Source organism: Thalassophryne amazonica, chromosome 1, assembly GCF_902500255.1.
Source record: "Thalassophryne amazonica chromosome 1, fThaAma1.1, whole genome shotgun sequence".
Taxonomy (NCBI): Eukaryota; Metazoa; Chordata; class Actinopteri; order Batrachoidiformes; family Batrachoididae; genus Thalassophryne; species Thalassophryne amazonica.
Window position 1 is genome coordinate 2,947,994 of NC_047103.1, and position 72,089 is coordinate 3,020,082.

At 41.9% G+C, this 72,089-nt stretch overlaps 1 protein-coding gene across 1 annotated transcript; it reads left to right on the forward strand.

Annotated features, from left to right (window-relative positions):
• The first annotated feature begins 16,059 nt into the window (after positions 1 to 16,059).
• Positions 16,060 to 49,444, forward strand: inhbaa (inhibin subunit beta Aa). The gene is made up of 2 exons (XM_034184141.1): positions 16,060 to 16,567; positions 48,134 to 49,444. Exons 1-2 carry the CDS (start codon positions 16,060 to 16,062, stop codon positions 48,949 to 48,951), a joined length of 1,326 nt encoding a protein of 441 aa, XP_034040032.1. The 3' UTR covers positions 48,952 to 49,444.
• Positions 49,445 to 72,089: the final 22,645 nt, after the last annotated feature.

Genomic DNA, 72,089 nt, shown 5'->3' on the forward strand with positions numbered 1-72,089 from the left:
TGTCTTTGTTTTGTGTGTTTGCTGTCTATTAGTCTATAAATTTATTTCTTTTCTCTCTTTCTTTTTTACTGGGTTGTTGGTCATACTGTCAGAATGCTCGTAGCACGGGCCGGGGCGGAGGATTAGCAGCAATCTTCCACTCCAGCTTATTAATTAATCAAAAACCCAGACAGAGCTTTAATTCATTTGAAAGCTTGTCTCTTAGTCTTGTCCATCCAAATTGGAAGTCCCAAAAACCAGTTTTATTTGTTATTGTCTATCGTCCACCTGGTCGTTACTGTGAGTTTCTCTGTGAATTTTCAGACCTTCTCTCTGACTTAGTGCTTAGCTCAGATAAGATACTTATAGTGGGCGATTTTAACATCCACACAGATGCTGAGAATGACAGCCTCAACACTGCATTTAATCTATTATTAGACTCTATTGGCTTTGCTCAAAAAGTAAATGAGTCCACCCACCACTTTAATCATATCTTAGATCTTGTTCTGACTTATGGTATGGAAATAGAAGACTTAACAGTATTCCCTGAAAACTCCCTTCTGTCTGATCATTTCTTAATAACATTTACATTTACTCTGATGGACTACCCAGCAGTAGGGAATAAGTTTCATTACACTAGAAGTATTTCAGAAAGCGCTGTAACTAGGTTTAAGGATATGATTCCTTCTTTATGTTCTCTAATGCCATATACCAACACAGAGCAGAGTAGCTACCTAAACTCTGTAAGGGAGATAGAGTATCTCGTCAGTAGTTTTACATCCTCATTGAAGACAACTTTGGATGCTGTAGCTCCTCTGAAAAAGAGCACTGTAGCCAGGCTGACAAAGAGTCAGAGCTCTATTGAGCTGAGTATTCCATTAACTTTAACTAGTAATGACTTCATGACTTTCTTTGCTAACAAAATTTTAACTATTAGAGAAAAAATTACTCATAACCATCCCAAAGACGTATCGTTATCTTTGGCTGCTTTCAGTGATGCCGGTATTTGGTTAGACTCTTTCTCTCCGATTGTTCTGTCTGAGTTATTTTCATTAGTTACTTCATCCAAACCATCAACATGTTTATTAGACCCCATTCCTACCAGGCTGCTCAAGGAAGCCCTACCATTATTTAATGCTTCAATCTTAAATATGATCAATCTATCTTTGTTAGTTGGCTATGTACCACAGGCTTTTAAGGTGGCAGTAATTAAACCATTACTTAAAAAGCCATCACTTGACCCAGCTATCTTAGCTAATTATAGGCCAATCTCCAACCTTCCTTTTCTCTCAAAAATTCTTGAAAGGGTAGTTGTAAAACAGCTAACTGATCATCTGCAGAGGAATGGTCTATTTGAAGAGTTTCAGTCAGGTTTTAGAATTCATCATAGTACAGAAACAGCATTAGTGAAGGTTACAAATGATCTTCTTATGGCCTCAGACAGTGGACTCATCTCTGTGCTTGTTCTGTTAGACCTCAGTGCTGCTTTTGATACAGTTGACCATAAAATTTTATTACAGAGATTAGCGCATGCCATAGGTATTAAAGGCACTGCGCTGCGGTGGTTTGAATCATATTTGTCTAATAGATTACAATTTGTTCATGTAAATGGGGAATCTTCTTCACAGACTAAAGTTAATTATGGAGTTCCACAAGGTTGTTTGTTACGCAGATGATACCCAGCTTTATCTATCCATGAAGCCAGAGGACACACACCAATTAGCTAAACTGCAGGATTGTCTTACAGACATAAAGACATGGATGACCTCTAATTTCCTGCTTTTAAACTCAGATAAAACTGAAGTTATTGTACTTGGCCCCACAAATCTTAGAAACATGGTGTCTAACCAGATCCTTACTCTGGATGGCATTACCCTGACCTCTAGTAATACTGTGAGAAATCTTGGAGTCATTTTTGATCAGGATATGTCATTCAAAGCGCATATTAAACAAATATGTAGGACTGCTTTTTTGCATTTACGCAATATCTCTAAAATCAGAAAGGTCTTGTCTCAGAGTGATGCTGAAAAACTAATTCATGCATTTATTTCCTCTAGGCTGGACTATTGTAATTCATTATTATCAGGTTGTCCTAAAAGTTCCCTAAAAAGCCTTCAGTTAATTCAAAATGCTGCAGCTAGAGTACTAACGGGGACTAGCAGGAGAGAGCATATCTCACCCATATTGGCCTCTCTTCATTGGCTTCCTGTTAATTCTAGAATAGAATTTAAAATTCTTCTTCTTACTTATAAGGTTTTGAATAATCAGGTCCCATCTTATCTTAGGGACCTCATAGTACCATATCACCCCAATAGAGCGCTTCGCTCTCAGACTGCAGGCTTACTTGTAGTTCCTAGGGTTTGTAAGAGTAGAATGGGAGGCAGAGCCTTCAGCTTTCAGGCTCCTCTCCTCTGGAACCAGCTCCCAATTCAGATCAGGGAGACAGACACCCTCTCTACTTTTAAGATTAGGCTTAAAACTTTCCTTTTTGCTAAAGCTTATAGTTAGGGCTGTATCAGGTGACCCTGAACCATCCCTTAGTTATGCTGCTATAGACTTAGACTGCTGGGGGGTTCCCATGATGCACTGAGTGTTTCTTTCTCTTTTTGCTCTGTATGCACCACTCTGCATTTAATCATTAGTGATCGATCTCTGCTCCCCTCCACAGCATGTCTTTTTCCTGGTTCTCTCCCTCAGCCCCAACCAGTCCCAGCAGAAGACTGCCCCTCCCTGAGCCTGGTTCTGCTGGAGGTTTCTTCCTGTTAAAAGGGAGTTTTTCCTTCCCACTGTCGCCAAGTGCTTGCTCACAGGGGGTCGTTTTGACCGTTGGGGTTTTACATAATTATTGTATGGCCTTGCCTTACAATATAAAGCACCTTGGGGCAACTGTTTGTTGTGATTTGGCGCTATATAAATAAAATTGATTGATTGATTGATTGGTTCAGTTGTATAACTGCTCTTGGACCTGTTGCTCATGTCATAGAATAATAATAATAATAATTTTTATTTGTATAGCGCTTTTCTAGACACTCAAAGATGCTTTACAACCAAGAGTAAAAAGATAAAAACAGTAAGAGAAAACACATTAAAAATCAGGGCTATACATTAAAAGCTAGCTTAAACAGGTGGGTTTTGCGTTCTTTCTTGAAGGAGGGGAGGTCGGGGCAAGCACGGAGTGGTTGGGGCAGAGAGTTCCAGAGGGTAGGGGCCTGAAACTCCTTCAGGGTTGTCATTTTGGCTTCCCTCACCAGCGGCCATCACTCAGTTTTTGAGACCTGCCTCTTGCGGACAGGTTTACTGTACAGTACCACACTGTGTATTTATTAACAACTGATGGGAGTGTTCATGTGTTCATCTCATGACAGTCTAAAGGAAACTGGCTGCAAATTGATGATTTGAATGAATCATATTCATTAGTTTGTCCAAATACCTATAACCTCTGAAAACTGTGAAACATGGGTGTAATTCCTAAATAGTCTGTGTGATATTTTGTTCAGTTTCTTGAATTAAAGTAAAAAGTGACACATCGAGAATATCTTATTTCATTTTGACGGGGACAGCTGTTTCCCCAAATACTTGTACATGTATTTTTATGTGAAATATAATTGTTAAAAGGTTTAAAATTAAACATCTTAAATTTCCACACCAACCAGCTGCAGTGATCTCTGCTGTCAATCATCTGTTCCAGTTTTCCTGAAGAACGAAGAAGAAACAAGGAAGAAAAGGAAAATAAACAAAAGAAGGCAAGAAGGAACTCATAAAGAATGGAACAAAGGAAGGCTGTGACGTAGAGAAAGAGCTGAACATTACACTTGCTGTCCACTAGATGGCGCAGTGCGGCTCCATTCAGACATAGTTCATGTGGAACCCATAAACAACATGAAACAACATAGATAAAATCAATCTACATAAACAACATGAATCAACATGAACAAAATCAACAAACATAAACAACATGAATCAACATAAATGACCTTCTTTCATTAATTACGCTGAGATGCAACACGATTCAGAAGTGGGCATAGGCCTACTAATAAATCTTAGGTTAATTTAATGTTTCCTAAATAGGCTACCTTGACTGTATGATTGCTATTCCTAATCCTGTCAATATGTCAGATGTAATAGCAGCAGGTGAAGATGAAATATAAAAACATCCTTCAGAACGGTAGCTTTATATTCAGAGCTTGATAAGCCCCATGTCGCCTAATTAATGGACATGCATTAGACCTATTTTGATATTAGTAATTACCCGCGATTGCATAAAACCCTTCTTTGATTTGCATTGTGGATAAATGACCAGGGAAAACGACAAATGCATCCAACAGTTTAGACAGAGCAAGTGCTACCTTGCGAATCATACGACATACAGTATTCTTGCTCAGATGTTCAGCATCACTGATGGAATACATAAAGTGTCCATTGGCAAAATAGGCACAAGGCACATTATCTGCTCGATCGTCGGGGCATTGCTACACTGTAAAAAATGACATTACAGACATAATATGTATATGGATTTACAGTGAATGAACCACGGCTGACTCACATTAAAGGAACTGTTAAATCTACAAACAAGCACTCTCTTTTTTGTACATTTAACTGCTGTATTTTTTACAGGAATTCCCTGGTAACCACAGCTGCCAGTGTTTTCCTGTAAAAACAACAGTCTTTATTTACAGTGTATGATGGATGATGTTACAGACTTCTGGCCCGATCAGCTGACAAAGATAACGAATTCTCTCGGCTGAGAATCTATATCTTTCATAGAGAATATTGTCCGGGTATGTCAGCGGATTCTGGCGGTCTTTAAAAACCCTCGCCCTGTGAAGAGAGCCCCTCACAATTTGTGCCCCAATATCAAACGGATCATCCAGGTAGGCCGGCATTGTCTTCGGAGTGATTGAAGGTGGATGGACGGTACTTATAAAGGGAGTGGTTAAGCCAAAACCTCAAGCTAACCGAGAACATAACCTGCTCGGAGGTTTGGCACACAGTGTAAGTTGCTGTGGCAGCATACCTCGATCAAAACCTATCCACCTTTTGTAGTACGGGTTAACCGGGAAGTTACTCCACACGTCATCAACTTACTCCCGAAGTTACCCTGATAAGCCAGTAACCCTGCTTCGTAGTACAGGCCCCTGAACGGTTTGGCCCCACCATACTTAGCTGAGCTGCTGACACATCGGGACCAAGCCAGAGTTTTAAGATCTTCTAACCAGTGTGCACTAGAGGTTCTGAGGTCCAGATACCACCACTGGGGAGACTGAGCTTTCTCTCTGGGTACACCCAAACTGTGGAACAAGCTCCCCCTTGAGATCTGTACCATCACTGATCTGTGTCTTTTAAAATCTAAATTAAAAACCTTCCTTTTAAGAATTGCTTTGGCACAATCAGCAGTGCTCTGGCATTTTATTTGGTTCTTATCTGTAAATATTTTGGATGTAAATTTTTATTGATGTGCTTGTTTTAAATTTGCTTATTGTCTTAAATTATTCTTTATGTTTTTACTTGACTGTGGAGCACTTTGATCACCCTCTAGGCTGTGAAAAGGGCGTTATAAATAAACTTTGATTGAACATAATGTAAACAACATGACAACATAAAAAAATCAATCAACATAAACAACAGGAATCACCATATGTAAACATGAATCAACAAACAAAATCAATTAGCATTAACATCAGTCAACATAAACAAAATCAATCACCATAAACAACATGAATCAACATAAAAATCAATCAAATAATCAACATAATGTAAACAACATGAATCAACATTCAATTCAATTCAATTTATTCATGTTATATAGCACCAAATCACACAAGGCACCTCAAGGCACATCACACAAAACAATTCAAAAAGCAAAATAAATGAAAAGATAAAAAAAAAAAGCACAAATAAAAGAAAAAAATAAAAAGCACAATAAAACAATATCCATTATGGTAGCCATACGAAGGGAAACAAGTGCATCTTAAGTCTAGACTTGAAAGTCTCATAACATAATGTAAACATCAATCAACATCAATCAACATAAACATCAACAGAAAATCAATCAATATAGAAAACATGAATGAATATAAACAGCATTGACCAATCAACATGAACCTCAATCAACATAATCAAAGTCAATCACCATAAACAACATGAATCAACATAAAAATCAATCAAATAATCAACATAATGTAAACAACATGAATCAACATTCAATTCAATTTATTCATGTTATATAGCACCAAATCACACAAGGCACCTCAAGGCACATCACACAAAACAATTCAAAAAGCAAAATAAATGAAAAGATAAAAAAAAAAGCACAAATAAAAGAAAAAAATAAAAAGCACAATAAAACAATATCCATTATGGTAGCCATACGAAGGGAAACAAGTGCATCTTAAGTCTAGACTTGAAAGTCTCATAACATAATGTAAACATCAATCAACATCAATCAACATAAACATCAACAGAAAATCAATCAATATAGAAAACATGAATGAATATAAACAGCATTGACCAATCAACATGAACCTCAATCAACATAATCAAAGTCAATCAACATAATGTAAATAACATGAATCAACATAAACAAAATCAATCAACATAAAAAATCAATCAACATAAACAAAAATCAATAAACATAAAAGATCAATCAACATAATCAACATCATAAAGTAAACATGAATCAGCATATAAACATCATGAATCAACATAAACAACATCAATCAATCTACATAAACAAAATGAATCAGCATCAACAAAATCAACCAACATAAACTCAACATAAACATCAATCAATATAAACAACATGAATGAACATAAACACCGATATATCAACATGAACGTCAATCAATATAAACAAAATCAACCAAATGAGTCAACATCAACATAATGTAAACACGATGAATCAACATAAAAATGTGAATCAACAAACAAAATCAGTTAACATAACATCAATCAGTAAACATAAACAATGTGAATGAACAATGTGACGTAGACTGCTGGGGGGTTCCCATGATGCACTGAGTGTTTCTTTCTCTTTTTGCTCTGTATGCACCACTCTGCATTTAATCATTAGTGATTGATCTCTGCTCCCCTCCACAGCATGTCTCTTTCCTGGTTCTTTCCCTCAGCCCCAACCAGTCCCAGCAGAAGACTGCCCCTCCCTGAGCCTGGTTCTGCTGGAGGTTTCTTCCTGTTAAAAGGGAGTTTTTCCTTCCCACTGTTGCCAAGTGCTTGCTCACAGGGGGTCGTTTTGACCGTTGGGGTTTTACATAATTATTGTATGGCCTTGCCTTACAATATAAAGCGCCTTGGGGCAACTGTTTGTTGTGATTTGGCGCTATATAAAAAAATTGATTGATTGATAAATTGATTGATTGAATCAACATGAAAATCAATCAATGTAATGTAAAGAACATGAACAACACAAACAATGTAAACAACATTAATATGATCACAAATAATGGTAACAACGTAAATGAGGTAGAGATTGACATGAACTATGAAGGACATAGCTGACATGATCACATGACTGGCTGAACAATGAACATGTTGACTGATGATTGGTTCTTGGTTCGTGTTAGGTTTGGGGTTCTTGGAAATTTTAAACATCAGGTCAGGTGTTTGCTGATTTGATACTAGATTCTGACCATTCTCAGAATGCGTACCACATTCATTGTGCACTATTTCTGAACTTCTGGGATGCCTTTGGTCTGTTTGTTGGATCGCCACCTGAAGATGTTTCACGACGGTTCTTTCCTGTCGGGGTTCTGTTCCAGCGGTGTGATGACTCAGGAGGAGATCTTTAAAGAACCCGCTCGCGCAGACACTTGTTTTCAGAGGCCACATGGCGAGCAGTGACCTCACACAGGTGTGACGACTCACACGCATTCTCACCGTGCTGATGATGTCATCACCACTAAGAGGAGAATCCCAGACGTCTTCAGCGCTTCCTCTACACTCAGCAGTGACTCCAAGATCTCTACGGTGACGGACCACATGCTGGTGAGAGTGCAGCCAGCTGGACGAGAGGCGTGTGACACAACAGAGGAAAAAAAAATTTCTGCTGGAACAGGCCAGCATCCAGTCAGCCACAGAACCCCGCAAAGCCCCGTTTATCATCCTCACAACCAGAACCACGGAAACATTGAATATAAATTGATCACATTGATCCTGTTTTGGTTTGCTGATGGCTGATGTTGGGCTGCAGTCAGAATTAAGCATAAAGTTCAGTTCCTTCAGAGGACTTCACACAACCTCTGCGACCTGGGCTGAGGGGTATCATGTTCACTGAACAGTTATATTCCATTTTGACCAAATCTGTACCACTTAAGGGGAATAAACAAAACTTAGAATCCAGCCTCAGTGTATCATGGCCTACACAAAAATGTATGATAGCCATCCCAGGGTGGTAGCTGTAGCCAGGTAGGGGTCAATGAAGAATTACACAGAGGTCAAACTTTAAAAATGCTCCAATCATGCTAAAAACTATATCACATTACTTGTCTGATCATAACAATTCCAAAAAGGTATAGTTTGGATTATCTGTGATTGAATGTTCTGGAGTTATGGGGTAAAAACAGCAAAAATGGTGACAAAGGTCAATTTCAGTTTGTATAGGGGTGAAAAGTTAAAGTTGCTAAAATTCAGTAAAAAAAATGATGCAAATTATTGTTTGGGTTAATAGGGCTCTAATAAGGAATAGTTTGCACTATCTGTCAGGCAGGGCAATATATGTCACATGTCATAGAATCCAACAGATGTTGACCTTGTTTGACCTTTTACCTTGGAGACCAAACATTCAACACAGTCAAAACTATTCCATTTATTAATCCTTTTATTTCAACCAATAATTTGCATCATTTTGTACAGCTCAGCTCAGTACAGCTCAGTGCAGCTTTTGATACTGTTGACCATAAAATTTTATTACAGAGATTAGAGCATGCCATAGGTATTAAAGGCACTGCGCTGCGGTGGTTTGAATCATATTTGTCTAATAGATTACAGTTTGTTCATGTAAATGGGGAATCTTCTTCACAGACTAAGGTTAATTATGGAGTTCCACAAGGTTCTGTGCTAGGACCGATTTTATTCACTTTATACATGCTTCCCTTAGGCAGTATTATTGGAAAGCACTGCTTAAATTTTCATTGTTACGTAGATGATACCCAGCTTTATCTATCCATGAAGCCAGAGGACACACACCAATTAGTTAAACTGCAGAAATGTCTTACAGACATAAAGACATGGATGACCTCTAATTTCCTGCTTTTAAATTAAGATAAAACTGAAGTTATTGTACTTGGCCCCACAAATCTTAGAAACATGGTGTCTAACCAGATCCTTACTCTGGATGGCATTACCCTGACCTCTAGTAATACTGTGAGAAATCTTGGAGTCATTTTTGATCAGGATATGTCCTTCAATGCGCATCCCCCCTGACCAGCCAAGAGCAAGAATAAAAGATCTGGAAAAACATTTTTTTTTTGAAATTTTTGCAAATTGATTAAAAAAAAAAAAGAACTCACATATACATAAGTATTCACAGTCTTTGCTCAATACTTTGTTGATGCACCTTTGGCAGCAATTCCAGCCTCAAGTCTTCTTGAATATGATGCCACAAGCTTGGTGCACCTATCTTTGGGGAGTTTGGTCCATTCCTCTTTGCAGCACCTCTTAGTCTCCATCAGGTTGGATGAGGAGCATCGGTGCACAGACATTTTCAGATCTCTCCAGAGATGTTCAGTAGGCCACAGGTGGACTAATAGGGTGCCACTCAAAAATAAAGTTTCTAATTTTCATTGTCCCACCCCCCAAATTTGTTCATAATATGAAAAGAAAAAAGGTGACAAAATTTGGATGTATTCTAATAATATTTACTGGTAGCTCAACAGTTTCAAAGTTTTGTAATTTTTAGAATTTTTCGAAAAATTCGGATATGACAAATAATAATTGTTTTAACATAAAAAAGATCAGAATATTGCAGAAATCCTTAAAATGAAGACTAGCAGCTGCTAGCAGTTACTTCAGAACTTAAGTGATTTTTGAACAAAAACAGATTAGCACAAATAATGACTGAAATTGTCACAATATTAATTAGTTGTCCGCAGATGTTGATGTTGCTTCAACAGCAGCTGTGGTGAGTGTAGTAAAATTGGACTTGTTAGTGTTTGGAAAGTCACGGCAGTGTTTCTCCACCACTTGCAACAAGAATTGTTTCAGTTCCTCTTGATTGGTCAGAACTCCATTGAATGCCTGAATCAAGGCCACCCCTCGCTCAGCTGCATCATTGACGACTTTCAGACTTTCTGTTGACCAACAATGTAATCATTATCACTGCTCCATGTATCTGGACTCTTCATCAGGAAATGTTGTGGTATATTCAGTGCTGTGAAAAGCTGCTTGGTGTGTTGTGATACAAAGTCAGGCAACTGCTTCTGACAGTGGGACTGAAGGCAATGCGTTGAGGATGATCGGTGGTTTTCTTGTCAAGTGCTTTTACCATGGCTGACTTCACATCAGCTGACACTGCAGAGTCAAAGAATGCTAAGCCGACCAGGATTTCACTTAAGTACCATAAATGTCCAGAGAATGACTTTACTGCAGCTTTAGCAACAGCTTCATTTGTTCTCTTGTAGCTGTCTAGCTCACGCAGTAGCTGCAGATCATTTTGTGGAGCAGATGACGCACACATACATGTGAACCATGCTTTGAGGTAGACCTTTATCACAAATGTGTTGAAATGGCCAAGAGATGAGAGTTCACGTGTGTAGCACTTGTTGATTTGAAGGAAGTTTGCTTCCAGCGATTGTCGTCAGAGTTCCACCACCCAGCCCATACACCACGATCCTTCTTGGGCAAATCACAACTACTGCTTGCCATCATTTCTGTGAACCTGGAAAATGTTTAAAACAAATTTTTGGCCATTAAAGTTAGTGATTCAGCTGACGCCCAACTATACAATTTATACATAATTACTCGATATATGTGAAACATATCAGTCCATTGAGCTACCTGTAAATATCCATATATCTGAATTAAACTTGTAGCAGTTAATATGCTTCATAAAAGGAAAAAAATTAGGGGGTGGGACCTGGAAAAAGTTGAATTTTTTTTTTTGGCCATAATAGTGAGTGGCACCCTACTGTAGAAACATCTCAAGGATGATCAGTAGAAGCAGGAGGTACCTGAGCTAGACAAAGATGGCAAAGACTGTGAATACTTATGGACATGTGATTTCTTAGTTTTTTAAATTTTAATAAATTTGCAAAAATCTCCAAAACCTTTTTTCACATTGACATTATGGGTGTTGTGTGTAGAATTTTGAGAGAAAAAAAAATTTACTCCACTTTGAAATAAGGCTGTAACATAAAGTGTGGGGGAAAAAATGAAGTGCTGTGAATGATGCGTTTAACTAGTTTTATGTTGTTGCTGTTTTTAGTTTCTGCATTTTTTCAATTCAGTGTTTCTTAAATTGCTGTAAAGCATTTTGTGATTGTATCTTGAAAGGTGCTGTACAAATAAACTTTATGGATGCACCGTATAATGAGATATTGCAAGTTTCTGCAACTGTTAATGAGTTAAATCAACAGACAGTTCTGTTTCTGTGAAGACTCTCAGTTGTCCAGGTGGTTTCCATACTAGAGAAGCTTGAATCTTCGACTAGACTGGGTTGCTTGATGCGAGGACGTTTCACTTCAAATAGCAGAAGCTTCCTCAGCTAAAATTCTTGCTCTGGTAGTCTGACTTCTGTCTCAACTTGTAGAGAAGAACAAACAGAAGCCACAAAAGCTGGAGTTTTAAACCTAACCAGACCCCTCCTACTGAGAGCAGACTGCTATTGGCTAGTGACTAAACAACTGCTTTAATTAGCACCTATTGTGCTCTAGTTAGCACCCTCCTAATGACAGGTGTCATTGGGAGGGTGCCAATAGCACTAGCACAGCCAATAGTCACTAGCCAATAGCAGCTGGGGACCTTCAGCTGGAGGCAGATGAAACTATGGTGTCATTTGATGTGACTTCGTTGTTCACCTGCATCCCCACTGCTGAGGCCATCTCAGCTGTGAGGCAGAGACTGCTGGAGGATGTGTCTCTACTTGAAAGGACCAAACTCACACCAGACCACATCTGCCAACTCTTGGAGATCTGTCTTACCACGTATTTCCTGTTTAGGGGGAATTACTACAGGCAGATTCATGGTTGTGTGATGGGGTCCCCGGTATCCCCCATTGTGGCCAATCTGTACATGGAGCTAGTGGAGAAGACAGCCTTGACGTCTTTCATGGGCATCCCTCCCAGTCACTGGTTCAGATATGTCGATGACACATGGGTTGAAATCAAGCAACAGGAAGCTGAGGACTTTACAGAGCACATCAACTCGGTGGACTCCAATATCAAGTTCACACGTGAGGATGCCAGAAACAACCATTTAGCCTTCTTGGACTGTGATGTTAGGATTGGAGAGAACAGGCAGCTCCAGACAGGGGTTTACAGAAAACCCACTCACACTGACCAATATCTGCTTTTTGGCTCAAACCACCCCCTTGAACACAAGCTCGGGGTGATCAGGACTCTTCAACACAGAGCCCTACAGGTGCCCACAACTGCAGAGGGAAGGGCTAAAGAACAACAACTTGTCCAGAAAGCCCCCGCGGTATGTGGGTACCCACGATGGTCTCTGGACAAAGTGCAGAAGTCCCAAAGAACAAAGAGACCAGACAGACAGGAGACGGAGACAAGAAGAAGAGGAGTGTCTCTCCCTTATTTAGCTACAGAGGATCTTCAGACAGCACAAAATCCCAGTTTACTTTAAACCTGTTAACACCTTGAGACAGAAATTAGTTCACCCTAAGGACAGGATCCCTAGTTACAAACAGAGCAATGTAGTGTATTCTATCAGATGTCAGGAAAACTGTAATGAACACTACATAGGTGAGACTAAGCAGCCGTTATACAAAAGGCTATACCAGCACCACAGAGAGGGCGCCAGTGGACCTCAGCCTGCAGTACATCTCCACCTTAATGACACTAACCACACGTTTGAGGACAAGGAAGTTAAAATCTTAGCCAGAGAGAAGAAATGGTTTGAGAGAGGAGTGAAGGAGGCATTGTATGTGAAACAGTTGAAACCCAGCCATAACCAGGGAGGGGGTCTGAGACACGCTTTGTCCCCTGTTTACAATGGGGTACTCAGGTCAAAGCAGTTTCAGTCTTTTGTTCATGGTAATGAGTCATTCACGTCATCAGGAGAAGCGTCAGTCCCATCGTTAGGAGGGACAGCTACCCTGTCATTAGGAGGGTGCTAACTAGAGCACAATAGGTGCTAATTAAAGCAATTGTTTAGTCACTAGCCTATAGCAGTCGGCCTCTCTGTAGGAGGGGTCTGGTTAGGTTAAAAACTCCAGCTTTTGTTAGCTTCTGGTTTATTCTTCTCTACAAGAGCCAAGACTTTATTTTTGAGTGGCACCCTATTAGTCCACCTGTGGCCTACTGAACATCTCTGGAGAGATCTGAAAATGTCTGTGCACCGATGCTCCTCATCCAACCTGATGGAGACGAAGAGGTGCTGCAAAGAGGAATGGACCAAACTCCCCAAAGATAGGTGCACCAAGCTTGTGGCATCATATTCAAGAAGACCTGAGGCTGGAATTGCTGCCAAAGGTGCATCAACAAAGTATTGAGCAAAGACTGTGAATACTTATGTATATGTGAGTTCTTTTTTTTAATCAATTTGCAAAAATTTCAAAAAAAAATTTTTTTATATTGTTATTATGGGGTGTTGTTAGTAGGATTTTGAAGAATTTCATCCATTGGAAAAAGCTCAATACTTCTGAATGCTTACTACCAGTATATATATATTTTTAAATATCAGTGACAACATTACACTGTCATTCCATGAATAAGCAGATTGCCCAGTGGTGATGAATCAGACCCCCGCCCCCCCCAATCCCACCAAAGATTTCTGGCTCCACCCCTGTGTGTGTCGACAGAAAATCTCAAGAGAAATGTACAAATAAATATCTATATATATGTGTGTATCAAAACACAGTGTTGCTGGAGGATTTGTGTTGCTGGAGCAACTCTGTTGCTGGAGGATTTGTGAGGCGTTCTTTGTGTCAGGAAACAGGGGCTGATGAGAAATGAGACAAACCTGGTTTGCGTAAGCGTCCAGTTATTAGACAGCTATAAAAACTGACATCAACTCAGACAAACTGCAGCTTTTCCAGAAGAAAACAAAAAACTTCCAAATGATCAAAGTGATGTGGAAAGAGAGACATCAGCAGGTCCTTTATAGACAGAACAATATTTATCCGGTCAGTGTCTGTATTATGACTGACGAGCTGCCTGAACAAAAGAATAGTCACAAAAAACACAAAAATTAACTTAGCAAAAAATGGGAGAAAAAGTGCTGAACGTAACATCTGATTGTGCAACGTTTAAAATATCACTGTTTGTGTTGCGCCACATTTTCACCAAATTTAGGAAGAAAAAAGCCTGCTGGTTATTCAGTAAGACCTTAGTCAGAGCAGGAAGTTGTAACACGGGAAGTTTTGGCGGCCTGCCGGAGGCGGCACAGCAGCTCGTGTGTCGTCAGTGTGGAATTTATCACCGTAAACAAACAGCAAACATCACAGCTGTAAATGTGAACGAGCCGGATGTCACCAAATCAACACGCAGACAACGTGCATTAATTAGGTATGTTTTAATAAGCTAGGTGTTAACTAGCCTAGCGAGGTGATTTGATGAGTCGCTGTTGGCCGCTTTAGCCCAGTCCCTCAATCCTTTCAGGTAGATCAGACTCTATGATTCCCCCTGGTGGGACGCCAGTCCATTGCGGACTACTCCTCCAGCTGAGGCCAATACGTGTTTACAGCTGGGTGGACTGGGGTGACCCAAGGACACAGACAGGGAGCCTGAGCCATCTGTAAATTGTCACTTTGTCTCCTCCCTGATCGATTGGTACCAGATTAACCGATGAATGGGACAGTTCTAACCCTAATCTGTTTTTGTACTTGGTTTAGTGTGAGAGAGGACATGTTAGCCACTTTTATTTGGACACTTTGTTTCCTTTACAGAAAGTGAAGCATGTTAACACATCTTACTATCAAGCCTTGACGTAAACATCCCACAGGTGATCACCTCTTTAAGTCATCCACAGATTGTGATAAATTCTTCTGAAATCAGCTCAGAACATTCGCCGCTAAACCGGCTAAATCCTGCAAACAGAAAACAGACCTCCTGGACTAAGTTGGATCTGCATGACTCGCCCAAAAGAATCCTCACTTGTACCAAAACCTGTGAGCCACTCAGCCCACCGGCGTGGCGCGTCATGGCGAACAGACCAAACAAACGCAGACAGTCAGGTACAGACGGACTGCGTCCAAGTCATCCCAGGATTTTCCCCTCAAAACTCACCAACGGCGGGAGGAGGAACGGGGGAGGGAGGAGTAAAGACCATGCTCCATGACAGAGAGAGAGAGAGAGAAAAGAGGTAAAAGTTAGTATGAGTCAGAGGAGGATGGGAGGAGACTGGAGGAGAGGGATGGAGGGAGGAGGGAGGGAGGTATAATTATGGTAGACGGCTGCCAGAGGGAACGAGAAAGAAGCAGAAGGAGGAAAAAGAAGGACGACAGTCCGACTATCAACTGGTGCGTGAAGAACGACAGTGAGAGACAGAGGACAGAGAAAGACAGACGGTTTCATCCCGGACAACTTAGCCGAAGTGTCTGAGTGAATTTAAGCACTCCTCATCGTCCATTCATCACATTTTTCTGTCTTTCTGGAGACGCCTCCACGTTTGCAGCCATCTGTCCTCGACAAAAAAGAGAAGGATTACTCATCTTCTCAGCAGTTTTTCTTCCCTCGCTTTTCGCAGGTGGACTGTGAGCTCAGTTGAACTTCTGCAGCGTCCAAAGTTCTGTGGAGGCAACGAGCAAGAGAGAGAGACAAGATAGACGGACAGGAAGGTGAATTCCTTCCATCGTCTCTCTCCAATTTCTGTCCCAACTTCTAAAAAGCAGATTTTCCCGCCACTCTTCTGCTCCGGCGTCTCTCAGCATCACTAAAACTCCTTCAGCAGCCAATCATGTCTGTTGTCCCTCTGCTCAGCTGGACTGTCCTGCTCCTCCTCCGCTGTGGTTCATCCTCAGACCTGTTGTCCAAACCGTCCACAGTCCACCAGCAGCCGCCGAGTATTGAATCCCGATCCCAGTGTCCCTCCTGCACCCTGGCTAGGATGCGGAGGAATGAAGGAGACTCAGCAGCAGCAGACCTGGCAGGAGGACACGGCCAGGACGAGGAGGTGGTGGCGGTCCCCCAACAGGATATGGTGGAAGCAGTGAAGAGACACATTCTCAACATGTTGCACCTCCAAGCCCGCCCCAACATTACACGACCAGTACCCCGCGCAGCGCTGCTCAACGCCCTGCGAAAGCTCCATGTGGGGCACGTGGCAGAGGACGGCAGCGTGCAAATCGACGGCAAGGAGGAGCCACGAGGGCGGGGAGGACGAGGAGGCGGAGTAACGACGATGTGGGGGGGTGGCATGGATGACCCACAGGAGACGACAGAGATCATCACATTCGCCGAAGCTGGTGAGTGACGCTGTCAGTGTGTGTGTGTTCAACATGCTGTGAAGACATCAGTCTGCTTGTGGGGACTCCAGTCCCACTGAGACACTAAAGCTGGTCTTCAGAAACCCAGTAATTAGTCTTTAAGGTGAGAGTTTGTTTATGCTGCTTATGAAGCAGGTTTCAGTGTTGATGGAGTCCTCTGAAGTGATGAAAACACACTGTGTGTGTGTGTCTGTGTGTGTCAACCTGCTTAATTCCACCTGCGTCCTCGTTCAGTCAAAAAACAACTGTCATCACCTCATGTGGCTTTCAAAAAACACATCATGATCTCAAACAACCACAGTGGCTGAGCGTGTCTGTCTGTGAATCTGTGTGTGTCTGTCCATTTGTGTGTGTCCATCTCTTTCTGACTGTGTCTGTCTGTGAATCTGTGTGTGTGTCTGTCCTTCTGATTGTGTCTGTCTGTGAATCTGTGTGTGTGCGTCCATTTGTGTCTGTCTCTTTCTGTCTTTCTGTGAATCTGTGTGTGTGCGTCCATTTGTGTGTATGTGTCTCTTTCTGTGTGACTGTCTGTGAATCTGTGTGGTGTTTGTAAGTTTGTTAGTCTGTGAGACTGTAAATCTGTGTCTGTGTCTGTCTGTGAATCTGTGTGTGTCTGTCTCTTTCTGACTGTGTGTCTGTCTGTGAATCCGTGTGCCTGTCTGTCCTTGTGTGTGTGTCCCTTTTTGACCGTTTGTTTGTCTGTGAATCTGTGTGTGTGTCTGTCCATTTGTGTGTGTCCATCTCTTTCTGACTGTGTCTGTGTGAATCTGTGTGTGTGTCCTTCTGTGTGTGTGTGTCCCTTTTTGACTGTGTGTCTGTCTGTGAATCTGTGTGCGTGTCTGTCCATTTGTGTGTGTCCATCTCTTTCTGACTGTCTGTCTGTGAATCTGTGTGTGTGTGTCTCTTTCTGACTGTGTCTGTCTGTGAATCTGTGTGTCTGTCCATTTGCGTGTGTGTCCCTTTTTGACTGTGTGTCTGTCTGTGAATCTGTGTGTGTGTGTGTCTCTTTCTGACTGTGTGTCTGTGAATCTGTGTGTGTGTGTGTGTCTCTTTCTGACTGTGTGTCTGTGAATCTGTGTGTGTCTGTCCATTTGTGTGTGTCCATCTCTTTCTGACTGTGTCTGTCTGTGAATCTGTGTGTATCTGTCCATTTGTGTGTGTCCATCTCTTTCTGACTGTCTGTCTGTGAATCTGTGTGTGTCTGTCCATTTGTGTGTGTCCATCTCTTTCTGACTGTGTGTCTGTGAATCTGTGTGTGTCTGTCCATTTGTGTGTGTCCATCTCTTTCTGACTGTGTCTGTCTGTGAATTTGTGTGTGTCTGTCCATTTGTGTGTGTGTCCATCTCTTTCTGACTGTGTGTCTGTCTGTGAATCTGTGTGTGTCTGTCCATTTGTGTGTGTCCATCTCTTTCTGACTGTGTGTCTGTCTGTGAATCTGTGTGTCCTTCTGTGTGTGTGTCCCTTTTTGACTGTGTGTCTGTCTGTGAATCTGTGTGCGTGTCTGTCCATTTGTGTGTGTCCATCTCTTTCTGACTGTCTGTCTGTGAATCTGTGTGTGTGTGTCTCTTTCTGACTGTGTGTCTGTGAATCTGTGTGCGTGTCTGTCCATTTGTGTGTGTCCATCTCTTTCTGTGTCTGTCTGTGAATCTGTGTGTGTGCGTCCATTTGTGTGTGTCTGTCTCTTTCTTTCTGTGAATCTGTGTGTGTGCGTCCATTTGTATCTGTCTCTTTCTGTCTTTCTGTGAATCTGTGTGGTGTTTTTAAGTTTGTTAGTCTGTGAGACTGTAAATTTGTGTCTGTGTCTGTCTGTGAATCTATGTGTGTCTGTCTCTTTGTGACTGTGTCTCTCTATGAATGTGTGTGTGTGTGTGTGTGTGTGTGTCTGTAAATTAATTTGTCTGTGAGCCCACTGAAACTGTGAGCCCACAAAGAAAACCACCCCACTGCTCCACTGGCAGACGAGTGAGACGAAGACAGAAATGATGAGAAGGAGAATCTCTTACATATAGGACATAAACTACAAAGCAGTGCTTTATGCTTTGTGCTTTATGCTTTGTGTGTCTGATTATTCACTTCATTCAAATGTAAAGTGTAAAAAAGTGTTTGTTTGTTTTGTGGTGCTGCGACAGTATCTTCCATTTGTGAACTTTGTCAGGAATGGCTGATGTATTCAGGGACGTGAGTAATTATTTTTTGGATGCAGAAACAGTGTTCAAACCCGCATCCACACACACACACACACACACACAACAATTAGGCTAATTCAACTTAATTGAACACATCATTAGTGACATTCCACATCTTTCTGTGCGCCAGAACCTTGTTTGACCTTTCCCTCTGAATAAGCTGCTCATCGCGGCATCATCAGACCGTCAGTGGCATCAAACTAGCAACCCTCAGATCTGCTTGGCTGACTGCAGTACGCTGGGAAATCTCTGAATGCTATCAACAAAGTACTTTATTGATCAGGTCAGGTCAGGTACAGGAGCATGCGTCACTATCACGTGTCACTGCATCCATTACACAACCACCCTGGGTCCTGGATGCCAACCATCCAGACAGAACACTGGGCAACTCCACCTCTCCAAAGTAACCATATATCTGCTGTAGCCAAGTGAAGCCGCTGGGATCATCAACACTGAGACACCTGCATGCAGCGTCATGTCCAGACAAATGGACCACATGGACAAAATGCTGTAGCAGGTGACGCTCAGGGTGATGCTCCTCATGTCTCTTCTTTTGAAACAGAAGGTCTTGTCCTGAGGGTCTATGACTCATTGTCTAAATCTCATGGCACAAGTCCTTTTGGAGTGCATGCGAGTGCAAGTTGCTATTTAAGCAGCAGAAAATATTCCGTGCTGAGTGTTAAGGTTGGGTCCTCTGCTGTATGACACTCATCGCCTGTTCACCTGTCTTTAAATGTGGTGCACTCTATATCTGTGCACTGTCACTCGAGGGGAGTGAGCTTTCTTTATCTAAGGTTGCATTGTGTCAAAGGAGTGTGTAATGTATTAATGTAGTTTCCTGTTGCTGTCCAACACCCAGTCCAACACCTAGTACTCCATGCAAGCACTGAACAGAGTAGGAGCCAGAACACATCCCTGAGGAACACCAGAATTCTGATGTCAATTTTCAATTTATTAAAATTTTCAATTTCAATTTATTTTCATTTATATAGCACCAAATCACAACAAAGCTGTATCAAGGTGCTTCACACAGTAAGGTCTAACCTTACTAACCCCCAGAGCAAGAACACAGGCAACAGTGGTAAGAAAAAACTCCCTCTGATGATATGAGGAAGAAATGTCAAGCAGACCAGACTCAAAGGGGTGACCCTCTGCTTGGGCCATTCTAACAGTTACATTTTTTTTTACAAAGTTTTACAAAACAGAAGAAACAGAAAACACAAAATCAAAACAACATAACAAAAGAAGATGCAATTGATGGGAAGTCCTTGCAGGCATTTATTCCACAAGCAGTCCTCATGCCATCATGTTCCCACAGCAGAGTCCATTCCAACACAGACTGCAGTGTGCTGAATCAGCTTCAGGCGTGGCATCTCGCAGTCAGGCCAGCACCCTGTGGTCTGTCACCGTCAATCCTGCAATCCTATGTGACACCATCGTCACCTCAGACAGAGAGAAATATTCCTGAAAGATATTCTGAATGCTACAGATCCTCAGGATGTCCCATAAATCTGATCTGATTCTCTCTCCATCATTCTTTCATCTTTTCTTCCCCATCAACACTATTTATGCTTCATCGTGATCCTTCCTTCTTCTCATGTTTTCAACTCTAGCTTTTCATTCTCTTTTCCTTGTTTTTGCTTCTCTTTTTAATTCATGTCTTTTCCTGATTTCTCTTTCTTACTCTTTATCTCATCTCCTTTGTTCCTTCTCCTCTCTTCTTTGCTCCATTTCTTCTTTGCTTCTTTCTTGACGTGTGCCTCTTCCCCTCCTCCCCTGTCCATCACGGCGGCCCGGCGTGTCGCGTGACGTGTCGTTGGCGTGTTTATGGCATGTTTATGGCGGTCGGAGCTGCTGTTTTGGATCGCTGGCGGCTGGCTTTGGTCGCCATTGCATCAAGTGGTCTGCTTTGATGTGTGAAGTGCTGCCAAAGATGCTTTGTGGCTGAGAGAGGATGAAGATGACTCACTTGCTCTTAAACAGCCACAGATTGTGTCCAGGTCCACCGTGCACGTGAAGACATGCACGCTGACTGCAATCTAAGCATTAAATCTAAAGTTAAACTTTTCTCTTGTTGAAAGACCAAAACATGTCCTCAAAGATCTGATGTCTTCATGAAGATAAGTGAGGCCATTTATTTCATATTAACACTGTTGGCTTCCTGAAGTCACTGTTTCTGTTAACGATCACTTTGGATATTTAAAGAAAAAGTAAATATCCTCAGATTTATTTGGCTTTAATGCCCCTTGTTTGTTACGACGTGTAATGAGCAAACTCTGAAACTGTGAATCACTTGTAAAATAACTAAGACTTATCATACATAATAAATTGAAGACTGTTGAGGACTGGATGTCTTTGGTCCCAGGTCTCTGTGGAGGATCTTCGTGTCCTGCTGGAATGACTTTGTGTCCAATGAACAGTTCCTTAGTGAGACTCAGATGAGGAAGCTCACTGACACTCTGAGGGAACATCAGACACCACATTTAGTCCATGTGGGGAGTTTTTCTCGACAGGATCCAAGACACAGGTGTCTCGGTGTTTGAGAAGGTCGAGGACACACCCATGTCTCACCTGGCTGCAGCAGATAGATGGTGATATTTGAGATGTGGTGATGGACTGGTTGTCTGAGTGGTTGTCATCCAGGACCCAAGACAGTTCTATGGTATTGTTTGTTGAAGTCTTGTTCAGTTTGTGTTTTGTTTGTTGACGTTTTGTTCAGTTTGTGTCTCATTTGTTGGAGATTCATTCAGTTTGTGTTTCATTTGTTGGAGTCTTGTGCAGTTTGTGTTTCGTTTGTTGAAGTCTTTTTCAGTTTGCATCTCTGTTGGAGAGTCATTCAGTTTGTGTCTCATTTGTTGACGTCTTGTTCAGTTTGTGTCTCGCTTGTTGACGTTTTGTTCAGTTTGTGTCTCGTTTGTTGGAGTCTTGTCCAGTTTGTGTCTCGTTTGTTGAAGTCTTGTCCAGTTTGTGTTTTGTTTGTTGAAGACTTGTCCAGTTTGTGTCTCGTTTGTTGGAGTCTTGTCCAGTTTGTGTCTCGTTTGTTGAAGTCTTGTCCAGTTTGTGTCTCGTTTGTTGGAGATTCATTCAGTTTGTGTCTCGTTTGTTGAAGTCTTGTTCAGTTTGTGTCTCGTTTGTTGACGTTTTGTTCAGTTTGTGTCTCGTTTGTTGGAGTCTTGTCCAGTTTGTGTCTCGTTTGTTGAAGTCTTGTCCAGTTTGTGTTTTGTTTGTTGAAGACTTGTCCAGTTTGTGTCTCATTTGTTGGAGTCTTGTCCAGTTTGTGTCTCGTTTGTTGAAGTCTTGTCCAGTTTGTGTCTCGTTTGTTGGAGTCTTGTCCAGTTTGTGTCTCGTTTGTTGAAGTCTTGTCCAGTTTGTGTCTCGTTTGTTGGAGTCTTGTCCAGTTTGTGTCTCGTTTGTTGAAGTCTTGTCCAGTTTGTGTTTTGTTTGTTGAAGACTTGTTCAGTTTGTGTATCGTTTGTTGGAGATTCATTCAGTTTGTGTCTCGTTTGTTGAAGTCTTGTTCAGTTTGTGTCTCGTTTGTTGAAGTCTTGTTCAGTTTGTGTTTCGTTTGTTGAAGTCTTGTTCAGTTTGTGTTTCGTTTGTTGAAGTCTTGTTCAGTTTGCATCTCTGTTGGAGAGTCATTCAGTTTGTGTCTCGTTTGTTGACGTCTTGTTCAGTTTGTGTCTCGTTTGTTGAAGTCTTGTTCAGTTTGTGTTTCGTTTGTTGAAGTCTTGTTCAGTTTGCATCTCTGTTGGAGAGTCATTCAGTTTGTGTCTCGTTTGTTGACGTCTTTTTCAGTTTGTTTCGTTTGTTGAAGTCTTGTTCAGTTTGTGTTTCGTTTGTTGAAGTCTTGTTCAGTTTGCATCTCTGTTGGAGAGTCATTCAGTTTGTGTCTCGTTTGTTGACGTCTTGTTCAGTTTGTGTCTCGTTTGTTGACGTTTTGTTCAGTTTGTGTCTCGTTTGTTGGAGTCTTGTCCAGTTTGTGTCTCGTTTGTTGGAGTCTTGTCCAGTTTGTGTCTCGTTTGTTGAAGTCTTGTCCAGTTTGTGTCTCGTTTGTTGGAGTCTTGTCCAGTTTGTGTTTTGTTTGTTGAAGACTTGTTCAGTTTGTGTCTCGTTTGTTGGAGATTCATTCAGTTTGTGTCTCGTTTGTTGAAGTCTTGTTCAGTTTGTGTCTCGTTTGTTGAAGTCTTGTTCAGTTTGTGTTTCGTTTGTTGAAGTCTTGTTCAGTTTGTGTTTCGTTTGTTGAAGTCTTGTTCAGTTTGTGTTTCGTTTGTTGGAGATTCATTCAGTTTGTGTTTCATTTGTTGAAGTCTTGTTCAGTTTGTGTCTCGTTTGTTGAAGTCTTGTTCAGTTTGTGTCTCGTTTGTTGGAGATTCATTCAGTTTGTGTTTCGTTTGTTGAAGTCTTGTTCAGTTTGTGTCTCGTTTGTTGAAGTCTTGTTCAGTTTGTGTTTCGTTTGTTGGAGATTCATTCAGTTTGTGTTTCGTTTGTTGAAGTCTTGTTCAGTTTGTGTCTCGTTTCTTGAAGTCTTGTTCAGTTTGTGTCTCGTTTGTTGGAGATTCCTTCAGTTTGTGTTTCGTTTGTTGAAGTCTTGTTCAGTTTGTGTCTCGTTTGTTGGAGATTCCTTCAGTTTGTGTCTCGTTTGTTGAAGTCTTGTCCAGTTTGTGTTTCATTTGTTGGAGTCTTGTTCAATTTGTGTTTCATATGTTGGAGTCTTGTTCAGTTTGTGTTTCGTTTGTTGAAGTCTTGTTCAGTTTGTGTCTCGTTTGTTGAAGTCTTGTTCAGTTTGTGTTTCGTTTGTTGAAGTCTTGTTCATTTTGTGTTTCGTTTGTTGAAGTCTTGTCCAGTTTGTGTCTCGTTTGTTGAAGTCTTGTCCAGTTTGTGTCTCGTTTGTTGAAGTCTTGTTCAGTTTGTGTTTCGTTTGTTGGAGTCTCGTGCAGTTTGTGTTTCGTTTGTTGAAGTCTTGTCCAGTTTGTGTCTCGTTTGTTGAAGTCTTGTCCAGTTTGTGTCTCGTTTGTTGGAGTCTTGTCCAGTTTGTGTCTCGTTTGTTGAAGTCTTGTCCAGTTTGTGTTTTGTTTGTTGAAGACTTATTCAGTTTGTGTCTCGTTTGTTGGAGATTCATTCAGTTTGTGTCTCGTTTGTTGAAGTCTTGTTCAGTTTGTGTTTCGTTTGTTGAAGTCTTGTTCAGTTTGTGTTTCGTTTGTTGAAGTCTTGTTCAGTTTGTGTTTCGTTTGTTGGAGATTCATTCAGTTTGTGTTTCGTTTGTTGAAGTCTTGTTCAGTTTGTGTCTCGTTTGTTGAAGTCTTGTTCAGTTTGTGTCTCGTTTGTTGGAGATTCATTCAGTTTGTGTTTCGTTTGTTGAAGTCTTGTTCAGTTTGTGTCTCGTTTGTTGAAGTCTTGTTCAGTTTGTGTTTCGTTTGTTGGAGATTCATTCAGTTTGTGTTTCGTTTGTTGAAGTCTTGTTCAGTTTGTGTCTCGTTTGTTGAAGTCTTGTTCAGTTTGTGTCTCGTTTGTTGGAGATTCCTTCAGTTTGTGTTTCGTTTGTTGAAGTCTTGTTCAGTTTGTGTCTCGTTTGTTGAAGTCTTGTTCAGTTTGTGTCTCGTTTGTTGAAGTCTTGTTCAGTTTGTGTTTCGTTTGTTGAAGTCTTGTTCAGTTTGTGTCTCGTTTGTTGAAGTCTTGTTCAGTTTGTGTCTCGTTTGTTGAAGTCTTGTTCAGTTTGTGTCTCATTTGTTGGAGATTCATTCAGTTTGTGTTTCGTTTGTTGGAGTCTCGTGCAGTTTGTGTCTCATTTGTTGGAGATTCATTCAGTTTGTGTTTCGTTTGTTGGAGTCTCGTGCAGTTTGTGTTTCGTTTGTTGAAGTCTTGTCCAGTTTGTGTCTCGTTTGTTGAAGTCTTGTTCAGTTTGTGTCTCATTTGTTGGAGATTCATTCAGTTTGTGTTTCATTTGTTGGAGTCTCGTGCAGTTTGTGTTTCGTTTGTTGAAGTCTTGTTCAGTTTGTGTCTCATTTGTTGGAGATTCATTCAGTTTGTGTTTTGTTTGTTGGAGTCTCGTGTAGTTTGTGTTTCGTTTGTTGAAGTCTTCTCCAGTTTATGTTTCGTTTGTTGAAGTCTTGTCCAGTTTGTGTCTCATTTGTTGAAGTCTTGTCCAGTTTGTGTCTCATTTGTTGAAGTCTTGTCCAGTTTGTGTTTCGTTTGTTGAAGTCTTGTCCAGTTTGTGTGTCGTTTGTTGGAGATTCATTCAGTTTGTGTTTTGTTTGTTGGAGTCTCGTGCAGTCTGTGTTTCGTTTGTTGAAGTCTTGTTCAGTTTGTGTGTCGTTTGTTGGAGATTCATTCAGTTTGTGTTTTGTTTGTTGGAGTCTCGTGCAGTCTGTGTTTCGTTTGTTGAAGTCTTGTCCAGTTTGTGTTTCGTTTGTTGAAGTCTTGTCCAGTTTGTGTTTCGTTTGTTGAAGTCTTGTCCAGTTTGTGTGTCGTTTGTTGGAGATTCATTCAGTTTGTGTTTTGTTTGTTGGAGTCTCGTCCAGTTTGTGTCTCGTTTGTTGAAGTCTTGTTCAGTTTGTGTCTCGTTTGTTGAAGTCTCGTCCAGTTTGTGTTTCGTTTGTTGAAGTCTCGTCCAGTTTGTGTTTCGTTTGTTGAAGTCTTGTCCAGTTTGTGTCTCGTTTGTTGAAGTCTTGTTCAGTTTGTGTCTTGTTTGTTAAATCTCGTCCAGTTTGTGTTTCGTTTGTTGAAGTCTTGTCCAGTTTGTGTTTTGTTTGTTGAAGTCTTGTCCAGTTTGTGTGTCGTTTGTTGGAGATTCATTCAGTTTGTGTTTTGTTTGTTGGAGTCTCGTCCAGTTTGTGTCTCGTTTGTTGAAGTCTCGTCCAGTTTGTGTTTCGTTTGTTGAAGTCTCGTTCAGTTTGTGTCTTGTTTGTTGAAGTCTCGCTCAGTTTGTGTTTCGTTTGTTGAAGTCTTGTCCAGTTTGTGTTTCGTTTGTTGAAGTCTTGTCCAGTTTGTGTCTCGTTTGTTGAAGTCTTGTTCAGTTTGTGTCTCGTTTGTTAAATCTCGTCCAGTTTGTGTTTCGTTTGTTGAAGTCTCGTCCAGTTTGTGTTTCGTTTGTTGAAGTCTTGTCCAGTTTGTGTTTCGTTTGTTGATGTCTTGTCCAGTTTGTGTTTCGTTTGTTGAAGTCTTGTTCAGTTTGTGTGTTGCTTGTTGGAGATTCATTCAGTTTGTGTTTTGTTTGTTGGCGTCTCGTGCAGTTTGTGTTTCGTTTGTTGAAGTCTTGCCCAGTTTGTGTCTCGTTTGTTGAAGTCTTGTTCAGTTTGTGTCTCGTTTGTTGAAGTCTTGTCCAGTTTGTGTCTCGTTTGTTGAAGTCTTGTCCAGTTTGTGTCTCGTTTGTTGAAGTCTTGTCCAGTTTGTGTCTCGTTTGTTGAAGTCTTGTTCAGTTTGTGTCTCGTTTGTTGAAGTCTTGTCCAGTTTGTGTCTCGTTTGTTGAAGTCTTGTTCAGTTTGTGTCTCGTTTGTAGAAGTCTTGTTCTTGTCCAGTTTGTGTCTCGTTTGTTGAAGTCTTGTTCACTTTGTGTCTCGTTTGTTGAAGTCTTGTTCACTTTGTGTCTCATTTGTTGAAGTCTTGTTCACTTTGTGTCTCATTTGTTGAAGTCTTGTTCAGTTTGTGTCTCGTTTGTTGGAGATTCATTCAGTTTGTGTTTTGTTTGTTGGAGTCTCATGCAGTTTGTGTCTCATTTGTTGAAGTCTTGTCCAGTTTGTGTCTCGTTTGTTGAAGTCTTATTCACTTTGTGTCTCGTTTGTTGGAGATTAATTCAGTTTGTGTTTTGTTTGTTGGAGTCTCGTGCAGTTTGTGTCTCGTTTGTTGAAGTCTCGTCCAGTTTGTGTTTCGTTGTGAATGAACCTGCTAAGGAGTTGATGGGGAAGGACCTTCAACTTTAATTTAGCTCAAACTTTATTGTCTCGTGAGATGATTCTGGTTTGCTGATGACGTCTGAAATGGAAAACACAACATAAAATCACTTTATTAAACAAAATTAAAAACCAGTACAGACTCAGTCCAGCTGCTGTTACTTTTACGTCTTTCAGGAATATATTCTGGATTTGTTGGTGTCTCTGATTTAGACCAGACACAATACACCAGCTGGACATACAATATTTTCTTTTAGTTTGAGGCTAAACTCTGTTTCTCGTATTGATGCAGATTGTTATCCTGTTCCAGAGATAATAGTAATATTAATGCGAGCGACATTCAGTGAAAGTGGAACCACCTTAACACACCGACCCTGAAAACGAAGCAGCGGCCTGCTTCAACACACTAATCGCACACATGAACTTAACTTGTTCTTGATGTCGTATTTACAGGAACATTTATTTTAACATTTCTGGATCATTTTGTTTTTTGTTTTTTTTTCTGTTTTGTAAATAGACAACCTCTCTGATGGAGTGAACACCTAAATCTGAAACCCGAAGCAAGAAGATCAGGTTTCAATAGGTCTCAACATGACCAACATACGAACCCTTCTGAGATCTCGCTCAGGATGGACGGATGATGTCCACCGTATGAGTCTGTCCTCCAGTGGTGGATGACTGTCACGGGCGTGCACTTTAGCTGCATGTCTTAAATGAGAACCAAAGAATGTCAGCGTGAGCAGCTGGACGGGGCGTCCATGTGCTGCGAGATCCTGCATTGTGTAAATGTCAGCAGCTGCTCACATCAGCAGATGTTTGTGTGTGCGTGCACTTGTCATGCACATGTGCACAAAAAGCAACGTGGGCACTTTGGAACGCATATGCACGGTTCAGTTTTTCCTTGTTCCGGGAACGGAACCAGAGTTTGTGGAAATATCTGCTTTCAGAGAGAAGAAATTCTAGTCACCTTCATCCAGGTTTCATCTGGACTAGATGATGGTATTAAAGTCTGAAAATTAAAAAGGGACAGATGCTTTTTAAAGCAGTTCTTTCTGTTCCTAGATCTGGAGTTGTGTGCAGAAGTAAAATCTGTGCCAACTCAGAGTCCACATCATGATGATCAGAGTTCCGAACCGGGTCGGATGAGACAGAGGACCCAGTGCTCCCCTTTTGCTTGGGGTTGCCACAGTGGGTCCTGCGTGGGTCAGCGTGGTTCTGGAGGCGGTGTGGCTGCGACTGCAGAGACGTGCCACGGCTGCTGCACCAGTCACAGTCTGATGGCGGCTGGGAACACACAGACTCTCTGGGTTTTTAATCGGTACCAGGCTCAGGTGGGACAGAGTGCCGTACCTGTTGGCGTTTTGCTGCTGCTCATCGTTTTCGCGGCCGGGCCATGACAGGTTTCTGTAACCCATCTGAATGTGAATCTTTGATTCTGGTCCAATAATTATTCTTGCCTGTGCTCCAGCTTTGATCCGCCCAAACAAAATGTCTTCAGAAGGACAAAAGGCCCGTTAAATAGGAGCCCGCCGTAAAACAGCATGCAGCTGATGATGAGCGAGTTTGGCATTAGGAACATTCCTCCCAGGAGACGGCAAGGCCGCGCTAATGCCTCCTCACCTCATTTGTTTACCCGCCCTTTGACAGAGTTACACAGATTGGGTTTCACATCACATGCAGGGCGTGTGTCTGCTAACAGGACGCCCGCGTGCTCACATGTGGATCCAATCACGATGTGCTGGGCGTCGCCCACCACCTGCACCTCAGCAGTCGCGCTGAGGGCTTTACTCTGCCATTACGTCTCCTCCTCTTTGTTTTCTTTCAGGTGAAATGACACATGAAGTTTTACCATTTTAAATTACTTTTATTTTCTTGGAGTGGGGATGCTTTCTGTAAATTGACCCCCACACACACACACACAATATAGCACTTGTTTTCAATTGCATTTGTAATATGTTCCACAAAATCAATTACAATGAATGAAGTAGCATGATTTTTTCTAAATCCAGACTGATGTTCATTTAGAATATGATGTTTAGATATAAAATCATTTAACCTCTTTACAAATACCTTTTCCAAAATTGTAGTAACAGTGAGACTGGCCTGTAGTTTGAAAAGACATGTTTGTCACCAGATTTGAACAGCACTTCCACTTTAGCTATTTTCATTTTGGTGTTGGTTTGAAGAGTCTATTGAGCAAAAAATCAATATGCAAATCTGCCTTGGATCTGCTGTGGCGACCCCAAGTGAAAACAAGGGAGAAGCCGAAGGGACTTACTATTGGTTTGAAGGTTGTACCGGTGTGAAGGCTGTGTCAGTTTGAAGGTTGTGTCGGTTTGAAGGTTGTATCGGTTTGAAGGTTGTTTCGGTTTAAAGGTTGTGTCAGTTTGAAGGTTGTGTCGGTTTAAAGGTTGTGTCGGTTTGAACGTTGTGTCGATTTGAACGTTGTGTCGATTTGAACGTTGTGTCAGTTTGAAGGTTGTGTCGATTTGAACGTTGTGTCGATTTGAAGGTTGTGTCAGTTTGAAGGTTGTGTCGGTTTAAAGGTTGGGTCGGTTTGAAGGTTGTGTCGGTTTAAAGGTTGTGTCAGTTTAAAGGTTGTGTCGGTTTGAAGGTTGTGTCGATTTGAAGGTTGTGTCGATTTGAAGGTTGTGTCGGTTTAAAGGTTGTGTCGGTTTAAAGGCTGTATCGGTTTGAAGGTTGTATCGGTTTGAAGGTTGTATCGGTTTGAAGGTATTATGGGTTTGAAGGTATTATCGGTTTGAAGGTTGTTTCGGAAGGTTGTTTCGGTTTGAAGGTTGTATCTGTTTGAAGGTTGTATCGGTTTGAAGGTTGTATCGGTTTGAAGGTTGTATCTGTTTGAAGGTTGTATCTGTTTGAAGGTTGTATCTGTTTGAAGGTTGTATCGGTTTGAAGGTTGTATCTGTTTGAAGGTTGTATCGGTTTGAAGGTTGTATCGGTTTGAAGGTTGTATCTGTTTGAAGGTTGTATCTGTTTGAAGGTTGTATCGGTTTGAAGGTTGTATCTGTTTGAAGGTTGTATCGGTTTGAAGGTTGTATCTGTTTGAAGGTTGTATCGGTTTGAAGGTTGTGTCGGTTTGAAGGTTGTGTCGGTTTGAAGGTTGTTGTTGGGAAAGTGTAGGAACACGGACCCACAACAGGGGGCGCAAATGAACGGACAATGGAATAGGTCAAATAACAACACTTTACTGTTGCGAACGTGCACAACAAACACAACAAATTACAACAATGGACAAAGGTCAATTCACAAAGGTGTCGTGTGGGCAGGCTCGAAGATAGGAGACGCCTCTCCAAAGTAGAACCGGAACCACACGGTTTCCTCCGCCACAGGACCCCGGGAATACTGGAGCCGCCAAGTTCCGAACTCCCAGGTGGCCACTGCCTCCGCATGTCGGACCTGGTACTGCTGGCGAGGAACAAGAACACAATTAACGTGGGCGCGTTTGCACCCAGCAACCTGTACGGCAGGGAAGCTACCTCCACCTCTCGTTGGAGAAAAAAAGTCTGCAATCACTCACAAAAATCACAAAGGTTACTGTCAAGCATTCAGCTGAGATTATTACCTTCCAGGTAGAACGATATCTCGGCGATGAGGTGGAGATGCCGTCCTGCTGATATACCCCAGTGATAATTGCCGTCAGCTGTCTCAGGTGATGGGTGACAGCTGTTACCGAGGCTGCTCCTGTGGGGCGGCGGCGCCCTCTGGTGGTGGTGGGCCAGCAGTACCTCCTCTTCAGCGGCCCACACAACAGTTGTTTCGGTTTGAAGTGTGTGTTGGTGTTGATAACTGAAGTGCCGATCCAGCTGAGGGATTATTGGGGACTGAATCAGACCGATGGTGAAGCCGCTGGTGTTTTTAACAACATACCAAACACTGTTTGACTCACATGTTGGCACGAGCTGCTGTTTAGCTTTGTTAGCGGTGATGTGCCGTCTTATAAATCAAATCACAGTCAAAATAGACCCCAGGGGCTGATGGGAGTGTTGTGTAATATTTGGCTCAAATGTGCATTTATCATGTATTGGCGCTCGCTTTACGTGCAGATAAACACTGATGTCACCTTAAAGCTTCAATGGATGAAAAGTGCTGAGTCACTGTGCCTACAGAGCGTCTGAAGAACGGCTCAAATTGAGATGGCTGTGAGAAGGTTCTGAACTCACGCTCTTCAGCTTCCTCTCCGGCCGCACGCTTGAAGCAGCTGCCTTTCTTTTCGGTACCAAACAGTCATGATGTGTTCAGGTACACGTGTGAGTGTTCAGACGCAGCACAGATGGGGTCCACGGATCCAGTTTGATGACTTGTTGAGACGTAACTTTGTAAAGATCCATCTGCTGTAAATGGACGAGGATTAGAGCGAGACAAACGAGCTGTTAGGAGACAACTTCCAGAGAACCAAACACTGTGGATGCGCCAGAGCTGCTTCCAACCTGATCACTTTTTCTGTCCTAGTGCACAAAACCCCAAAAACACCATTACAACCCCAAATCAGAACATGATGGGACGGTATGGAAAAAGAAAAAAAGGACGAAAAAAGACTAAAAAGAAACAAAAAGCTGCAGTGATCCTCTCATTTACTTTGTCTTCTGTTTCACTGCAGACAGTTTGAACCAAAGATAGTTCATGTTTTTTTCTGCTCAACTTCATTTCATTCCTGCATTTCCAACCTGAAACATGTTTCAAAGAAGGTTGGGACACTAAAGCATTTACCGCTTAAGGTCCTGTCACACCATGATGATTTAGCCTGCGTATGCCGACCGTATTAAACACGCTGGCGTACATCTAATAAATTAATGCAGCTGTCACACCTTTATGATTAGCCTACGTATGCTGACAGCCCCATTTCCACGCAGTGTTTCGGGTTGGTACTGCACAGTGTGGTGTCGGTCAAAAACAGAGTCATTTAACATTATTTAATTTTTTTATTTTAATTTTTTATCTTGGTGGACCATTTTCACCGTGTACAGGATGGTGATGAGTGGACTGGCTGTGGGAAATGCTGCTGTGAATGAATGAATGGAGTGCTGTGACTCTTTAAACTTTTAAAGCGCCGAGCGGTTGCTTTCTGATCAGATCCGCTGATCAGACCTGATCAGCGGATCTGATCAGGTCATCACAGACCTGAATAATGAAATGCTGTGATGATTTAAACTTTTAAAGTGCCAGTTGCCCCCGATCAGGTGTCATCAGACCTGAATGAAGTGATCTGGTGATCTGTTGGTGGGATCACCAACAGATCACACTGACAGCAACGGCGCTTTAAAAGTTTAAAGAGACACAGCCCTTCATTCAGCTGTGATCACACTGATCGATCAGGTCGTCTGATGATTACACCTGATCGCGGTCGACTGGCGCTTTAAAAATTTAAATCATCGCAGCACTTCTGTGTGTTCAGAGTGCGACACTGGTGGTTGGCTTTCACTGCGGTATTGTATCACTTCCTGTTCCGGAGCACAGCGGTGTTTTTCAGTATCTGTTAGCTGTTTAATCTGCGCAGTTAGATTGATCTAGTTATCTAGATAACGATTTGTTTCACAGTGTAATCTTCACGTGCCTTAACTAAAGCACTCCTTCTGCTGGATCACCTCTAAATTATTTACACATTATTCACTTTGCGTGTTTTTAGGAATCCGCTAGCTTAGCGTAGCTACTAGCTCTTAGCCGATTTAGCATGGCGGCTTCTCCTGTCTCTCCTGCACTTTTCTGCTCTGGGTGTGAAATGTTTAGTTATTCCTCGGCCTCCTTTAGCAGTAACGGTACTTGTAATAAGTGTAGCTTATTCGTAGCTTTGGAGGCCAGGCTGGGCGAATTGGAGACTCGGCTCCGCACCGTGGAAAATTCTACAGCTAGCCAGGCCCCTGTAGTCGGTGCGGACCAAGGTAGCTTAGCCGCCGTTAGTTCCCCCCTGGCAGATCCCGAGCAGCCGGGAAAGCAGGCCGACTGGGTGACTGTGAGGAGGAAGCGTAGCCCTAAACAGAAGCCCCGTGTACACCGCCAACCCGTTCACATCTCTAACCGTTTTTCCCCACTCGACGACACACCCGCCGAGGATCAAACTCTGGTTATTGGCGACTCTGTTTTGCGAAATGTGAGGTTAGCGACACCAGCAACCATAGTCAATTGTCTTCCGGGGGCCAGAGCAGGCGACATTGAAGGAAATTTGAAACTGCTGGCTAAGGCTAAGCGTAAATTTGGTAAGATTGTAATTCACGTCAGCAGTAATGACACCCGGTTACGCCAATCGGAGGTCACTAAAATTAATATTAAATCGGTGTGTAACTTTGCAAAAACAATGTCGGACTCTGTAGTTTTCTCTGGGCCCCTCCCCAATCAGACCGGGAGTGACATGTTTAGCCGCATGTTCTCCTTGAATTGCTGGCTGTCTGAGTGGTGTCCAAAAAATGAGGTGGGCTTCATAGATAATTGGCAAAGCTTCTGGGGAAAACCTGGTCTTGTTAGGAGAGACGGCATCCATCCCACTTTGGATGGAGCAGCTCTCATTTCTAGAAATCTGGCCAATTTTCTTAAATCCTCCAAACCATGACTATCCAGGGTTGGGACCAGGAAGCAGAGTTGTAGTCTTACACACCTCTTTGCAGCTTCTCTCCCCCTGCCATCCCCTCATTACCCCATCCCCGTAGAGACGGTGCCTGCTCCCAGACTACCAATAACCAGCAAAAATCTATTTAAGCATAAAAATTCAAAAAGAAAAAATAATATAGCACCTTCAACTGCACCACAGACTAAAACAGTTAAATGTGGTCTATTAAACATTAGGTCTCTCTCTTCTAAGTCCCTGTTGGTAAATGATATAATAATTGATCAACATATTGATTTATTCTGCCTTACAGAAACCTGGTTACAGCAGGATGAATATGTTAGTTTAAATGAGTCAACACCCCCGAGTCACACTAACTGTCAGAATGCTCGTAGCACGGGCCGGGGCGGAGGATTAGCAGCAATCTTCCACTCCAGCTTATTAATTAATCAAAAACCCAGACAGAGCTTTAATTCATTTGAAAGCTTGACTCTTAGTCTTGTCCATCCAAATTGGAAGTCCCAAAAACCAGTTTTATTTGTTATTATCTATCGTCCACCTGGTCGTTACTGTGAGTTTCTCTGTGAATTTTCAGACCTTTTGTCTGACTTAGTGCTTAGCTCAGATAAGATAATTATAGTGGGCGATTTTAACATCCACACAGATGCTGAGAATGACAGCCTCAACACTGCATTTAATCTATTATTAGACTCTATTGGCTTTGCTCAAAAAGTAAATGAGTCCACCCACCACTTTAATCATATCTTAGCTCTTGTTCTGACTTATGGTATGGAAATAGAAGACTTAACAGCATTCCCTGAAAACTCCCTTCTGTCTGATCATTTCTTAATAACATTTACATTTACTCTGATGGACTACCCAGCAGTGGGGAATAAGTTTCATTACACTAGAAGTCTTTCAGAAAGCGCTGTAACTAGGTTTAAGGATATGATTCCTTCTTTATGTTCTCTAATGCCATATACCAACACAGTGCAGAGTAGCTACCTAAACTCTGTAAGTGAGATAGAGTATCTCGTCAATAGTTTTACATCCTCATTGAAGACAACTTTGGATGCTGTAGCTCCTCTAAAAAAGAGAGCTTTAAATCAGAAGTGCCTGACTCCGTGGTATAACTCACAAACTCGTAGCTTAAAGCAGATAACCCGTAAGTTGGAGAGGAAATGGCGTCTCACTAACTTAGAAGATCTTCACTTAGCCTGGAAAAAGAGTCTGTTGCTCTATAAAAAAGCCCTCCGTAAAGCTAGGACATCTTTCTACTCATCACTAATTGAAGAAAATAAGAACAACCCCAGGTTTCTTTTCAGCACTGTAGCCAGGCTGACAAAGAGTCAGAGCTCTATTGAGCTGAGTATTCCATTAACTTTAACTAGTAATGACTTCATGACTTTCTTTGCTAACAAAATTTTAACTATTAGAGAAAAAATTACTCATAACCATCCCAAAGACGTATCGTTATCTTTGGCTGCTTTCAGTGATGCCGGTATTTGGTTAGACTCTTTCTCTCCGATTGTTCTGTCTGAGTTATTTTCATTAGTTACTTCATCCAAACCATCAACATGTTTATTAGACCCCATTCCTACCAGGCTGCTCAAGGAAGCCCTACCATTATTTAATGCTTCGATCTTAAATATGATCAATCTATCTTTGTTAGTTGGCTATGTACCACAGGCTTTTAAGGTGGCAGTAATTAAACCATTACTTAAAAAGCCATCACTTGACCCAGCTATCTTAGCTAATTATAGGCCAATCTCCAACCTTCCTTTTCTCTCAAAAATTCTTGAAAGGGTAGTTGTAAAACAGCTAACTGATCATCTGCAGAGGAATGGTCTATTTGAAGAGTTTCAGTCAGGTTTTAGAATTCATCATAGTACAGAAACAGCATTAGTGAAGGTTACAAATGATCTTCTTATGGCCTCGGACAGTGGACTCATCTCTGTGCTTGTTCTGTTAGACCTCAGTGCTGCTTTTGATACTGTTGACCATAAAATTTTATTACAGAGATTAGAGCATGCCATAGGTATTAAAGGCACTGCGCTGCGGTGGTTTGAATCATATTTGTCTAATAGATTACAATTTGTTCATGTAAATGGGGAATCTTCTTCACAGACTAAAGTTAATTATGGAGTTCCACAAGGTTCTGTGCTAGGACCAATTTTATTCACTTTATACATGCGTCCCTTAGGCAGTATTATTAGACAGTATTGCTTAAATTTTCATTGTTACGCAGATGATACCCAGCTTTATCTATCCATGAAGCCAGAGGACACACACCAATTAGATAAACTGCAGGATTGTTTTACAGACATAAAGACATGGATGACCTCTAATTTCCTGCTTTTAAACTCAGATAAAACTGAAGTTATTGTACTTGGCCCCACAAATCTTAGAAACATGGTGTCTAACCAGATCCTTACTCTGGATGGCATTACCCTGACCTCTAGTAATACTGTGAGAAATCTTGGAGTCATTTTTGATCAGGATATGTCATTCAAGGCGCATATTAAACAAATATGTAGGACTGCTTTTTTGCATTTACGCAATATCTCTAAAATCAGAAAGGTCTTGTCTCAGAGTGATGCTGAAAAACTAATTCATGCATTTATTTCCTCTAGGCTGGACTATTGTAATTCATTATTATCAGGTTGTCCTAAAAGTTCCCTAAAAAGCCTTCCGTTAATTCAAAATGCTGCAGCTAGAGTACTGACGGGGACTAGAAGGAGAGAGCATATCTCACCCATATTGGCCTCTCTTCATTGGCTTCCTGTTAATTCTAGAATAGAATTTAAAATTCTTCTTCTTACTTATAAGGTTTTGAATAATCAGGTCCCATCTTATCTTAGGGACCTCGTAGTACCATATCACCCCAATAGAGCGCTTCGCTCTCAGACTGCAGGCTTACTTGTAGTTCCTAGGGTTTGTAAGAGTAGAATGGGAGGCAGAGCCTTCAGCTTTCAGGCTCCTCTCCTGTGGAACCAGCTCCCAATTCAGATCAGGGAGACAGACACCCTCTCTACTTTTAAGATTAGGCTTAAAACTTTCCTTTTTGCTAAAGCTTATAGTTAGGGCTGGATCAGGTGACCCTGAACCATCCCTTAGTTATGCTGCTATAGACGTAGACTGCTGGGGGGTTCCCATGATGCACTGTTTCTTTCTCTTTTTGCTCTGTATGCACCACTCTGCATTTAATCATTAGTGATTGATCTCTGCTCCCCTCCACAGCATGTCTTTTTCCTGGTTCTCTCCCTCAGCCCCAACCAGTCCCAGCAGAAGACTGCCCCTCCCTGAGCCTGGTTCTGCTGGAGGTTTCTTCCTGTTAAAAGGGAGTTTTTCCTTCCCACTGTAGCCAAGTGCTTGCTCACAGGGGGTCGTTTTGACCGTTGGGGTTTTACATAATTATTGTATGGCCTTGCCTTACAATATAAAGCACCTTGGGGCAACTGTTTGTTGTGATTTGGCGCTATATAAAAAAATTGATTGATTGATTGATCCTCTGAGAAATGCATCTGCAGCAGAAAAACCACAGAGGGACTTGCTTTAAAACGCTATGTCTCCAGCCACAACGTCATTTTTTAAAAATCAGGAGCTTTATGTGGTTACGTGTTCGGCAGTCTGTGATGGTGAATTGGACTGAAACGAACAGGTCAGACTTCAAAATTTTTCCATGCGTGAATGAAACAGTCTGTCCGCATGAGAACTGCAGGTTTCAGCCAATCGGTGGCCAGCACTGATAGACGTATTTAGACTTATGGGTAAGTTACGGTTGGCATACGCTGGCTAAATCATCAAGGTGTGGCAGGGCCTTCAGTAATGTTTCTCTTCCTTCTCACAACACTTCAAATACGTTTTGGTGTTAAAGACACCAAAGGATGAAATGTTTCAAGTGTTATTTTGTCTCATTCTTCCTGCAAACACGTCTTAAGGTCCAACAATACGGACTCACTGTCGGTGCCGGTTTTGTTTTAAAGGTCTGCACATATTCTCTACTGGGGACAGGTCAGGACTGCAGGCAGGCTGGTCCAATACTCATCCCCTCTTCTTCTGCAGTCAAGTCTTTGTACAGTAATGTGTGCAGAATGTGGTTTTGTATTGTCTTGTAGTAAAATTCATGGACGTCCCCGGAAAAGACGTCATCTTGAAGGCAGCACATGTTGCTCTAAAATCTCAGTGTACTTTTCTGCATTAATGCTGCATCTCAGAGTGTAAATGACCTTTGACAAGGACACAGACACAACCCCAGACCAGGACAGACTCTGGATTTTGGACTTGTTACTGATAACAGTCAAGCTTCAACTTTGAACATTCACGTTTTAAGTGACATGTATGTATGATGTTCACCAAAAGACCAATTAAGCTAGCCAGATCCCATGTTTTCTTGGAAGGGGAAGAACTGTGCTTGTGAACCAATTCTAATATCCCTGAGTGATATCAGACCCAAATCTTACGTTCAAAAAACATATCAAAAAGGTAAATCACACTGTAAAGTTCAATCAATCTAATTTTAAACAGATAAGACCGTTTATTACAATAGATGCGGCCAAATCTTACTTACACTTCATGTCACATATAGAGTATTGCATTACAACATGGTCCTTTGCAGGAACAACTGTACTGAAACCAGTAGAACAATTGTACAAAAAAGCCATAAAAATATTGGACCAAAAAAAAAAAAAAGATTTCTCATCACCGTCCAATCTTAGAAAAATATAAGCTTTTAAGTTTTGAGAATTTCATGCTATTTAAAATGTGTTGTGTTGTGTACAGGTCCCTACACAATTTGGCCCCACCCCCTCTAAGGAACTACATTAACAGGAAAAGTAACAATGAAATTAACACCAGATCCTCCGCTAGGGGTGATTGTGAGATTAAATTTAGAAAAATTGTCTTTGCTCAAAATGTACTCTCTATTAGGGGCAGTAGCATGTGGAATACTCTGCCAACGACAATCAGGTTCAGCCCCACATTTGCTTTATTCAAGATACAGCTTAAAACATGGCTGAAAGAAAACCAAACCTGTAATCATTACAGGTTAAAGACATGCGAAAACAATATACTTTCATATACACGCACACAACAACACATAGGTAAGCTTATGCACACCAGCACTTTAAAGAGATAGTGCAGCTGTATCGAGCACTTTACCATCGCGACAAAGCACTTTAATTCAGCATCTTATAATAAAAATGACTGTACCTGTACCTCAGTACTTTCCTGCACATAGACCTGCACTTTATACTGAGACAACAGCATTTTAACCTCCATCTTGACCGGAACAGATAACTCCTCCTTTATATGGCTCTGGGTTATATTAAAATATGACACTGTATTATATTGTAAATTATTATCACTTTACTGGGGCGTTGCTAGGCTGGTATCGTAGATTTACGTCGACGCTACCTGGCTATACCCGCCCGCTGTGTGTAAACAAATGACGTCATAGCGCACAGCCCAAGAACTGTCTGCAGGGCGTGGGGGGGGGCTGTCTGCAGAGGAAAAGATAAAAAGGCAAAAAGGCAGCGCACGCGCCAGCTGACACGACAAAAGTTAAGTGAGCCAACTTTTTATGTACGCATTACGCGTTTTGCATCTCAGTAAAAAGTGATAATAATGCAAATAACATGCTGTTGTCGTGCAGTATGCATTTTCTGAGTCCCTCTGTTCACGCCCAGTCACCCATTTTGGGCGACTGGGTGTGAACGTTGGGCCTCTGAAAATGCATACCGCCCTCCAAAAGCATGTTATTGTATTATTATCAATGTGTTTTTATGCTTGTTAAATGCTCTGTGTTTTATATTTTATGTCTGGGAACTACGGATGGAAATTAGCATTATGCTAAATCTGGCATATTTACATTAAATTGTGCGCTATATATATATATATATATATATATATATATATATATATATATATATATATATATATATATATATATACTGTCTGAAAACGTATTGTACGTTCATTAATATGCACTGTCCCTATCAAATAAACCAATAATGAAATGAATGAATGAAATGACATTTGTTAATGCAGCGATGAAAGGGGGTGATGAAAAAAAAACAGAAAATTTTTACCAAGGGCCAAAGGGCCGAAGCCCCTAGTGAGAGAGTGGGGGAGTCTGATGCATTAAAATCTCCAAAAAATGTAATTTATGTTGGGTCAGGTCAATTTTTCCACCACAGTCTTTTCACACAACTTGTATTGTGCTACCAGCCAATAATCCAAAAAACTGGCTTTTCTTGTGGCTCAGAAAAGAATACAAGAACTCAAAAATAATAATTCTCATTATCAATTCAAATGGAACAAGAGGAGTATTTAAAGCACAAACTTGTTCAATCTTCACTTACTTCTGAGTTTTCCTAGTTTTGGCAGGAGATTTGGAGATACTGATTATCTCAAATTCTTCCTTACAAATGTGTTTTTACTTTAAGATGAATTTCTGATTACTGTACATTTTGAAACTTTTCTTACATTAGAAAACTTTATTTTTAGACTAATGAGATAGCATGAAAAGTAATGTTTACATGTAGTAATGGTAGATATAAACATTCATTAAGCAAATGTTTAAATTTCTGATGTGGGACAAGGAATATATTTCTTAAAATATAAAGAAATATTAACTTGTGGTTACAGCAGTAACAATTAAAACCTGTGTAGCTTTATTTGGTAAAAATAAAAATAGTTCAAACACTCAGCTCAACAGTGACTGATTCAACATCAGCAGCAGCTAAAAAGCTAATTTAGCTGCTAAAGTAACGTCACATATTACAACCCTTGGCAAAAATTATGGAATCACAGGCCTCGGAGGATGTTCATTCAGTTGTTTAATTTTGTAGAAAAAAAGCAGATCACAGACATGACACAAAACTAAAGTCATTTCAAATGGCAACTTTCTGGCTTTAAGAAACACTATAAGAAATCAAGAAAAAAAGATTGTGGCAGTCAGTAACGGTTACTTTTTTAGACCAAGCAGAGGAAAAAAATATGGAATCACTCAATTCTGAGGAAAAAATTATGGAATCACCCTGTAAATTTTCATCCCCAAAACTAACACCTGCATCAAATCAGATCTGCTTGTTAGTCTGCATCTAAAAAGGAGTGATCACACCTTGGAGAGCTGTTGCACGAAGTGGACTGACATGAATCATGGCTCCAACACGAGAGATGTCAATTGAAACAAAGGAGAGGATTATCAAACTCTTAAAAGAGGGTAAATCATCACGCAGTGTTGCAAAAGATGTTGGTTGTTCACAGTCAGCTGTGTCTAAACTCTGGACCAAATACAAACAACATGGGAAGGTTGTTAAAGGCAAACATACTGGTAGACCAAGGAAGACATCAAAGCGTCAAGACAGAAAACTTAAAGCAATAAGTCTCAAAAATCGAAAAATGCACAACAAAACAAATGAGGAACGAATGGGAGGAAACTGGAGTCAACGTCTGTGACCGAACTGTAAGAAACCGCCTAAAGGAAATGGGATTTACATACAGAAAAGCTAAACAAAAGCCATCATTAACACCTAAACAGAAAAAAACAAGGTTACAATGGGCTAAGGAAAAGCAATCGTGGACTGTGGATGACTGGATGAAAGTCATATTCAGTGATGAATCTCGAATCTGCATTGGGCAAGGTGATGATGCTGGATCTTTTGTTTGGTGCCGTTCCAATGAGATTTATAAAGATGACTGCCTGAAGAGAACATGTAAATTTCCACAGTCATTGATGATATGGGGCTGCATGTCAGGTAAAGACACTGGGGAGATGGCTGTCATTACATCATCAATAAATGCACAAGTTTACGTTGATATTTTGGACAATTGAAAGGATGTTTGGGGATGATGAAATCATTTTTCAAGATGATAATGCATCTTGCCATAGAGCAGAAACTGCAAAAACATTCCTTGCAAAAAGACACATAGGGTAAATGTCAACGAGCAGATCTGATTTGATCAATCAATCAATCAATCAATTTTTTTATATAGCGCCAAATCACAACAAACAGTTGCCCCAAGGTGCTTTATATTGTAAGGCAAGGCCATACAATAATTATGTAAAACCCCAACGGTCAAAACGACCTCCTGTGAGCAAGCACTTGGCTACAGTGGGAAGGAAAAACTCCCTTTTAACAGGAAGAAACCTCCAGCAGAACCAGGCTCAGGGAGGAGCAGTCTTCTGCTGGGACTGGTTGGGGCTGAGGGAGAGAACCAGGAAAAAGACATGCTGTGGAGGGGAGCAGAGATCGATCACTAATGATTAAATGCAGAGTGGTGCATACAGAGCAAAAAGAGAAAGAAACAGTGCATCATGGGAACCCCCCAGCAGTCTACGTCTATAGCAGCATAACTAAGGGATGGTTCAGGGTCACCTGATCCAGCCCTAACTATACGCTTTAGCAAAAAGGAAACTTTTAAGCCTAATCTTAAAAGTAGAGAGGGTGTCTGTCTCCCTGATCTGAATTGGGAGCTGGTTCCACAGGAGAGGAGCCTGAAAGCTGAAGGCTCTGCCTCCCATTCTACTCTTACAAACCCTAGGAACTACAAGTAAGCCTGCAGTCTGAGAGCGAAGCGCACTATTGGGGTGATATGGTACTATGAGGTCCCTAAGATAAGATGGGACCTGATTATTCAAAACCTTATAAGTAAGAAGAGGAATTTAAGTAAGAAGAGGAATTTTAAATTCTATTCTAGAATTAACAGGAAGCCAATGAAGAGAGGCCAATATGGGTGAGATATGCTCTCTCCTTCTAGTCCCCGTCAGTACTCTAGCTGCAGCATTTTGAATTAACTGAAGGCTTTTTAGGGAACTTTTAGGACAACCTGATAATAATGAATTACAATAGTCCAGCCTAGAGGAAATAAATGCATGAATTAGTTTTTCAGCATCACTCTGAGACAAGACCTTTCTAATTTTAGAGATATTGCGTAAATGCAAAAAAGCAGTCCTACATATTTGTTTAATATGCGCTTTGAATGACATATCCTGATCAAAAATGACTCCAAGATTTCTCACAGTATTACTAGAGGTCAGGGTAATGCCATCCAGAGTAAGGATCTGGTTAGACACCATGTTTCTAAGATTTGTGGGGCCAAGTACAATAACTTCAGATTTATCTGAGTTTAAAAGCAGGAAATTAGAGGTCATCCATGTCTTTATGTCTGTAAGACATAAAGACATTTGATACAGGTGTTAATTTGGGGAATGAAAATTTACAGGGTGATTCCATAATTTTTTCCCTCTGCTTGGTCTAAAAAAGTAACCGTTACTGACTGACACAATTTTTTTTCCTGATTTCTTATAATGTTTCTTAAAGCCAGAAAGTTGCCGTTTGAAATGACTTTAGTTTTGTGTCATGTCTGTGATCTGCTTTTTTTCTACAAAATTAAACAACTGAATGAACATCCTCCAAGGCCGGTGATTCCATAATTTTTGCCAGGGGTTGTATTTTCACTCACTCACCTTTTTGTCCGTTGCTCAAACTCATTAATCTTGTGATTTAGACTCGCAGACTGAGAGTTAAACTCACACCTGTATGCTAACAGCATTAGCATTTTTAGCAGCTGGGAGCTTCACCCGTTATCTCCACTTAATGCATGATTACTGGAGGAAAAACACAGCTCATAATTTTTAATGTCCACAACAAAGTAAACCATTAAGAAAACCATTGCGCAGTCCCCCAAAATATGACTTAATGTACTTTCAAAACCAAAACAAAAATAACCCTTCTTCTTCTTTGGAAATTACTGAGGACTTACACACCAAAACGGTGCATTACCTCCACCAACTGTTTGGGCATGGAACTGAAATTAACTGAATGAATGGATTCTGCGGTGTGTTGTCAAAATAACCCAGAAACTTCCATCGTGTGAGCAAAAACCCGGATTTCCAGTAATTCCCTGAAAACTTTCATCACCTTTAATCTAAATCCATGTTGTAGTACTTAAACAAAGGTTTTCCAAAGTAATCTCTTGCCCATATGGTTATATCAGCTATTGATGAATAACGTTTCTTGATGCAGTGCTGTCTGGGTGTTCAGATTAGGCTTGTGCCCTGACCCCAATCTTAACTTTTTTGGGAACATGTTGCAGGCCTTAAAAAGCAGGAATGGATGTATATTACCAATCTGATCAGCTGGTTCTTTTGTCGAAGCTCTCGTTTAGAGATATGCTGGTGACAGACAAACAAATGACTTCCTCAGTGGAGGTAATAGCTTGGATTGACCTGTGGGGACCTGATCAGGTGGGTGAGGCTCTGCAGTCTGAACCGAGGTGACAGATGCTGTTGTAAGCACTGGTGAATGGGCGCTCTTATATTTTCCAATTCTTTTGAAGGTGCTGATGATGTAAGTGAGACTGTTGCCTCTGAATTGTTGCTTAAATGGCGTTAATGAACCCGTTAAAGTGCCTACCGCCTCCGCGCACTTTCACAGTCTTGCTGCTGACATTCATAAAGTCCAAATCGTGACTTTGACTTTCTGTTTGGACGCCTACAAGTGAGAGACTTTAGAGACAAATGGAGAGGGACAGATGAGGAAAGGTGAGGTTATGTAAGAGTGGTGGACAGCCCAGAGCATCCTCTCACCCAACCCAAAAACTGTTCTATAGTCTGCTTGATCCAGACTGAAGACTGATTTAGGAATTTTTTTAAAGAGATTATGCATCCTCGTCCAATGGTGACTGTCATCATCATGGGAGGACACGCCCACAAGGTCCAGTGAATGAATGTACATGTAGAAAATGTATTTCCATGAGAAACAAATAAAGATTCTGGATGCTGGACTTATTTCAAGATTTCATTCACTCAGAAGCTTCACGCATCCCATCCCAGGAAAATGGAGCCGTGAAAGTGGACAAAAAAAATAATCTCTAAACAGTGATTTCAATTAAGAATGTAAAACCCAAAGCAAAGACATGTATCAAAGCACAACCCAAAAACTGAGTGTGGACAGAGGAGATGAGTGAAGGAAGCCACCAAGACACCCATGACAACTCAAAAGAGTAACCAGCTTAACTGGCTGTGACTAGATGTCTACTGGTCAGTAGATGGCACTGTTCATGGCAGTGTGAACAGCATTTGCTGCCACACATTCGCTAAACGTGCTGAATCAACTTAACAAACCGAATTTTCAGTTTTCAAATGGCCTTTTTTACAAATGAAAAAATGACATATTTACAAATAGATTTATTTATTTATTTATTAAAACCCACCACACGTTGCAGTAACGTGTGTTATACCAACCAACCAACCACTCATGTCAAGAAACTAATTTACCCATAATGCACTGTGGCATGTGTGTCTAAAAGCTAAAACCTTCAAAATTAGTACATTACTTTAAAACTAAAACATATAGCTGATACAACCCCAATTCCAATGAAGTTGGGACATTGTGTAAAATGTAAATAAAAACAGAATACAATGATTTTCAAATCCTCTTCAACCTATATTCAATTGAATACACCACAAAGACAAGATCTTTAATGTTCAAACTGATAAACTTTATTGTTTTTGTGCAAATATTTGCTCATTTTGAATTGGATGCCTGCAACATGTTTCAAAAAAGCTGGGACAGTGGTATGTTTACCACTGTGTTACATCACCTTCTAACAACATTCAATAAGTGTTGGGGAACTGAGGACACTAAGGATTTGTAAATCATTGTATTCTGTTTTATTTACATTTCACACAACATCCCAACTTCATTGGAATTGGGGTTGTATTTTCACTTTACAAAATGACAGACGTGATGTTAATTTCAATAACTTGTCTGGAATTAGTTTGTTTACATTTTTAACAATAAGTCAAAACTGTCTGCCTGTAATTTTTCATATTTTTTCAATTTATTTTCATTTATATAGCACCAAATTGCAACAGAGTTGCCTCAAAACACTTCACACAGGTAAGGTCTAACCTTACCAACCCCCAGAGCAACAGTGATAAGGAAAAACTCCCTCTGAGGAAGAAACCTCAAGCAGACCAGACTCAAAGGGGTGACCCTCTGCTTGGGCCATGCTACAAACATAAATTACAGAAACAATTCACAGACGAATATACAAGAAATGCTATTGGCGCACAGGACAGGAGGATCGCCAACACGAATACAACTCCAATCTCTGGATGGAGCTGCACCTTAAACAGAGAGAAAAAACAGAATCAGGCATCAGAAATACTGTATAATTTGTCAGCATTAAACAACAAGAAAAACAGAGAAATACTAAGGTGATCGCCAGCCACTAGCCCTAAACGTCACTAAAAGACCCAGAATTTAGGTAAAGTTGAGGCCGCGGCACGCTCCAATTACTAATAAAATGAATTAAAAGAGTAAAAAGCGTAAAACAAAACTGTACCAGTATGCTAGTCATATGAAAGGGAAAATAAGTGCATCTTAGGTCTGGACTTGAAAATTTCCACAGAATCTGACTGTTTTATTGACGCAGGGAGATCATTCCACAGAACAGGGGCACGATAAGAGAAAGCTCTGTGATCCACAGACTTCTTATTCACCTTAGGGACACAAAGTAGTCCTGCACCCTGAGAACACAAAGCCCGGGCCGGTACGTAAGGTTTAATTAGGTCAGCTAGGTAGGGAGGTGCCAGTCCATGAATAATTTTATAGGTTAGTAGCAGAACCTTAAAATCTGATCTCACTGGGACAGGAAGCCAGTGAAGAGATGCCAAAATGGGTGTAATGTGGTCGAACTTTCTGCTTCATGTCAAAAGTCTGGCTGTACATGACTTGTGTGATATGCCGGCAAGTCTGTATGGTGTGAAGAGAAATTGTCTTTCTTTTCCCCTCCCTCTTCCTTTTGCTCTTCTCTTTCCTTTCTTTATCGTCACCCTGAACACTGGAACTACGAGATTTTAATTTTAAATTTGTTTTTCTGCAGCTGAAAATATAGAGCTCTGTTGTGACACACTCAGTGGGCTGCTGTAAAATCTGACTAAAGAGTTTCATTGCCATCTCCTGCGGAATAAAGTTCAGGGTTTACCCTGATGTGGATCAACTACACATCACCACCACTGAAGGTTCTTTACGGCTTCAGACACTGTGAAGGATTTTACTGGACTGTGGTGTTGAGTGGTTTTGGGGGGTTTTTGTGACAAGTGTGGAAGCAGCAGCTCAGAATCTGGGTCCTTCTGATATGAAGTAGTACAGTGGCCTATGTGGGCGGATGGGACAGTAAACTGTTCTGTAGCCTGTATGAGATAAAGTCATTCTGGCACCTCACAGAACAGACATGATGATGTCACCAGACATTTAGGACAAATAATACTAATGGCCTGGTCACACGGCACTTAACGAAGGGCAACGAAGCCCAAACGAAACAAGAAATCTGGACTTTCGTCGGCATCGTTTAACCTTTGTGCAGCTTCGTTGCTGCAGCTGGCGCTTCGTCAGGATTTTTAAAATGTTGAAAAATTTGAACAAATGCCACTGAAAACTTCATTTCATCTGTATTTCGTTTTGCTGTCATTCTTGACGGTTTTTTATCGTTTGCTTAGTTTTTATAACATTATCGTTTAGTTTGACTTCGTTCAACCAGCTGTACAGTACAGAAGCCAGTTTGTGAGCGTTTTTGTGGAGGAGAGATACAGCTCCTCCGCAGCGGTGCTGGTGTGTGGTGTGGGGCTTTTGCCGCTGTGTGTGATGTGGCGAATACTGCCACGGTCATGCCGTGGTTCTGTCCAGCCAGGAAGAATTTGTTGGTCTCTCCGCCAGCGCACAGTAGTCCATGATCGTGGTGTTGTGCCAGTGCTGCGTGCACATGAGGAGGGAGTTGCTGCACAAAAAGTCCGGCCAGAGCTGCAGCATTTTGTCCATGAATTCTGAAGAGCTTGCTCTCCTCCAGCCTGTGCAGAGAGAAGAGCCTGCTGGACCTTTCTGACAGTTCAAAAGTTTTGAGGAAGTGATCCTTGATCAATGCATATTTGTTCGCAGTGGAAGGGCTTTGCAGGAGCGCCATCGGCCTCGTTTGTTTCTGTGGAGTTGCTGATGGCCAACACGATCGTTGATGGCTGTGTATTTGTTAGCAGCAGGGAGGGTTTGCGGCAGCGCAATCAGAAACGTTTAACCCAGTGTGATCAGCTGGAGAGAAGGTGAAACGTGTGCAAGTGCGTGTGTGTCTGATCCACGTACACAGTGCCTGTGCATGCGTGAGGTAACCAGAAACAGCAGGGTTTTGAAAAAAAGGCAAAGAGAGAGACAGCGCTAGCTATCTGCCCCCCTCTCTCTTCCTCTGTCTCATACGCATGCATTTCAGGTGTACAGACAGCGATTAGAGTTTTGGTATTTGAGAGATATGAGAATTATTTGGCATGTTTGCAGTGTGTATTATTTTGGTGCCGTATTTAGCGTGTGTAGTAGTTGTGGAATGTTGAACAAGCGCTTCAATTGTTTGCTTGTTTTTTAACTGGAGCAAGATGGAGCACGCAGCGTGTCATCAGAGTCTGAACCAGACAGTGGATCCACCGACGTGCACACAGATCTCCACAGTGGGTCAGATCACGCGCTTCTGTTTGCAGCTGACCTCTGTCCCAGCACCGAGTCCTGGAACGCAGAGCAGGATACAGACACACACTGCTCCAGCAGTGGCTCCAGGCACGTTTCGTTTAAAGCGTGGAGATCAGCGTTGCTTTGGTTTTGTTTTGTTCCTCTTTCGTTCCTTTTGGGCTCTTGATTTGCAGGTTATTCTGTGATAAAGCTCGTTTATCCACCTTTTCTCAATGATTTGTGACTTTTTTACTTTTTTCCCTTCGTTCAGGAATCGTTGTGTGTGTGTGACCGAGCCTTAAGAGCATAACTTTACATACCCGCCAGCCAATCAGAGATGAGCAATTTTGCCATTGTGAGGTGGGTCAACGAATGATGACATCAAGCTAACCTCCATTCTTACTGTGTCTCTCCAGGTGACTCGCAGGACGTGGTCAACTTTGCCCTCTCAAAAGAAGGCGGCAATCTCTCGCTGGTTGAGCAGGCCAACTTCTGGCTCTTCTTACGTTTGGCCAAGACCAACCGCAGCCGTGCCAAAGTCACCCTCCACCTCTTTCAGCACCAACTCTCCAACAAACACACATCATCCTCACAGGATGACATCCTGCTCGCAGAGAAAACTGTGGACACCCGTCGCAGCGGCTGGCACACATTCTCGGTGTCGGCGGCAGTCCAAGCACTGCTTGATAGCGCTGACAGTCCGACACTGAAGCTCAGGGTGACCTGCCCACTCTGTGCCGATGCCGGCGCAACACCCATCCTGGTCTCTGGCAACTCTGGGAAGTCGTCTCGTTCTAACCAACGGGAACAATCCCACCGTCCTTTCCTAATGGCCGTGGTCCAGCAGGGGGATGGTAGTGACTCCCGGCGTCGCCGAAAACGAGGTCTCGAGTGTGACGGGAAGGTGCGCGTATGTTGCAAGCGGCAGTTTTTCGTCAACTTCAAAGACATTGGATGGAATGACTGGATAATTGCGCCAAATGGTTACCATGCCAACTACTGTGAGGGTGAGTGCCCCTCTCACGTGGCTAGCATCACCGGGTCCACATTGTCCTTCCACTCCACAGTCATCAGCCACTACCGCATGCGCGGTTACAACGTGTTTCAGAACCTGAAGTCGTGCTGTGTGCCGACACGGCTTCGTGCCATGTCAATGCTCTATTATGATGAGTATCAAAGGATCACCAAGACAGACATTCAGAACATGATCGTGGAAGAGTGTGGCTGCTCGTAAAGACAAGTCCCCCAACCACCGCAGGCCTGACTAAAGGAGCAAGACGCCAGAGGTCAGAACTATCAAACTCAGACACAAAGAATCATGGATGACAGAGATAAAATGCAGGGGATTTTAAGAACTGGTTTTATTTGCCTCTTCTATCTGTCACTAGGGGGCACTCTATGAAGAAGAAGAAAAAAACAAGCAAAGAACTTCTCCCAAGTCAGAAAAAGTCTTGATGGCACTTTCAGAAAATAAAATAAAATAAAAAGAATATCTAATATATTTTTGTTATGAAGTGGTGGAAGCAAGAAGAGAAACTTATTTATGTCACCGAGACGTTCGGGCACCACTCGACCAGTCAGAAACCGGAGAGACAAGCTGCCGAAAAAAAAAAAAATCAAAACTATGCAACTTGTTTCAAGTATTATGATGTTATTGTATTTTATATTATTTTATGACTTGGTTTTGTTGCATTTTTTGTTTCACAATTCTCAACTGTTTACTTGTTTAAAATAAGAGGAAGAAATTGTTTATTTGTAAAATACAGTGCAGAGAGTTAGAACTCATCCCTTCAGGCTTTTCAAAAGTTCTGACATCAAACCAAAAATCAGCAACAAATCAGATGTTTTTTTTTTAAACTCTGTGTCAAAATCAAAACAAATTTCTAAAACAAGATCTAATTTAAATTAAAATATAAAAATAATCAATGGATTGTATATTCACCCACTTTAAAAGAATTTATTCATCACTTTTACAGCCAATCAGACATAAGAACATTTTTTGATCATTAAATCAAGAAATAACATCACAGTTAGCTCTGACTTTTGGTTTGATGAATAATAAAAAGGGACGGTCCTTTGTTGTCAGCACTGTGTGTGTGTGTGTGTGTGTGTGTGTGTGTGTGTGTGTGTGTGTGTGTGTGTGTGTGTGTGTGTGTGTATTGAGAGATACTTGAAAGAAACAAGTTGGCCAGCTGCTGGAACCAAACACTTCTTTATGTTACCATGGTGATGTTATTGTTGTTAGTATTGTTATTATTAGTAGTCGTAGTAAGTATGTTAATAATAATCTTATTGTTTTGACTGAATTTGCCTTGTGTATTTTTTTAATATGTTTTTATGTTTTGCACTATAGTGATGATCGCTTTATAACTCACTCTCATTTCCAACTTGTCCAACACGACACATTGCCACTCCGATGTCTGCTGAAGTCATGGCTCCGCCCCTCTGGCAGGAAAGCGTGAAGCCTTCCTCGAGCACCAAAACTCTTCCAGTCTGGATCTTGATCCAAATTTAGTTTCTAACGTAGAGAAGTAAAGAGTGAAGCTAAGCTGCTTTGGGGAAAATTAGTCTCAAATTGCCAGATTTCAGAAAATATTCCAGACTAACAAACTTAAATTTGCTTCATACTTTCAAATGTTATTGGCATTAGTCCAAACAAACAGTGTGCAAAATGTTACCATTGTACCTTTTTTGAGCTATTGGGACTTGATTAACAGATATTATCTATACGGGGAGTTGAATACCAGATATGTGGATACTGGACTTGAATAACAGATATTTGGATACTGGGACTTGAACAACAGATATCTGGATAGTGGGACTTGAATAACAGATATTTGGATATTGGGTCTTGAATAACAGATATTTGGATATTGGGGCTTGAATAACAAATACCGGGACTTGAATAACACATATTGGGATACTCGGACCTGAATAACAGATATTTGGATACTGGGACTTGAATAACAGATATTTGGATACTGGGTCTTGAATAACAGATATTTGGATATTGGACTTGAATAACAGATATTTGGATAGTGGGACTTGAATAACAGATATTTGGATATTGGGGCTTGAGTAACAAATACTGGGACTTGAATAACACATATTGGGATACTCGGACCTGAATATTTAGATACTGGGTCTTGAATAACAGTTATTTGGATACTGGGACTTGAATAACAGATATTTGGATAATGAGATCTGAATAAAAGATATAGGGCTAGTGGGGACTGAATAACAAATACCGGGACTTGAATAACACATATTGGGATACTCGGACCTGAATAACAGATATGTGGATACTGGGTCTTGAATAACAGATATTTGGATAATGAGATTTGAATAAAAGATATAGGGCTAGTGGGGACTGAATAACAAATACTGGGACTTGAATAACACATGTTGGGTTACTGGGACCTGAATAACAGATATTTGGATACTGGGACTTGAATAACAGATATTTGGATACTGGAGTTGAATAACAGATATTTGGATATTGGGGCTTGAATAACAAATACCGGGACTTGAATAACACATATTGGGATACTCGGACCTGAATAACACATATTTGGATACTGGACTTGAATAACAGATATTTGGATAGTGGGACTTGAATAACAGATATAAGGATACTGGGACTTGAATAACAGATATTTGGATAATGGGTCTTGAATAACAGATATTTGGATATTGAACTTGAATAACAGATAGTTGGATACTGGGACTTGAATAACAGATATTTGGATACTGGACTTGAATAACAGATATTTGGATACTGGGACCTGAATAACAGATATTTGGATACTGGACTTGAATAACAGATATTTGGATATTGGGGCTTGAATAACAAATACCGGGACTTGAATAACACATATTGGGATACTCGGACCTGAATAACAGATATTTAGATACTGGGTCTTGAATAACAGATATTTGGATACTGGGACTTGAATAACAGATATTTGGATAATGAGAATTGAATAAAAGATATAGGGCTAGGGGGGACTGAATAACAAATACCGGGACTTGAATAACACATATTGGGATACTCAGACCTGAATAACAGATATTTGGATACTGGGTCTTGAATAACAGATATTTGGATAATGAGATTTGAATAAAAGATATAGGGCTAGTGGGGACTGAATAACAAATACTGGGACTTGAATAACAGATATTTGGATACTGGGACTTGAGTAACAGATATTTGGATACTGGACTTGAATAACAGATATTTGGATATTGGGGCTTGAATAACAAATACCGGGACTTGAATAACACATATTGGGATACTCGGACCTGAATAACAGATATTTGGATACTGGGACTTGAATAACAGTTATTTGGATACTGGGTCTTGAATAACAGATATTTGGATATTGGACTTGAATAACACATATTTGGATACTGGACTTGAATAACAGATATTTGGATAGTGGGACTTGAATAACAGATATAAGGATATTGGGTCTTGAATAACAGATATTTGGATATTGGGGCTTGAATAACAAATACCGGGACTTGAATAACACATATTGGGATACTCAGACCTGAATAACAGATATTTGGATACTGGACTTGAATAACAGATATTTGGATATTGGGGCTTGAATAACAGATATTTGGATATTGGACTTGAATAACAGATATTTGGATACTGGACTTGAATAACAGATATTTGGATATTGGGGCTTGAATAACAAATACCGGGACTTGAATAACACATATTGGGATACTCGGACCTGAATAACAGATATTTGGATACTGGGTCTTGAATAACAGATATTTGGATACTGGGACTTGAATAACAGATATTTGGATACTGGGTCTTGAATAACAGATATTTGGATATTGGACTTGAATAACAGATATTTGGATAGTGGGACTTGAATAACAGATATTTGGATATTGGGGCTTGAATAACAAATACCGGGACTTGAATAACACATATTGGGATACTCGGACCTGAATATTTAGATACTGGGTCTTGAATAACAGTTATTTGGATACTGGGACTTGAATAACAGATATTTGGATAATGAGATCTGAACAAAAGATATAGGGCTAGTGGGGACTGAATAACAAATACCGGGACTTGAATAACACATATTGGGATACTCGGACCTGAATAACAGATATGTGGATACTGGGTCTTGAATAACAGATATTTGGATAATGAGATTTGAATAAAAGATATAGGGCTAGTGGGGACTGAATAACAAATACTGGGACTTGAATAACACATGTTGGGTTACTGGGACCTGAATAACAGATATTTGGATACTGGGACTTGAATAACAGATATTTGGATACTGGACTTGAATAACAGATATTTGGATATTGGGGCTTGAATAACAAATACCGGGACTTGAATAACACATATTGGGATACTCGGACCTGAATAACAGATATTTGGATACTGGGACTTGAATAACAGTTATCTGGATACTGGGTCTTGAATAACAGATATTTGGATGTTGGACTTGAATAACACATATTTGGATACTGGACTTGAATAACAGATATTTGGATAGTGGGACTTGAATAACAGATATAAGGATATTGGGTCTTGAATAACAGATATTTGGATATTGGGGCTTGAATAACAAATACCAGGACTTGAATAACACATATTGGGATACTGGGACTTGAATAACAGATTTTTGGATAATGGGTCTTGAATAACAGATATTTGGATATTGAACTTGAATAACAGACAGTTGGATACTGGGACTTGAATAACAGATATTTGGATACTGGACTTGAATAACAGATATTTGGATACTGGGACCTGAATAACAGATATTTGGATACTGGACTTGAATAACAGATATTTGGATATTGGGGCTTGAATAACAAATACCGGGACTTGAATAACACATATTGGGATACTCAGACCTGAATAACAGATATTTAGATACTGGGTCTTGAATAACAGATATTTGGATAATGAGAATTGAATAAAAGATATAGGGCTAGTGGGGACTGAATAACAAATACCGGGACTTGAATAACACATATTGGGATACTCAGACCTGAATAACAGATATTTGGATACTGGGTCTTGAATAACAGATATTTGGATAATGAGATTTGAATAAAAGATATAGGGCTAGTGGGGACTGAATAACAAATACTGGGACTTGAATAACACAGGTTGTGATACTGGGACCTGAATAACAGATATTTGGATACTGGGACTTGAATAACACATATTGGGATACTCGGACCTGAATAACAGATATTTGGATACTGGGACTTGAATAACAGTTATCTGGATACTGGGTCTTGAATAACAGATATTTGGATATTGGACTTGAATAACACATATTTGGATACTGGACTTGAATAACAGATATTTGGATAGTGGGACTTGAATAACAGATATAAGGATATTGGGTCTTGAATAACAGATATTTGGATATTGGGGCTTGAATAACAAATACCGGGACTTGAATAACACATATTGGGATACTCGGACCTGAATAACAGATATTTGGATACTGGACTTGAATAACAGATATTTGGATATTGGGGCTTGAATAACAGATATTTGGATATTGGACTTGAATAACAGATATTTGGATACTGGACTTGAATAACAGATATTTGGATGTTGGGGCTTGAATAACAAATACTGGGACTTGAATAACACATATTGGGATACTCGGACCTGAATAACAGATATTTGGATACTGGGTCTTGAATAACAGATATTTGGATACTGGGACTTGAATAACAGATATTTGGATAATGAGATTTGAATAAAAGATATAGGGCTAGTGGGGACTGAATAACAAATACTGGGACTTGAATAACACATGTTGGGATACTGGGACCTGAATAACAGATATTTGGATACTGGGACTTGAATAACAGCTATTTGGATACTGGACTTGAATAACAGATATTTGGATATTGGGGCTTGAATAACAAATACCGGGACTTGAATAACACATATTGGGATACTCGGACCTGAATAACAGATATTTGGATACTGGGACTTGAATAACAGTTATTTGGATACTGGGTCTTGAATAACAGATATTTGGATATTGGACTTGAATAACACATATTTGGATACTGGGTCTTGAATAACAGATATCTGGATACTGGGACTTGAATAACAGATATTGGGATACTGGAACTTGAATAACAGATATTTGGATTCTGGGTCTTGAATAACAAATATATGGATACTGGGTCTTGAATAACAGATATTTGGATATTGGGCTTGAATAACAGATATATGGATACTGGGTCTTGAATAACAGATATATGGATAATGGGATTTGAATAAAAGATATAGGGCTAGTGGGGACTGAATAACAAATACTGGGACTTGAATAACACATATTGGGATACTGGGACCTGAATAACAGATATTTGGATAATGAGACTTGAATAACAGATATTGGACTTGAATAACACATATTGGGATACTGGGACTTGAATAACAGATATTGAGATTTTAATAACAGATATTGGGACTTGATTAACAGATATTGGGATTCAGGCACTTCAGTAACAAACACTGGGATATTGGGGCTTGAATAACAGATAATGGGACTTGAATAACAGATATTGGGTGTGAAAATAACATTTCCATCTGTAGTAAAAATGACATAGTTGATACATTTATAAATGCAGTTTGGTTCAAGATACCAGCTTCATATTTCATGTATTTGCTCATTAATATCTGCTCTTTCCAGTGGTATAATTCTTTTAATTGTCAACGTTTTCACACGAGTTAGATGCATTTGAAATATGAACACAAGTTTTTCATTTTTAATGACATAACTTCACTTACCCACTCATCTCCAACTGCTTACCCCAATTAGCGGTCACCGGGGGCATCATTCAAATAGTCACCAAAATAATAATTTAATATGACAAATGAATACCAGATTTTGAAATATGACATGTTTATATGTGGATATACAGAGCACAAATATGGTCTAACGCACATTTTTTTAATTAACAGATTTCAACACACCAGCCATTGGAACATATGTAAATGTGGACCTTCAATTGCAGTCTTGAAAAATTCCCCAAAGTCTGTAAAACTAACAAGATACAATGATAAAAATTTGCACACTATTTATTGGTACTAGTGACATTATTTCTCAAAACTGAAGCAAACCTGAGCTGGTTACACGGATGAACTCGTTTAGCTGAAATGGGTAAACGGGTGTGTGATCGTTAACTCTGATCAAATCAGGACACTGCTCAGTTAACTGCAGCTTTCTCACTCACTCATCTCCAACCACTTACTCCAAGGGTCGCGGAGGGCTGGAGCCAATCCCAGCAGTCACAGAGCACAAGGCGGAGTACACCCAAGACAGGACGCCAGTCTGTCACAGGGCCACAAACAGACGAACAAACACAGTCACACCCACGGACAATTTAAAGTCCCAGTCCCCCTAACCCGCACGTCTTTGGATGTGGGAAGAAACCTGAGCACCCGGAGGAAACCCACGCAAACACAGGGAGAACATGCAAACTCCACAAAGAAAGGCCACAGGCGGGAATTGATCTCATGACCTTCTTGCTGTGAGGCAACAGTGCTAACCACTAAGCCACCGTGCTGCCCAACTGCAGCTTTATGAAATATTTTAATATTAAAGACACAAATGAAAACTGATGGCTCTGTTGTTCAGTTCAAGATGCTTAAAAATGTTTATGGGCTTTAGAATCCTGTTCAGTTCAAACTGTTTCTGCTTTAAGAGCAAACAGAATGTTCATAACATAAAAAACACAGTGATGAGATAAAAATAAAAAATGTAATCATTAGAAGTCAGTCCTGCACAGGTTGATTAGTGCCAGTACTTATAAAGCCTAACCTCCTGGACAGGACTCCAGTCCATCCCAGGTTACTTCTCCTGTCAAGGCTGGATAGGGCTGGGTGGACTGAGACCATGCAGAGGAAGTGTTTTGTCCGGGTAGGGGTAGCATGACCGGGAATCGAACCTAGGTTTAAATATTGGTGGTTGAAGTCCTCATCCCACTGAGCTTCATGCTCTGTAACATAAAGGAGAAAAATAACATCCTCAATCCACACTGATTCTGGTTACCACCTCAATACTTCCTGCAGGTTTAATAAAAAAGGTTGCTTCAGTACCGTCAGGGTATATTCGCGACATCGCTGTAAAGATGTGTTCGGTAAAGACGTCAGTGAGCAAGCGGACACTTGGTGCATGTGAATTACACGACCCGTCGACAGCTTGGACACGTCGCGAAAATATTCCTAGAAGATGAAGGACAACATTGTAACATTTTGACAAATAACACTTCATGTAAGGAAAAACTTCAGAAACTGCATCAATGCTCCGTCAGACGTCATTGTGGAAAACTCCACAGGAGGGTTCAGATTACTCCACAACATTCCATAAAGTGTTGCCATTGGCTGAGTTGGGAATGACAACGGCACCTGTGCCAGCGACCGGAGGGACTCACTGACTGAACCATTATACATTTAACACTTTTACCCATGGGGCCGAGCAGAGTGAGCGGGGCTGGAGGTCTGGTGACGGTGTAATGTGCTGCAGGTTAAATACGTAACGTCAGCGTTTCCTGATGAATACACCAGAACAACAAGTCCATCTCTAACATCTCCGTCTTTTAATTTAAAAATACAGAATACAGATGCTCCTAATACAACAAAACTACAACATTTCTTTTGGGTTGTTTCCTGCAATGTTGAATAATATCTGGTTTTATTTAATCAAATTGTTAACAGCAAATGTCTCTGTGTTGTCTTGTTACAGGGCAGTACACACTTTAAAAAAAATGAATAAGGTGATTAAAGACTGAAAAAAAAACATCTCACAATTAGCTTTTGTTGAAATAGGAACATTTGAAGATTTCAGATTTGATTTTTTAACAGGAGAATTATCAGACAGCTTGATGACATGATCGCTGCCATTCTGGACACGTTCATGTAAAACATCAGTGCTGACGTGTGAATGTGTGGAGCCCTTGAGCCAGGCATCACAGATACGTCCGCATAATTCATTTTTAATGACAGTTTCTGAGCCGCTCCATTTTTGAAAATAGAACTACGGCAATTTAAATCAAGTGAAAAATAAGAGGTGAAAGTTTTGTTTTTGAGAAAATGTTCAGTTTTAATTCACTTTCAAACACCAAAGACTCATGTGTGGGTTATTTTTTTTGGGGGGGGGGGGGGGGGGGGGGGGGGTGCTTTAAATTTAACTTCTAATCAATGACACTGATACTAAAAACCCCTTTTCATGCCCAGTTCAAGATAAAATTCTGCGAGACGTGAGCTCATAGTTTTATCTGACAAAAAAATGAAGGTTTATTTATTCCTTATAATTTATTTAATGTTAGTTTCTCTGACAGGTTTGAATTTCTTCTGCATACAAAGAACTTCACTTCCCACAATGCTTTACTTTTCATGTTTCTGTAGAATTGGCTCCTTTGTGGTCCAGTCCCATTATTTCTTTATTGTTTCTCAACTGTCAAATTTATGGAGTATTGTTGCCCCATTTGATGACATCATGTGTTATATTCTCCTGGTTTTATATATATATTTTCCTTTTTTTTATGATCTTTTTTGTTGTGGAAGAGAGTGAATCTTCTTTTTATGGAGTTTTTGGGAAAGAAAAACTATGGATGTGTACAAATGTCAATGCAGAAGTAAAAACTGTCTCAAAAAGAAGCAAAAAGTTTTAAAACAGGATTACAGGTGAATGAGTTTGTTTTTGAAGACAAACACGACAATGAAGTGGAAAAGGAATTTCTTTTTTATTCTGTATATATCGAAGTATAGATGGCAGAATGTTGCATTGCCTTGTTGTACAAATCAAATATGCTTGTGGCATTTTTTAATCTAATTTATTTTATAGTATTTTTTTTTATGCTTCACCAATAAAGTTTAAAGGATATACACAAAGTTTAGTTATTTTTTGTCTTGTGTTTTTCCTTCCTCAAGAAACAATCAACCAAACCAACCAAACAGCAACAAAACATTTGATATTACAGGACAAATTTTTTTAAAATTATTTATTTTTGATTACTTTGAGAAGAAAATAGAAGACATTAGGTTAAACATATCCCAGCATGCCTTAATCCAGCCACTACACCCTGCTATTGAGGTGGGCGTCATTACTGAGGTATTACCCAGATTTACAGAATTTGATAGTATCTCACTAGACGTGCTGACGAAACTCGTAACGTCTACAAAAAGCACAACCTGTTTATTTGATCCTATACCAACAAAACTGTTTAAGGACCTGTGGCCCACTCTTGGGCCGACTGTGCAGGAAATTATTAATCTTTCTTTAACTTCTGGATCTGTTCCTAAATGTTTCAAATCTGCAGTGATTAAACCATTACTTAAGAAATCTAATCTTGACCCAAGTGTATTGGCAAACTATCGGCCGATATCAAATCTATCATTTTGCTCTAAAATTCTGGAAAAAGTGGTGTCACAGCAGCTCATGGACCACCAGAATAATCTCTTTGCGCCGCTGTCAGTTATCATACAGATATATTCCTGTGATGATTTATGAGCTAGGTAGCAGCCTAGTCTTCATAGTATATGTAGGCTAACTCAGTCACTGTTGACTCTTCACACTAGCTCAGCTAGTTAGTACATGGCTGCAGCAGAAATGTTCCTGTCAGCGGAGAACTCTGGGATTTTTCAACATGGGCTTTATGCTGACGTTTTTTGGTTAAACATTTCATGTGGTCAAAGGATGTGGAGGATCCCTGTGGACGTACGTGTCGATACTGATGGGCTCAAGGAACAATCGCCTCATCGATGCCACATCACTGAAACCAAAGCAGGCTAACAGACGGTTAGTTAGTTAGTTAGCTATGACAGTGTGACTAACATTTAACAGCTTTTTGTGTGAGCGATTCTAAGGCTGCACAGACTCAAAAACTTAAAATATTATCAGGCTTGATGGTCAGGAATGGTTGGACACAAATGTAAGACTCAGACAAACAGCTCTGTAGTTCAAAAAGGTTTAGTGAGTTATCAAGCAGAGGTCAGTACACGTTGAGGCAGTCCAAAACAAGCAGCAGTACAAAAAACATCAGGCAGTGGAGGAGTCGGGTACGCAGGCAGGTGATCAAAAACGACAAGGCAAGCAGGACTAGAAAACACACAGACAGAGCTGGAAAGAGGCACAAGGCACAACGATCTGGCAAGGGACTAGTGAAACCTGTGAGCCTTAAATACACCCAGGTGATGAGCTACAAATTAGGAACAGGTGTGCACAGAAAGCACCAGAATGAGGGTGTGGCCAGACAGAGTGAAACGTCCAGCACCTAGCACCAAGAGGAAGACAAGAGAGATAGAGACAGTGAAAACCCAAGCAGGAAAGAGATCAGCAAGATAACTAACATGCAGAGAAAAACTAACCAAGCAAAATAACTAAACAGAGCAAAGCAGAGCAAACATAAAGCAAAAATCCAAACCCTGACAAATATAACAGGTTTTCTTCCTAAAGTTGGATAAAACTGCAACGTATCCATGATTCTTTAGATAGATAATAAAAAATATAATGCAACAGGACTGGACTTATGCTGAGCACAGACAGATGAACTGACGGGTGGACGGAGGGACGCAAGGCCTTCACAATACTCAATGGACAAATTTTGGCCTTGAGTAAAAACACACACACACACAGATTAAAGAAAGAAAGTTGGGGCCAAATGATCAGTTGCGTCTCCCTTTGTCTTTACCTTCGTTACAGAAACAGAAAAGTTGAACATTTAACTGCCATGTTCCTGTATTATGTATTATTAAATGTGTTATTTTTATATTTGCTTGTTTAAAAACTCTTTCAGACAGAATAACACGTGTGCTGAATCTCTCAATCAAAAGTGTCAAAGTGGATCATTTCCAACTCTGGAACTTTCAGTGTGTAGCGGGATGAAGGTCCCGGGTCCTGATTGAAAAGACGTTCCCGCTAGCTTGGCTAATGGGGAATTCCCCTTTGGCTGACCTGGTAGAGGAATGGTCTTTAGTGCGAGTCGCATGGGTTCGATCCCACCGCCATCCCGGCCACAAAGGTCCTGTGGTTCCAATCTGGCGTCATGAACAGGATGTGGGTAGTCACAGAACATGCTTAAATGCACCTGTGACTTCGGGACGAAGTCAAAAATGGTGGGAAGATATGTAGTGGGATGAAGGTCCCGGGTCCTGATTGAAAAGACGTTCCCCCTAGCTTGGCTAATGGGGAATTCCCCTTTGGCTGACCTAGTAGAGGAATGGTCTTTAGTGCGAGCCGCATGGGTTCGATCCCATCGCCGTCCCGGCCACAAAGGTCCTGCGGTTACAATCGTATCAAATGATCAGCCCTTAATACAGATTTCAGGATAAAATCGTTCCCGTAGTATCGAGTCTCGTTCACATTTGTGACCAATCAGAATGCAGCTCTGTCTCAGCATGTACCGCATGGGAAATGACAAAAGACCACACATAACGAATTTTCTAACGGAAAACATATATATACACACGGTTTTATGTATTACACAAGAAGAAACCGTATGGTGGGTGGTCCTAATTCTTTCTGTGGACGTCATACACAAACACAGACCTGATTAACAGTGTTTGTACATTATAAAATAATGGATGGTAAGGGGTCCAACATAGAGAAATATTGGATGAAGAAAAGTTATATTGGACGAGGCGTAGCTTCTCTATGTCTTCTTCTCTATGTTGGACGACTTGCCATCCATCATTTGTTATGTTCTCCACCCCCCCTCCCAAATTAAGCAAACAACAAAGAGCCAAGTAAATTAGATCAATTTATTTTGTTGTGAACAGCATATGAATGCTTCTAAAACGTCAGTAGCATGCTGCTTGTCTACCTTCCTAGTGTTTCTGGCATCCTTGGAGTTCAATATTTTCACCAGTTCCTCCTCTGTGAACTCAGCAAACCTCACTGGCAGACGATTTTCTGCTGTTGTTGACATGTTTGTTGCCATTTTTTCAACCAGCATCTGTCAGCAAGTTCCTGACCTCCGCTACGTCATTAGAGATGTCATCTCATGAATAATTGTATGCCGCGCTCTGATTGGCTAGCTGTTGGCAGTAAGCTCTAACGCCTAGCCTTTGGTCCTAGCCTTTTTGGATCCCTTTGGATCCAACATAACTTTCTGGCGCCAAGCATGTCAAAATACAGGTAAATGATGGGCAGAAAGGCTAATCTGTGATTGGCTATTGCAATCTGAGTGGAGAACATAAGTAAATATTTCATCATGTTCAGACATACGGCACAACATCCAACACACACTTACAGCAGTTTAACTTATTTAAATCTACCCAAGAACAAATGTAAATAGAGTTAATGGTATTCTTCCAGAGAGAAATCAAGCTGGATTTGGGAGACTTTTCTGCTGCTGCAAGTTGATCCTTTGGGTCCAAGCTTTGGATTCAAGCATTGGATCTGAGCACTGGATCGGAGCGTTGGATCGGAGCATTGAATCTGAGCACTGGGTCCGAGCACTGGGTCCAAGCGTTGGATCGGAGCATAGGATCTGAGCATTTGGTCTGAGAATTGGATCCAAGCGTTGGATCTGAGCGTTGGATCTGAGCACTGGGTCTGAGCATTGGATCCAAGCGTTGGATCCAAGCGTTGGATCTCAGCGTTGGATCTGAGCACTGGGTCTGAGCATTGGATCTGAGCACTGGATCTGAGCATTGTGTCCGAGCTTTAGGTCCGAGTGTTGGATCCGAGTGTTTGGTCCCAGCTTTGGGTCTGAATGTTGGATCCGAGTGTTGGGTCCAAGCACTGGATCCGACCGTTGGGTCCGATCTTTAGGTCTGAGTGTTGGATCCGAGCATTGGGTCCAAGCTTTGGGTTTGAGCATTGGATCCGAGTGTTGGGTCCAAGCATTGGATCCGAGCGTTGGGTCCAAGCTTTGGGTCTGAGTGTTGGATCCAAGCGTTGGATCTGAGCATTGGGTCAGAGCATTAGTTCAGAGCATTGGATCCAAGCCTTGGGTCTGTGCATAGGATCCGAGCGTTGGGTCCGAGCCTTGGATCCGAATGTTGGGTCCGAGCTTTGGGTCTGAGTGTTGGATCCGAGTGTTGGGTCCCAGTATTGGATCCGAGCGTTGGGTCTGGGCTTTGGGTCTGAGTGTTGGATCCGTGCATCTGTACCAGCTTCTGTTTGTATGTTTGTGGCATTTAAATAAACAACATCCAGCTTCTTCAGGAAGGACAAGCTCACCGACTCCACAAGGAATCAGAACAAAAAAAATCACGAAAGCAACATTGTCTGAGAAATTTCAAAACTTCTGACTTGTTCTGTGTCAACAGAGTATTTTAAAGAAAAGTCATTAAACAGCCTGTTTAAAACGCCACATTTCAGCAGATTGTTTTCTTTTTACTTTTTATCTTTTGAGCCAGAAACAGTCTGATCCCAAAAACTCAACTGTAACAACAAGGAAAAGAAACAGTAAATAAAAGAGAAACATGACGACTGCAGCGCCCAAACCTTGACCTCTGACCTCCAGATGACAAAACGGACAAAATATTATTCCAAAGTACATCCAGATAAAGTTTAACTCTGGAAGATTCAAACGGGTCTAAAGTTATCACACATATACACACACAGATCTTAAAAACACAACTGTCCTCGCTTCTGTGACAATAAACAAAACATTTTAACAAGTTCCCTTTTGCTAATGTGTGTTTGTTAGCTTTTGTACCTCATTAAATACACAAAATGTTTCACGAAAGAAAAAACAAAACAAATACAAAACAAACATGTTCAAACATAGCTAACAAAAGAACCTCCACAACCTGGCAGCTAAAACGCAACCAGCTCACTAACACAGAACCAGCCCGATAACAGATAACAAGCCCGAGAACAGAGAAACAGCCCGCTAACAGAGAACCAGCTCGCTAACAGAGAACCAGCCCGCTAACAGAGAACCAGCTCGCTAACAGAGAACCAGCCCGCTAACAGAGAACCAGCCCGCTAACACAGAACCAGCCCTCTAACAGAGAACCAGCTCGCTAACAGAGAACCAGCCCGCTAACATGGAACCAGCCCGCTAACAGAGAACCAGCTCACTAACAGATAACCAGCTCTCTAACAGAGAACCAGCTCGCTAACAGGGAACCAGTCCACTAACAGAGAACCAGCTTGCTAACAGAAAATTGGCTCACCATCATAAAACCAGCTCGCAAACAGAGAAACAGTTTGCTAACAGAGAACCAGCTCACGAACAGAAAACCAGCTCTCTAACAGAGAACCAGCTCGCTAACAGGGAACCAGTCCACTAACAGAGAACCAGCTTGCTAACAGAAAATTGGCTCACCATCATAAAACCAGCTCGCAAACAGAGAACCAGCTTGCTAACAGATAACAAGCCCGTGAAGAGAGAACCAGCTCACAAACAGAGAACCAGCTTGCTAACAGAGAACCAGCTCACCAACAGAGAACCAGTTTGCTAACAGAGAACCAGCTTGCTAACAGATAACAAGCCCGTGAACAGAGAACCAGCTCACAAACAGAGAACCAGCTTGCTAACAGAGAACCAGCTCACCAACAGAGAACCAGTTTGCTAACAGAGAACCAGCTTGCTAACAGAGAACCAGCTCACGAACAGAGAACCAGCTTGCTAACAGAAAACTGGCTCACCACCAGAAAACCAGCTCACGAACAGAGAACAAGCTCACCAACAGAGAACCAGGCCGCTAACAGACAACCAGCTCGCTAAGAGATGATCAGCCTGCTAACAGAGAACCAGCACCTTTAACAGAAAACCGGCTCGCGAACAGAGAACTAGCTCGCTAACAGGGAACCAGTCCGCTAACAGAGAACCAGCTCACTAACAGAGAACCAGCCCGCTAACAGAGAACCAGCTTGCTGACAGAGAACCAGCCTGCGAACAGAGAACCAGCTCTCAAACAGAAAACCGGCTCGCTAAAAGAAAACCAGCACGCTAACAGTGAAACAGCTCAGTAACAGGGAACCAGCCCGCTAACAGGGAATGAGCTCACTAACAGAGAACCAGCCGGCTAACAGAGAACCAACTCGCTAACAGAAAACCAGCACAGTAACAGAGAACCAGCTCACTAACAGATAACAAGCCCATGAACAGACAACCAGTTTGCTAACAGAGAAACAGCTCACGAACAGAGAACCTGCTGGCTAACAGAGAACCAACCCCCTAACAGAGAACCAGCTCGCTAAGAGATAATCAGCTTGCTAACAGGAAACCAGTCCACTCACAGAGAACCAGCTCGCTAACAGGGAAGCAGTCCACTAACAGAGAACCACCTTGCTAACAGAAAATTGGCTCACCACCAGAAAACCAGCTCACCAACAGAGAACCAGGCCGCTAACAGAGAACCAGCTTGCTAAGAGATAATCAGCCTGCTAACAGAGAACCAGCTTGCTAAGAGATAATCAGCCTGCTAACAGAGAACCAGCACCTCTAACAGAAAGCCGGCTCGCAAACAGAGAACCAGCTCGCTAACAGGGAACCAGTCAGCTAACAGAGAACCAGCTCACTAACAGAGAACCAGCCCGCTAACAGAGAACCAGCTTGCTGACAGAGAACCAACCCGCTAACAGAGAACCAGCTCGATAAGAGATAATCAGCCTGCTAACAGAGAACCAGCTCGCTAACAGGGAACCAGTCCACTAACAGAGAACCAGCTCACTAAAAGAGAAACGGCTCACTAACAGAAAACCAGCTCTCTAACAGAGAACCAGCTCGCTAACAGAGAACCAGCTCGCTAACAGGAAACCAGTCCACTAACAGAGAACCAGCTCACTAACAGAGAACCGGCTCACTAACAGAAAACCAGTCCACTAACAGAGAACCAGCTCGCAAACAGAGAACCAGCACAGTAACAGAGAACCAGCTCCCTAACAAATAACAAGCCCACGAACAGAGAACCAGTTTGCTAACAGAGAACCAGCTCACGAACAGAACACCAGCTCTCTAACAGAGAACCAGCTCGCTAACAGGGAACCAGTCCACTAACAGAGAATAAGCTCGCCAACAGAGAACCAGGCCGCTAACAGAGAACCAGCTTGCTAAGAGATAATCAGCCTGCTAACAGAGAACCAGCACCTCTAACACAAAACCGGCTCGAGAACAGAGAACCAGCTCGCTAACAGGGAACCAGTCCGCTAACAGAGAACCAGCTCACTAACAGAGAACCAGCCCGTTAACGGAGAACCAGCTTGCTGACAGAGAACCAGCCTGCGAACAGAGAACCAGCTCTCAAACAGAAAACCGGCTCGCTAAAAGAAAACCAGCACGCTAACAGTGAAACAGCTCAGTAACAGGGAACCAGCCCGCTAACAGGGAATGAGCTCACTAACAGAGAACCAGCCGGCTAACAGAGAACCAACTCGCTAACAGAAAATCAGCACAGTAACAGAGAACCAGCTCACTAACAGATAACAAGCCCATGAACAGAGAACCAGTTTGCTAACAGAGAAACAGCTCACGAACAGAGAACCTGCTCGCTAACAGAGAACCAACCCCCTAACAGAGAACCAGCTCGCTAAGAGATAATCAGCTTGCTAACAGGAAACCAGTCCACTAACAGAGAACCAGCTCGCTAACAGAGAAGCAGTCCACTAACAGAGAACCACCTTGCTAACAGAAAATTGGCTCACCACCAGAAAACCAGCTCACCAACAGAGAACCAGGCCACCAACAGAGAACCAGCTCGCTAAGAGATAATCAGCCTGCTAACAGAGAACCAGCACCTCTAACAGAAAGCCAGCTCGTGAACAGAGAACCAGCTCGCTAACAGGGAACCAGTCCGCTAACAGAGAACCAGCTCACTAACAGAGAACCAGCCCGCTAACAGAGAACCAGCTTGCTGACAGAGAACCAACCCGCTAACAGAGAACCAGCTCGATAAGAGATAATCAGCCTGCTAACAGAGAACCAGCTCGCTAACAGGGAAACGGCTCACTAACAGAAAACCAGCTCTCTAACAGAGAACCAGCTCGCTAACAGAGAAACGGCTCACTAACAGAGAACGAGCTCGCTAACAGAGAAACGGCTCACTAACAGAAAACCAGCTCTCTAACAGAGAACCAGCTCTCTAACAGAAAACCAGCTCTCTAACAGAGAACCAGCTCACTAACAGAAAACCGGCTCACTAACAGAAAACCAGCTCGCTAACAGAGAAACGGCTCACTAACAGAAAACCAGCTCTCTAACAGAGAACCAGCTCGCTAACAGAGAAACGGCTCACTAACAGAAAACCAGCTCTCTAACAGAAAACCAGCTCGCTAACAGAGAACCAGCTCGCTAACAGGAAACCAGTCCACTAACAGAGAACCAGCTCACTAACAGAGAACCGGCTCACTAACAGAAAACCAGCTCTCTAACAGAGAACCAGCTCGCTAACAGGGAACCAGTCCACTAACAGAGAACCAGCACAGTAACAGAGAACCAGCTCACTAACAGATAACAAGCCCACGAACAGAGAACCAGCTCACGAACAGAACACCAGCTCTCTAACAGAGAACCAGCTCGCTAACAGGGAACCAGTCCACTAACAGAGAACAAACTCGCCAACAGAGGACCAGGCCACTAACAGAGAACCAGCTCGCTAAGAGATAATCAGCCTGCTAACAGAGAACCAGCACCTCTAACAGAAAGCCGGCTCGCGAACAGAGAACCAGCTCGCTAACAGAGAACCAGCCCGCTAACAGAGAACCAGCTTGCTGACAGAGAACCAGCCCGCTAACAGAGAACCAGCTTGCTGACAGAGAACCAACCCACTAACAGAGAACCAGCTCGATAAGAGATAATGAGCCTGCTAACAGAGAACCAGCTCGCTAACAGGGAAACGGCTCACTAACAGAAAACCAGCTCTCTAACAGAGAACCAGCTCGCTAACAGAGAAACGGCTCACTAACAGAAAACCAGCTCTCTAACAGAAAACCAGCTCGCTAACAGAGAACCAGCTCGCTAACAGGAAACCAGACCACTAACAGAGAACCAGCTCACTAACAGAGAACCGGCTCACTAACAGAAAACCAGCTCTCTAACAGAGAACCAGCTCGCTAACAGGGAACCAGTCCACTAACAGAGAACCAGCACAGTAACAGAGAACCAGCCCGCTAACAGAGAACCAGCTTGCTGACAGAGAACCAACCCGCTAACAGAGAACCAGCTCGATAAGAGATAATCAGCCTGCTAACAGAGAACCAGCTCGCTAACAGGGAACCAGTCCACTAACAGAGAACCAGCTCACTAAAAGAGAAACGGCTCACTAACAGAAAACCAGCTCTCTAACAGAGAACCAGCTCGCTAACAGAGAACCAGCTCGCTAACAGGAAACCAGTCCACTAACAGAGAACCAGCTCACTAACAGAGAACCGGCTCACTAACAGAAAACCAGTCCACTAATAGAGAACCAGCTCGCAAACAGAGAACCAGCACAGTAACAGAGAAGCAGCTCACTAACAAATAACAAGCCCACGAACAGAGAACCAGTTTGCTAACAGAGAACCAGCTCACGAACAGAACACCAGCTCTCTAACAGAGAACCAGCTCGCTAACAGGGAACCAGTCCACTAACAGAGAACAAGCTCGCCAACAGAGAACCAGGCCGCTAACAGAGAACCAGCCTGCTAAGAGATAATCAGCCTGCTAACAGAGAACCAGCACCTCTAACAGAAAGCCGGCTCGTGAACAGAGAACCAGCTCGCTAACAGGGAACCAGTCCACTAACAGAGAACCAGCTCACTAACAGAGAACCAGCCCGCTAACAGAGAACCAGCTTGCTGACAGAGAACCAACCCGCTAACAGAGAACCAGCTCGATAAGAGATAATGAGCCTGCTAACAGAGAACCAGCTCGCTAACAGGGAACCAGTCCACTAACAGAGAACCAGCTCACTAACAGAGAACCAGCCCGCTAACAGAGAACCAGCTTGCTGACAGAGAACCAACCCGCTAACAGAGAACCAGCTCGATAAGAGATAATGAGCCTGCTAACAGAGAACCAGCTCGCTAACAGGGAAACGGCTCACCAACAGAAAACCAGCTCTCTAACAGAGAACCAGCTCGCTAACAGAGAAACGGCTCACTAACAGAAAACCAGCTCTCTAACAGAAAACCAGCTCGCTAACAGAGAACCAGCTCGCTAACAGGAAACCAGACCACTAACAGAGAACCAGCTCACTAACAGAGAACCGGCTCACTAACAGAAAACCAGCTCTCTAACAGAGAACCAGCTCGCTAACAGGGAACCAGTCCACTAACAGAGAACCAGCACAGTAACAGAGAACCAGCCCGCTAACAGAGAACCAGCTTGCTGACAGAGAACCAACCCGCTAACAGAGAACCAGCTCGATAAGAGATAATCAGCCTGCTAACAGAGAACCAGCTCGCTAACAGGGAACCAGTCCACTAACAGAGAACCAGCTCACTAAAAGAGAAACGGCTCACTAACAGAGAACCAGCTCGCTAACAGAGAACCAGCTCGCTAACAGGAAACCAGTCCACTAACAGAGAACCAGCTCGCTAACAGGGAAACGGCTCACTAACAGAAAACCAGCTCTCTAACAGAGAACCAGCTCGCTAACAGAGAAACGGCTCACTAACAGAAAACAAGCCCACGAACAGAGAACCAGCTCACGAACAGAACACCAGCTCTCTAACAGAAAACCAGCTCGCTAACAGAGAACCAGCTCGCTAACAGGAAACCAGTCCACTAACAGAGAACCAGCTCACTAACAGAGAACCGGCTCACTAACAGAAAACCAGCTCTCTAACAGAGAACCAGCTCGCTAACAGGGAACCAGTCCACTAACAGAGAACCAGCACAGTAACAGAGAACCAGCTCACTAACAGATAACAAGCCCACGAACAGAGAACCAGCTCACGAACAGAACACCAGCTCTCTAACAGAGAACCAGCTCGCTAACAGGGAACCAGTCCACTAACAGAGAACAAACTCGCCAACAGAGGACCAGGCCACTAACAGAGAACCAGCTCGCTAAGAGATAATCAGCCTGCTAACAGAGAACCAGCACCTCTAACAGAAAGCCGGCTCGCGAACAGAGAACCAGCTCGCTAACAGAGAACCAGCCCGCTAACAGAGAACCAGCTTGCTGACAGAGAACCAGCCCGCTAACAGAGAACCAGCTTGCTGACAGAGAACCAACCCACTAACAGAGAACCAGCTCGATAAGAGATAATGAGCCTGCTAACAGAGAACCAGCTCGCTAACAGGGAACGGCTCTCACTAACAGAAAACCAGCTCGCTAACAGAGAACCAGCTCGCTAACAGAGAAACGGCTCACTAACAGAAAACCAGCTCTCTAACAGAAAACCAGCTCGCTAACAGGAAACCAGCTCGCTAACAGCAAACCAGACCACTAACAGAGAACCAGCTCACTAACAGAGAACCGGCTCACTAACAGAAAACCAGCTCTCTAACAGAGAACCAGCTCGCTAACAGGGAACCAGTCCACTAACAGAGAACCAGCACAGTAACAGAGAACCAGCCCGCTAACAGAGAACCAGCTTGCTGACAGAGAACCAACCCGCTAACAGAGAACCAGCTCGATAAGAGATAATCAGCCTGCTAACAGAGAACCAGCTCGCTAACAGGGAACCAGTCCACTAACAGAGAACCAGCTCGCTAACAGGGAACCAGTCCGCTAACAGAAAACCAGCTCTCTAACAGAAAACCAGCTCGCTAACAGAGAACCAGCTCACTAACAGGAAACCAGTCCACTAACAGAGAACCAGCTCACTAACAGAGAACCGGCTCACTAACAGAAATCCAGCTCTCTAACAGAGAACCAGCTCGCTAACAGGGAACCAGTCCACTAACAGAGAACCAGCACAGTAACAGAGAACCAGCTCACTAACAGATAACAAGCCCACGAACAGAGAACCAGCTCACGAACAGAACACCAGCTCTCTAACAGAGAACCAGCTCGCTAACAGGGAACCAGTCCACTAACAGAGAACAAACTCGCCAACAGAGGACCAGGCCACTAACAGAGAACCAGCTCGCTAAGAGATAATCAGCCTGCTAACAGAGAACCAGCACCTCTAACAGAAAACCGGCTCACGAACAGAGAACCAGCTCGCTAACGGGGAACCAGTCCACTAACAGAGAACCAGCTCACTAACAGAGAACCAGCCCGCTAACGGAGAACCAGCTTGCTGACAGGGAACCAGCCTGCAAACAGAGAACCAGCTCTCAAACAGAAAACCGGCTCGCTAACAGGGAACCAGTCAGCTAACAGAGAACCAGCTCACTAACAGAGAACCAGCCCGCTAACAGAGAACCAGCTTGCTGACAGAGAACCAACCCGCTAACAGAGAACCAGCTCGATAAGAGATAATCAGCCTGCTAACAGAGAACCAGCTCGCTAACAGGGAACCAGTCCACTAACAGAGAACCAGTTCACTAAAAGAGAAACGGCTCACTAACAGAAAACCAGCTCTCTAACAGAGAACCAGCTCGCTAACAGAGAACCAGCTCGCTAACAGGAAACCAGTCCACTAACAGAGAACCAGCTCACTAACAGAGAACCAGCTCACTAACAGAGAACCGGCTAACTAACAGAAAACCAGCTCTCTAACAGAGAACCAGCTCGCTAACAGGGAACCAGTCCACTAACAGAGAACCAGCACAGTAACAGAGAACCAGCCCGCTAACAGAGAACCAGCTTGCTGACAGAGAACCAACCCGCTAACAGAGAACCAGCTCGATAAGAGATAATCAGTCTGCTAACAGAGAACCAGCTCGCTAACAGGGAACCAGTCCACTAACAGAGAACCAGCTCACTAAAAGAGAAACGGCTCACTAACAGAAAACCAGCTCTCTAACAGAGAACCAGCTCGCTAACAGAGAACCAGCTCGCTAACAGGAAACCAGTCCACTAACAGAGAACCAGCTCACTAACAGAGAACCGGCTCACTAACAGAAAACCAGTCCACTAATAGAGAACCAGCTCGCAAACAGAGAACCAGCACAGTAACAGAGAACCAGCTCACTAACAAATAACAAGCCCACGAACAGAGAACCAGTTTGCTAACAGAGAACCAGCTCACGAACAGAACACCAGCTCTCTAACAGAGAACCAGCTCGCTAACAGGGAACCAGTCCACTAACAGAGAACAAGCTCGCCAACAGAGAACCAGGCCGCTAACAGAGAACCAGCCTGCTAAGAGATAATCAACCTGCTAACAGAGAACCAGCACCTCTAACAGAAAACCGGCTCGCGAACAGAGAACCAGCTCGCTAACAGGGAACCAGTCCGCTAACAGAGAACCAGCTCACTAACAGAGAACCAGCCCGTTAACGGAGAACCAGCTTGCTGACAGAGAACCAGCCTGCGAACAGAGAACCAGCTCTCAAACAGAAAACCGGCTC

Coding starts and splice junctions, on each gene's coding strand:
- inhbaa (XM_034184141.1), top strand. CDS start 16,060: ATGTCTGTTGTCCCTCTGCTCAGCTGGACTGTCCTGCTCCTCCTCCGC. Junction 16,568..48,133: donor CATCACATTCGCCGAAGCTG/GTGAGTGACGCT, acceptor GTGTCTCTCCAG/GTGACTCGCAGGACGTGGTC.